Genomic DNA, 69846 nt, shown 5'->3' with positions numbered 1-69846 from the left:
AGGCACTTGGTGTCTGCTCTAGTCTTTACAGACCAAGCTTGAGGCCTCGTGGATAAAGGGCCCAGAGGAGCCTGGCTGCAGTTAGTCAGGAGAGAAGCTTTACCACCACCTTTTATTTTATGGTTCTGGATTTTGAAACCAGAACAGTTTCAAAATCCAGAACCATAGTTCTGCTAGTTGGAGAAACCTTTCCCCCCACATCTGATCTCAGAAACTAAGCAGGGTCAGGCCTGGTCAGCATTTGGATGGGAGAAAATTTCCCTCAAACAAGGTTATAAATGAATTCTCTCATATTTTCTTCTGATAGCTTTATCAGAAGTTTTTTTTTTTTTTCCTTTCTCTTTTAACATTTGAATCTTTGATCCATTTGGGAATTACCCTTCAGTGTTGTATTTTTTCAGACGATAAGTTATCTCAGCATCATTAATCATAATGTCCACCTTGTCTACTGCCAATTTGGAAGCCCTTTCATCATGTATTGGATTCCAGATGCACCTGATGCTCTTTGTGGGTTGTCTGCTTTCAGTTACTTTGTCTGTCCATTCACACACCAGAACTACAGTTTTGGTGTCTGGGTCCACAGCCCACCTCTGAAAGTCGGGGAGGCCCTCACCATACCTTTCAGAATTTATTGTTGATTGATTCTTTTTTGGTTTGTCTGGTTAGGAAGTAGAAAGCCAAATGAGAACCTGTATTAACTCTAGCAACCACAAACACAACGACAGCAAGAAGAGAAAACCAGAAAGTTGAATTTGCAACGTCACCAGGTAAACAAATCCGAAGAGTAGCAAGCCCTAAAAAAATGGAATGATGTGCTGTGTTCCCAGATCAGAAGACTTACTATTGCTGTCAGTTCTCCCTAAATTGATCTGTAGATTTGGCACAACCTCAGTCAAATTTCCCAGAGATATATTTTCAGTGTAGAAATAATCAACTGGGATTCTAAAATTTAAGTAGAAAAGTGAAAGATCTAGAATAGCCAAAAGAATTTGGAAATAGAAGAGCCAAGGACTTACACTACTTGATTTTGAGACTTACTAGAAAGCTATGATAACCAAAGACAGTGTGATGCTACAGAAAGCTTAGACATACAGTCAATAAAATGGAATAAAGAGTCGAGAAGTAGACCTACCCATGTGTGACTGACTGATTTTAGACAAAGGTGACAAGCAAAAAAATGCAATGAAGAAATGGCCTCTTCTGTGACAAATAATGCTGAGACCTTTGAACAAACAGATGTAAAAATGATGCCCCCAAATGCAAAAAAGGAAAACATAAACATGACTTTCCCTTCGAAAAGTGAATAATGAAAGTGTTCGTCACTCAGTTGTGTCCGACTCTTTGTGATCCCCATGGACTGTAGCCTTCCAGGCTTCTCCATGAAATTCTCCAGGCAAGAATACTACAGTGGGTAGTCATTTCCTTCTCCAGGGGTCTTCCTGACCCAGGGATTGAACCCAGGTCTCCTGCATTCCAGGCAGATTCTTTACCATCTGAGCCACAAGGGAAGCCCTGACTTTCCCTTTGCCTCATCATACACAAAAATCCATTTCAATGGATTATAGATATAACTATAAGCTATAAAACTTATCTAAATACAAAGCTAGATGACTTTCAGAGAAAAACAGGAATAATGTTTTCAGTCTTAGGTTAGTCAAAGAATTTTTAAGTTCAGTTCAGTCGCTCAGTTGTGTCCAACTCTTTGCAAGGTCTCCCTGTCCATCACCACCTCCTAGAGTTTATTCAAACTCATGTCCATTGAGTCGGTGATGCTATCCTACCATCTCATCCTTTGTCATCCCCTTCTCCTCCCATCTTCAATATTTCCCAGTATCAGGGTCTTTTCCAATGAGTCGGTTCTTCGCATCAGGTGGCCAAAGTATTGGAGTTTCAGCTTCAGCATCAGTCCTTCCAATGAATATTCAGGACTGATTTCCTTTAGGATGGACTGGTTGGATCTCCTTGAAGTCCAAGGGACTCCCAAGAGTCTTCTCCAACACCACAGTTCAAAAGCATCAATTCTTCAGCGTTCAGCTTTCTTTATAGTCCAACTCGTACATCCCTGCATGACTACTGGAAAAACCATAGCTTTGACTAGATGGACCTTTGTTGGTTAAGTAATGTCTCTGCTTTTTAATATGCTGTCTAGGTTGGTCACAACTTTTCTTCCAAGGAGCAAGTGTCTCTTAATTTCATAGCTGTAGTCACCATCTGCAGTGATTTTGGAGCCCAAAAAGGAAAAAAGTCTGTCACTGTTTCCACTGTTTTCCCATCTATTTGCCATGAAGTGATGGGACCAGATGCCATGATCTTAGTTTTCTGACTGTTGAGTTTTAAGCCAACTTTTTCACTCTCCTCTTTCACTTTCATCAAGAGGCTCTTTAGTTCTTCTCCAGGCAAGAATACTACAGTGGGTAGTCATTTCCTTCTCCAGGGGTCTTCCTGACCCAGGGTGGTGTCATAAGGGTGGTGTCACCTGGGTATCTGAGGTTATTGATATTTTTCCCGGCAATCTTGATTCCAGCTTGTGCTTCATCCAGCCCGGCATTTCGCATGATTACTATGCATATAAGTTAAATAAGCAGGGTGACAATATACAGCCTTGATGTAATCATTTCCCAATTTGGAACCAGTCTGTTGTTCCATGTCTGGGTTCTAATTGCTTCTTGACCTGCATACAGATTTCTCAAGAGGCAGGTCAGGTGGTCTGGTATTCCCACATCTTTAGGAATTTTCCAGAGTTTGTTGTGGTCCACACAGTCAAAGGTTTTGGCATAGTCAATTAAGCAGAAGTAAATATTTTTCTGGAAGTCTCTTGCTTTTTTGATGCTCCAGCAGATGCTGGATGTTAACTTTTTAGATAAGATGTATAAAGCATGAATCACACGAGCAAAACTGCTACAGTTTTTAGGGGAAATAATGCTGATGCCTGTAGTTAACTTTGAAAGGAATCCAAAAGATAAAGTGAATTAACGCATTGTTAGACTGATGGATAGATATGTGGGAAAACTAGTCAAATGTTAAGGTGGACAAGGTGGTGAGCTTCCCAGGTGACACAGTGCTAAAGAACTGCCTGCCAATGCAGGAGACACAAGAGACACAGGTTCAACCCTGGCTTGGGAAGATCCCCTGGAAGAGGAAATGACAACCTACTCCAGTATTCTTGCCTGAAACATTCCATGGACACAGGAGCCTGGCAGGCTGCATGGAGTCACAAAGAGCAATGACTGAACAATTAACGCTTTCACTTGCTTATACCAAACAGAGTTGGACACAACTGAACACACACACACACACACACACACACACACACACACACACACACACACACCCTTGCACTCACTGTAAACTATTTCAACATTACTGCCTCAGATAATTTATATAAAATGCCAGGGATTTAAAATGTGCTCTACAGGGAATTCCTTGTTGGTACAGTCATTAGGACTCCATGCTTTCACTGCCATGGGCCCACGTTCAATTCTTCATCAAATAACTAAGATGCAGCCAGCCAGGTGGCACGGCCAAATTTTTTTTTAATTTTAAATGTGTTCTACGTTTTTTTTTTTTTAGCCCAGATTTAACCCATTATGAGAATCATGGCATAGGGCAGAAACTATTTGAATGAGAGTCTTAATTCACCTTCTCAGTTAAAAACTAAAGATCCAGAATTTGACTGCCTAACCCTGGCTGTAGAAATCTAAGGCTTCTGCAGCATATAGGTTAAATGGGCTGGGAGTGATATTTAGAATGTTTTAACATTGCTAGTCACAGTCTTACAAGCTACAGTAACTTCTATGGGGGTAGAAAAAGGATTAAGAACATCATTAAATGAATGAGAATTAAAACAGGTGGCCTTTTGCATTGCTTCACTTGTCCCTAACATGGCAAAGACTATCCAAGAAGAAAAACAGCTCATGGGAGACTTGGTATTTGAGGCCAACTTAGCTAACACCTTCTCCCAATTTCAGGCAAAAGTTGTATTCTTTGGAAATGGGACTCATCACACATTGAGTTTTCCCACAGAGGTGTTTCAATTTGCCAGCATATGTGAAAAATCGAGTGTGGTGGATCTCAAGAATGATAATGATTCAATTTAGTGAGTAGCTACCTTGATAATACCATGTGGATGAGTTCCCTCCAAGAAAATTGTGATAAGGAACCTTATTTGGTGCCAACTGGAAAGAAATCATCTGAAAGAGTCTCCGGAAAAAAGATCCTGGGGATTACTCAGGATCCTGGATTATTGTGACCCCACCCCCTCCCCATTTTAGCTCCAGACACTACAAAAGGTTGTAAAAGGCAAAGTTCAGCAGCATCCCATAATGTCATTTTCCTTCTCTTTTGGTACCACTAGCTTGGCGAAGAAAGTGATGCCCTGGTTAAATCTCTGTGCTGGTCGTCCACTGATGGTGTTGACTAACAGAAAGATAACAGAAAAGTCATACCTGTGAATTGCTTTTAGCAGGAAATACCTGATCCTCCTAGGGGTTTGATTTAAATCAATGTGGACTCTGTAGGTGACGGGTATATGAGTTGCGGAGCCTCCAGACTCAAGGTCGGAGATGCTGGGTGGGTTCCCGGGTCACCCATCCCCAGAAGATGATGATGGATGGCCCATTGGTGGTGGAAAGGACACCCCCACGAAGGGCTGCCAGGTAGGTAGGGGAAGCCATGGGACCCCAGTAGAGGGATGCATGTGGTCAGAACGCATGGGGATGGTGGCACTTGAATCTACCATCCTGTTTTCAAGAGGGAGGGGCCAAACCACAGAATCTGCAGACACTGACCTGAGACTGAGTCCAAGCCTGAAGTGCTGGGTGCACCACCCTACCTCCTGCCTAGAACTTTTGGAAGCTTCCAGCCACCTCCCATCTGTTCCCCCGTCCAGCTGTACCCCGCCTGCCATCTTCTGCCCAGGTTTTCTAAAACGCCCCCATGTTGTTGTGCCCAGGCCTTTGGAACCTTCCCCAGCCCTGTGAAGACATTCAGGAACCTTCCACGTCTCTCTCCCCTCCAACCCTTCAGGGTCCTGCCCAGACCTTCTAGAAACGTCTCCATGTGCCTTGTCCTTCCCAGGCCTCCCTAACCTTACCCGAGACCCCATGTCCCGGAAGACCTTTTGGAGCCTTCTTCAGCACCTCCTTCTCAGAAGGTCTGAGAAGACCTTCTGGAATCTTCCTGGATACTCGGGTCCTGCCAAGAACCGTGGAAACTTCCCCACACCCCTGTCCCAGCCAGACTTTGGGATTTCCTCTTCCTCTGCCCCGCCCCCAAACCGCCCCCAACCTTGTCTTGTCTAAACCTACTGGAACCTTCCAGGACACGAACTCCAGCGGGATCCCACAGGAAGCTGCAGGTATGTGAGGAGAAGTCGCTTAGGTTCCGCGACCTGACTCAACCCGGAAGTACTGAGCGGCGTCTCCCATCAGGCTTTGCGCGGCTTCCAGAAGGTTTCACCGCCCTCGCAGGTGTGAGCGCCCCCAGGGGCAGTCTCGTCAGAGCGCCTGGCGGAGGTAGATGCCCGAAAGTGTTAGAGGACACGGAGTGGGGAGATGGTTCCAGAAGGTCTGGGCAGGAGCAGAGGTGGCGGGGCAGGCTCATGCCGTGACATACCCCAGCTTCACAAGTCTCCCATGACTGACAGTACTAGCGTTCCTTCTCTGTTACAGTGACACTGAGGGAGAATCATTACTCGAGAGAACCAGCAAATCCCCGAACTCTTAGTAAGTAGTCCTAAACCAATTACACAGAAGAGAGGCCCCAGGAGAAACTGGGTAACAGTAAGATCTAAAGGATTGTGAGGTTATCACGAGTTAAAAGTGCAGGGAGAGGAGCGGAAAGGGTGCTTAAAGAAAATATATCACATTACAGGCATCTTGTAGAAGAGAGAACAGGGTGAAAATTTTCTCAGCCGCCATTCAGGAAGTTAGATAAGAATAGATTACCTACCCAAAAAAGTGAAGGAAATACAAAGAGGAGAGGACAAACGAACAGGAGGTAAACCCACAAAGCCGAAGTTGGTTATCTGGACGCATTCAAAGTATTGGTGAACAGAAGAGACAACAAAGAAAAATACTCATTCTCAATATCAGAAATGGAAAGGGAGGCATCAATCAGCTGTCACCGATCTTATAAAGAAAATGAATGGCTGCGATGAGTAGGCTTCCTGTAATAAATGTCACATTCCTGATGAAATGGGCTAAAACCTGAAGAACACTGGGAACCAAAGCTGACTCACAATGAGAGTGCAGGCTGAAATAATCAGACTGTCGAAGTTAAATCCCTGAAACAATAGAAAGATAACCAAGCTTATGAATGCTAAGTCCCAAAAGAGTAAAGATAAATCTACAAATTCAATGCAATTTCAGTAGAAGTGTCAGCAGGTGCTGTGTCTGTGTGTGTGTGTGTGTGTGTCTGTTTGTGCATGTGCATGAAATTGATTCCAAATATTCAAATGTTTCAGAAACGGAAAGGGCTAGGAGTAGCCAAATATACTGGGAGAAGAAAAGTGCAGGAGTACTTGAGCTCCCAACTGCCAGGATATTTGTATCTTCTCACTTATCGAGAGAGTATGGTGTGGGCTCAGGGTTGAAAAACAGACCAATAGAGGAGAAAGCAAAGTCAAAAAGCACAAATATCCAATTACAGGCTTTCTGATGAGGCTGCCCCTGCCTTGGCATGGGGAAACGTTCTTGTGTGCCTTGACGAGTGGTGGATAGATGAGATATTATACATGGGTACCACAAAAAAGAAGTAGTTCAGGACATTTGTGGATATCAGTGAATCCTCAGAAAGGAAAAAGGGAAATGTACAAAGCTATCCTAATGTCCATTGGAAAATTAAGAATATACAAAATTGAAAAAAAATTGCTGGTCACATAAGAAAAAGTGATACATGACATTATGTAAAAATTCACAACATCTGCTGTTCTACTGACAAGACAGTGCAAACCCAGGAGAAAGCATGTAACACTTTTCTCCTTAACACTGGTATTCAGAGTATAGAACTTCTTCCTACCAACTGGTAACTAAAATAGCAGATCATCCAACAGAAATTTGAGAGAAAGGCATAAAGGCAGTTTGCCAGATAGGAAATTTGTGAGGGTACTAAATATAAGAGAAGTGGGTGAACACAATTTCTCTTGGAGCAAATGCAACTAGAAACTGCAATATAATGACCCCAACAGGGATGATTAAACATTCAAAGACAACCATACCATGTGTTGGTGAGATTTTGAAGTGTGTGGGCTCCCGAGGAGTACAAATAGGTACAGTCAGTGGAAATGTCTTCCACAGCCTCTGCCAAAGCAATACTTAGGCACATCAGAGCCCCCAAATTACCACTCCTGGGCACTCAGCTCCTGAAATGCTCGCATGACCACACCTCAAGACAAGGACAAGAACATTCACTGCAGCACTGCTTGGGGTAGATTACAACTAGAACCAGCCTTAATGTCTGCCAATAATGTCCAAAAATAAACTGTCTTCATCAGAGCGTACAACTGTGAGAGTGAAGAACATACAACCATACGCAAAGACAGGGACTCATATCACAAACATCAGTAGAGAAGAAAAGGCAGCAACAAAAACTCACAAAGCAGGATTTCATTGTTAGTGGTTCAAAAGCAGACAAACTCATGTACAGGCTCAGGAACCCAGCCCCTTTCTTCTTACAGTTGCCCATGTCTGCTTCTACTGCCTGAATAGAGGGATGTGGGGAGGAATTTGGGGCGCTCCACCCAGTTCAGTTTCCTGAGATGGATTCTGGTAGAGGCTTATGTGCATTTGGTGAAAATCCATAAAGCTGTCCACATAGTGTTATGCACTTTGCATAGAATGTTGAATTTTACAGGCCCCTCTGATGAACAGGGCGGAGGGGAAAGTTCTGGAGGTGACCGAAATGCGGGGCATCCATCTCCTCCTTGAAAATGGGAATGGTGACACCAGCATGCACCTTCTGGGAAAGCTGCCAGGGGAGGGTGAGACAACTCATGACCCCAAACTCAAGATCCCACAAGCACAGGGAGGGCTCCAGCTGTGTGCCTGCTGGGTCTCTGGGAGAGTGGGGAGCCCAAGACCATGGCCCTGTCATAGACTTTCCCCCCCCGGAGCTCATGTTCCTGGAGCAAAGAAGGATGCGGGCCCCTAGCACAGACCCCATGGAGTGTGGCAGGGACCTCTCACCTTTCTGACTGAGGAGGGGCTTACAAGTCACCCTCCCACTCCCTGCCAGTGACCCTGTCTTCTGGGTTCTCGGCTCCTCAGCCGGATCAGCCAGGCCAAACAGACAGGGCCTCGGCCACATTACTGCCCTGCCTGCCAGTGTGCCATTGGAGTCTCTGAAGCGCCCCCCGCAGGACTGCAAGCCCCCATTGGAAGAGATCCTTGTTGGCTCCTCAGAGTGCAGGTGGCAACCAAGCAGGGTAGGCCCGGTGGTCCCCAGGGTGCGGAGTGTAGCCAAAGCTTGCTGACTAGATCCAGCCTTTGTCTGCCACTGGTCCAGGGCCTCAGATTCCGTGTGCTCACTGCGCAGTCCATCCTCAGTCTCTGGCCGGTAACTGAAGCCCTGCTTCAGGCTGCTGCAGGTCAAGGCCACCTGAGATCACCACTACAAGGCACACCTGACTCCGCTCCCCATTAGAAATAAAACACATGACAGGTACAGCCCAATGTTGCAGAGGTAATAGAATTGAGAGGTGGAAATGGCTCTGTTCTTATCAGCTCGTGTGAACTTCAAGGTGAAAAAATGCATGAGAGATAAAGGAGGATGGAGATTTTGCATTCAGAAGGGATTTTTGAAACTCAGAGTACCTTCCCTAACTGTATTAAGCAAGAAAAGAATCGTTTCTGTTGTTTGCAAATAAAGAACACAATTCCAGATATCAATGCCCTCCCTACTTCCCACTCTCATCATTCCCAGTAGAAAATAGAAGATATTTGGGAAACGTGATGAGAGAAGTATTACAGAACAAAACCAGACCTGGCAGGATAAGAAGGTAGACAACTACACAGAAACGCTACAGACCAGGGATCTCATCTTCCAACTCCCCAAACCCGGAAAGTGACAGCAAATTCAACCCAAAATGAAGGGCCTAAAACAGAGACAGCAGAGAATGGAATGGGGACGGATTGCTGTGTGTCAGGTGGAGGTTCCTGTACCCAGGGGTGGGGCTGCTAGGTGGAAGGGGAAGCCCAGGGACCCCATGGGTGGGGGTGCTTTGGGGTTCCACTGGCAGAGTTGTGTCAGCGGGATTCTGCAACCTTGTTCTAGGGGAGCAGGGTCAAATGCCAGAATCTGTCAACACTGATCTGAGGCCAAGTCTGGGGCTCTAGCCCCTCACCACCCTTGACCTGCCCAACTTTCTAGAACATTCGACACTCCCCGTGTTCTGCCCAGAACTTCAGGGACCTACCCCATCCCCAAGCCCCTGACTCACTCTCTCCAGCCCCTTCCATCCTCTTGTCCAGAGCATCTATAATATTTTGTCTCCTTTTTCTGTCCAGATCTTCTGGAAGTTTCCCCATGGCAACCATATCTTGCCCCATATTCTGGAACCTTCCCAGTTGTGTTTGCTCAGATGACTGACCTTCCCTGTGGCCTTGGCTTCTGCTTAGACCTTCTGGGACATTTGCCACCACACCCTTCCACCCCTACTCCCCCGGGTCCTGCCTGGCCTTTTGGAACCTTCTCCAGGGTCTGTGTTCCTTGAAGACCTTTTGGAGCCTTCCCTGAGACACATCCTGCCAAGAACTCTGGATCCTTCCTGTAGTCCCATATCCTTCCTAGACTTTGAAACTTCCTACCCCGACCTCCTGCTCTGTGTTTTGCCCAGACCTCTTGGAAATTTGCCTGCCCCTGTGTCCTGCCCAGACCTCCTGGACATGCAGGCCTTCACCGAGCCCTAGAACCTAGGCATTAACCTCCACGTCCTCACCAGACCTGCTTTCCAATTTTCCTTCACAGTAATCATCACGGGATCTTTCCACTCTTCAGCTTCTCATCCTATTTGAAACAATTTTCTTTGGTGCATATGTGTCTAGTTCGGTCCAGATACAAGGAGTATTAGGATGCTGCAAATTCTGATATGTGTTTCATTCATTCAATATCATCTTGCTAGCTAGTCCTGTTTTTGGTCATCCTGCTTTTTGTGTGTCCTGCAGTAATTCTATCCATCATCGTTAGAAATTCAATTGTGTGACTGTAAGCAAAGGGGACATATTCTCTCTGTTCATACTTATTGAGCTAAGTACGTGAATGAACGATAAACCTTCGTTTATGTCACTCATATGATTTCACTTTCTAAAAATTGGAATTGATGTATATGATACCACTTAAGTTACAGGTGTACGATATAGTGACTGAACATTTTTAAATGCATAGTCCGTTCATGGTTACCGTAAAATATTGGCTCCATCTCCCGTCCTGTACAATATATGTCCCTGTAGCTTGCTGTATGCAGAAGAGTCCCCCACCTCTATACTGCCCCTCTCCTTCCCTCTCCCCACTGGTAACCACTAGTTTGTTCTCTATATCTGTGAGCTGGTTTCTTTCCTGTTGTAGTCGCCAGTCTGTTTTCTTCTCCAGAGTCTGCATATGAGAGATAACATAACAGTATTTGTCTTCGGTATGACTTCCCCCTCTAGCACAGTGGCCTCCAAGTGCGTTCATCTTATTGCACGTGGCAAATTTTCATTCTTCTTCATGGCTGAGTAGTATTTCCCACATAGTTCTGGTGGCTCAGATGGTAAAGAATCCGCCTGCAATGCAAGAGACCTAGATTTGACCCCTAGGCTGGGAAGAGGTCCTGGGAAAGGGCATGGTAACCCCAGTATTCTTGCCTGCAGAATACCATGGACAGAGGAGCCTGGTGGGCCTCCATCCATGGGGTGGAAAAGAGTCAGATGAGACTGAGCGACTAACACTTTCACTTTCTATATATTCATATATAGATTATACATATATTCATACATATTATACATGTATATATATACATATATATTTCCGTGTGTTCATATATACCCGTGTGTGTGTGTATATATATATGGATATAGACCACATCTTCCTCATCCACTCCTCTGCTGATGGACACTCATGCTGCTTGTATATCTTGGCAGCTGTAAATAATGGTTCTATCATCTTCCCAAACTAGCATGTTTACTTTTCTCAGATATGTACCCAGGAGTGGGCATCCTGGCACATTCTTCATCTTTTTCTGTTGCACACAGACTGTTACTAACAGCATGGACCTGGCAGATGCTGAGGTCTGTGAGGTCCAGTGCATCAACAAGGGGGCCCCTGCCTCCTCGAGGAGGTGCCCCGTGTACCCTGACCGGGCTCACACTGCAGTTGGCAGTCCACCCCACTCAGGGGACAGCAAAGAGTTCAGATATCCAGGCCAGAGGATCCCGGGGATCGACCTGAGTGGGCAGGGTGAGGCAGGGGCTGGGCCACTGCTGGGGTTCCGGTTGACTCCCCCAGCCCAGGGAAAGAGGGGAAGGCATCTGAGAACTGTATTGGGGTGCAGGCTCTGAGCCTGGAGTGGGGATAGGAAGGACCAAGGATGAGGTGTGGAGAATTCGGAACCCAGCATGCAGGGGAGGAGAAGGGTTCTGCCTGAAAACAGCCTGATACGGATATCAGGGCTCCCGGGCTCTGATCTCGCCCTGGGACGCCCACTGAGTGGTGATCTTCTCTGCAAGACCCTGGCCTGGCCCCTCCCGGGGAGACCATCAGGGTAGTGCCTCCCCTCTCAGGGCCCTGGGCCTTCTGGGTCTGGGCTGGGTCCTCACCCACAGCTGTGCCTCGGGGGAAAACAGGCCAGCTGGCCGGCCCTCAGCACAAGAAGAGGTCTGCGGGGGGTGGGCTGCAAGGCCCATGTGGGAGGCAGAGCCCCACCTTTGGTGACGTGGGGACCAGGGGCCCTGAGAGCGCTCTCGGGTCTTCCTCTGTGAGGAGTCATTGCGTGAAGATTCCCCTGGGACCTGCACCCTGCTCTCAAGCTTGGGAGGTCTAGGAGGTACCAAGAGCTCGGCACAAGTTCAGGAGCCTTTGGTGCTAGTGCAGGCGGAGGGCACACAGGCAGGAACAGGTTGAGGAGGCTGGCCAGGGTGGCCTGGGCCGAGGCAGAGGCACCCCAAGGGCAGGCTGGGGTTCCAGGCTGCGTCTCAGCCCGAGGACAGCTCTTACGCCACGTGGGGCTGAGGCTCACCGTGCATCTCTGTTTGATGAGGGACCTTGGCAGTTCTGACTCATGACCACAGCTGAGTATCCCCCAGGGAAGTGTCAAGAGAGGGAATGAGTGAAGGAGGACAAGTAACACTCAGATCTTCAGCCACCCTGCTAGAAGCCCAGTGCGCTCCGCGTCCTTCCTCCAGAGCCTGCACGGCGGTGTCTTCAGGGCACCATCCCCAAATCAGGGCCGGGGCTCCTGGGCACCTCTGCGGAGGCCCAAGCATGAGGGCCCTGGGCCCTGCTGACACATGGGGGACATGGGGGGGTGCACAGAAGACCTGCTGTCAATCTTCTGCTTGAAAGCAGGGCCAGGGACAGCAACACTGACCTCCTGGGAGAGCTGCCAGGGTGGGGGTGAGACAACACGGGGTCTGAAACTGTGGACCCCCAAGCCCAGGGAGGGCAGAGCTGTGTGCCTGCTGGGTCCCTGGGAGGGTGTGGGGCCCATGACCGCGCCCCTGTCAGACTTTCCCCACCCTGGGAGCTGCTCGTGTTCCAGGAAGAAAGAAGCATGTGGGCCCTGAGCACACACCCCATGGGGGAAGGGTCCTCTCACCTTTCTGACTGAGGAGGGGCTTGCAGGCCAGCCTCACCCTCCCTGCCGGTGACCCAGTCTTCTGGGTACCTGCTCCTCAGCTGGACAAGCCAGGCCAGACATACAGGGCCTTGGCCACAAACCGCCTTGGACGCCAGTGTGCCAGTGGGGTCTTAGCATCCCCTAAGTGCCCCCGTGGGGACTGCAAGCCCCCGTTGGAAGGGACCCTGACTGGCTCCTGCCTCCACCCTGGACCCAGCATCTGGCCCAGGCAAGAGAAGCCATAACCCGAGGCTGCAGGAGATGAGAGCCCAGCCCTTCCCACTGCTCCCCGTTCTGGTCCTTGTAGAAGAGAGACAAACATACCCAAGGTCTCCTTTCATCCCTTGCGAAGATAAGGCACCCATCCATCTTGCGCCTGGTTCAGGAGGGGGCCTCTTGCCCCCACCGCTGCCCCTTTGGGTCCCTGCTCCAACCCTGCCCTGCTCCCAAGAGCCATCCACCAGCAGGCCTGAGTCAGTGCCTGACCCAGGGCCATCCATCTCCCTCCACCCGCTGGAGGCCTTCAGCCTGAGCGCCGCCTTGGGCTTGCTGGTCTGGCCCAGAGCCAATCTGGCCTGTGACGTGATCAGATTGCCTGGGAGAGCAGGCCCGGTGAGATAAAAGGAAGGGGCTGAGGGGGCGGGGAGCAGCAGGATGGCGCTGTGGGCAAAGGTCAGGCTGCGGATGGCAGGACCCTGGCTGTCCCTGCACAGGGCACGCCCACTGGGCACCAGAGCCACTGCAGCCCCCAAGGCGGTGCTGCCCTTCGAAGCCATGCCCCGGTGTCCTGGCAACAAGTGGATGTGGGTGCTGCAGATCTGGAAGGAGCAGGGCTCTGAGAACATGCACTTGGACATGCATCAGACCTTCCAGGAGCTGGGGCCCATTTTCAGGTAAAGCTCTCCCCGCTCACCTCAGCGAGAACACCCTCACGTTCTGTCCCCCTTGGTGGCTGAGTCCGACTGGGCCAGGGCTAGGCCACATCCCACCGCCCACATCCTGGCGAGGGCACCCGGGCCATGGGGAAGGGGCAGGGAGGGGGCTCCTTGCGGCAGGTGTGCGCCTGGGCCACCGCAGACGGGGGCCCTCAGTGAGCAGGAGCCCTGGGTGGCTCGCTGCTGGGAGCACAGAACGCAGACCCCAGAGGAGGGGAGGCTTCAGTGAGACCGCGGGAGGGCCCGCCTGCTCTGAGCCAGCGCCTGGCTCTGTGGAGTGGGGACCAGGCAGGACACGGCCCCCCCAGCAGGCCGCGGAGCTCTGCCCCACAGGTACGACGTGGGAGGGAGACACATGGTGTTCGTGATGCTGCCCGAGGATGTGGAGAGGCTGCAGCAGGCGGAGAGCCTTCACCCCCAGCGGATGCTCCTGGAGCCCTGGCTGGCCTACCGACAGGCTCGCGGGCACAAGTGTGGCGTGTTCTTGCTGTGAGGGCCGGTGGGGGTGTGGAGGGAGGGGCTGGGGGGCCTGTGTGCAGAGAGCGTGTGGGACGGGGAAGGCCTCAAAGCTAGCCTGCCCTGGGCCCACCTGGGTGGGTGGGAGAGGGTACCCCCCAGCTCTGGATCGGGCCCATGTGCCAGGCAACCTGTGTGCCCTGAGCTGGGTAAGGGGTGGGCCATGGTGGGGACCCTCCCTACGGGTCCGGAGGAGGGAGGGTGATGTCTGCAGAGGCCTCCAAGGGGCCTGCTGGTGGGGTGCCTGTCTCCCTTGCTCCAGCCCCCCAGGCCCTGCCAGCAGCCCCCCATGGGCACTGGGCCCTGTGTGGGGACCACCAGGAGAGGCCTGACTGGATTCTGCCACAAGGGGCAGGAGCTGTGCGGGGAGGGGAGCAGCATGGCAGAGGCCTCGTCCACTCTGGGGCACGGTGAGAGCAAGCTGGACCAGCTCCCAGGGGCTCGGCCTCCTTCCTCTCAGAAGAAGCCTCCAGGCCCAGAGGGGGCCCGGAGGGGAGGTGCGTATGGCAGGTAGGGGGCTTGCGAATGTGCAGACATCCCGGCAGCAGTCTCAGCCAGAAGCCCCCGTCTCGGCCTGGGTGAAGTACCCGACGCTGCCCCAAGTAAGAGGTGCCGCCATGATCCCACCGGGGCCAGCCTGCCCCTGAGGACCAGCAGGCGGCTCCCCGTCTGGCCCGCTTCGCTCTGGAGAGAGGAAGGTGGGGTGCAGGACGGGGCCGCTGCTGACCGACACCCTGACGCTCCGCTCCCTGCTCCACAGCAACGGGCCCCAGTGGCATTTGGACCGACTGCGGCTGAACCCAGACGTGCTCTCGCTGCCAGCCCTGCAGAAGTACACGCCCTTGGTGGATGGCGTGGCCAGGGACTTCTCCCAGACCCTGAAGGCAAGGGTGCTGCAGAATGCTCGGGGGAGTCTGACCCTGGACATCGCGCCCAGCGTCTTCCGCTACACCATCGAAGGTGTGGGCTGGGGAGACGGGCGCACCTCAGGGTGTGGGGGGAGCTGGCCCTGAGGCCCGGGCTGCCTGGGGCTCAGGAACCCCTCCTCCCGCAGCCAGCACCTTAGTCCTTTACGGAGAGCGGCTTGGCCTTCTGACCCAGCAACCAAACCCTGACAGCCTGAACTTTATCCACGCGCTGGAGGCCATGTTCAAGTCCACCGTGCAGCTCATGTTTGTGCCCCGGCGCCTGTCACGGTGGACGAGCAGCAGCATGTGGAGGGAGCATTTTGAGGCCTGGGACTACATCTTCCAGTATGGTGAGGGTGGGAGGCCGGGCAGTGTGGTGACTAGGGTCCCCGGGGCCCCCTCCACTCACCACAGTCGCAGAAGGACTGAGGTCCTGGGAGGAGCTTGTGGCTGCGTCATGGTCCCAGACACCCCGGCAGTGATGCTGGCCTGGGCGGGCCTGAGAACTGGGGCAGGACGTGGAGACTTGGGGGCATGGAGGGTAAAGAGCAGGAGGATGACAAAGAGCAGCGCTTCCCAGCGCCAGACCCAGGGCTTCTGTCGCTGTGCATCCTGCAGCCAACAGAGCCATCCAGAGAATCTATCAGGAGCTGGCCCTCGGCCACCCGTGGCACTACAGCGGCATCGTGGCAGAGCTGCTGATGCGAGCAGACATGACCCTGGATACCATCAAGGCCAACACAATCGACCTCACTGCTGGGAGTGTGGACACGGTCAGGCCAGCACCCAGCCCTTCCCATAGACCAGGGAGCTCTCCTGCCTCCAGGCGGCCTCCACCCACGGCGAATGTCTCCTTCACGCCCCTCCCCAACCTATGCCTCCAGCTTCCCAAAGGGAAGGCGTCTGTGGTGACCCACCTGGGAAACCAGGCTCCAGACAGAGTGTAGAGTGCCCGGAGACCTGGGCACCTGCAGCATCAGAGGTCCCTGGGGTCCTGGGGGGAGGGGAAGGGCCGAGGTCCCGCTGCAGGGTCACACTACAGACCTGTTCCAGGGACAGAGACGATCCTTTGGAGGTGACAGGCTAATGGGAAGGGCAGCAAGAGGCTCCAGCGTGTGTGGGAGAGAGCAGGTGGCAGGGAAGCCAGCCCAGGGGCCGGGCCAGGCCCAGGGTGTGCAGTGCAGCTGAAGCATCCTGCCTGTAGACCGAGCCTCCCTCTGCCAGCATCTCTGAGGGCCAGGCACCCAGGCCCTGAGCAGAGGCGCAGGCTAGTGGCGGAGACACTCCCTGAGCCGGGCCTGTGATGCAGCCATAAGGTGAGAGGGTTGGGCAGGCATGTGCCTGCTCTGGGAGGGCTTCCTGTAAAAGGAGGGCTTTCACTGAAATTGGAGGGACCACACAAAGAGGAGGCTGGGAGGGCAGCAGGCCAGGCCCTGCCAGAGCTGGCAGTGAGGAAAGGCCATGAGGCTGAGTGGTGGGAACAGGGCAAGTGGACAGAGGAGGGCAGACAGGGTCAGGGACCCTGTCAGGAAGGGCCTTGCACACTTGTATCCCAGGCTAGAGGAAGCCAGTGTGGGGAGTGTCTCATTCAGGCACCCGGTCCCTCATGGGCCACAGGGCAGAGCACAGCATGGACTACAGCTCAGGGAGCCGCGGGGAGGCCGGACCTGCCCGGCAGGGGATGCCAGGGGCAGGTTACCTTGGGGATGACATTTAGGAGATTCCGAGCTGCCCAGGTCTCTGGCTGGATAGCGGGCACTGCTCTTTGCACATGGAAATGATCCAGGAGGAGGAGACAGTTGGGAGTCTGGGCAACCGGTTCCTGCTAGTCCCGTGAACGGACCTGCCTCTGGATGCCCAGATGGACCTCAGCTCCTCAACTCTCCCCAGTGAGTATATGCCATGAGTGAGCCCCTCCTGGACCCAGGGGAGGAAGAGAACCTCAGGTTCTGAGGTGGCCACAGGAGGCCTGCGTCTCAGTAATGTTGGGGATGCCTCCCCTGAGGGATTCAGGGAAAGCTGACAAGCTGGTTTTAGAATCTCCAGGACTCCAGGTCTGGGCTTTGTGGTCTCCAAGCGTGCAGGTCCCCTGCCCCAGGGGACCACCATCTTTCTGGGAGGGTCTCGGGAGTGGAAGGGCACAGCCTACGCCGAGATCTGAGCCCTGGCCCTTTGCAGCCCCTGCAGACAGCCTTCTCCTTGCTGATGACTCTCTTTGAGCTGGCTCGGAACCCGGAGGTACAGCAGACCCTGCGCCAGGAGAGCCTGGTGGCTGAGGCCTGGATCTCAGAAAATCCCCAGAGGGCCACCACGGAGCTGCCTTTGTTGCGGGCGGCCCTCAAGGAGACCTTGAGGTAGGCGAGGTCGACCTGGACTGCCCCGTGGCCCTGGCCCGGTGTCTGCAAGCCCTCTTGCCGGGCTTGACAATCACAACTGGGGCTGACAGCTCCTTTGCGCAGGGGTGCATCCCCCTGTACCTCCTCTTCTTCTCCCTGGAGGGAGGCTGGTGCTTCTTCCTCCGGGATCCCACCTCAGTGTCCCGGGGCCCTCGTCAGTCACGTCCTCGCTGGCCTGGGGAGCTTTGGCTAACTCGGGAGATGCAAGGAAGGAGTGCCTCAGGATCTGGGCTTCCCAGTGCCAGGAGTGACGTGTGAGGGCCCGGGGCGGGGAGGGGGCTGCCCTCAGGCTGTGTGCACTGAGCTAGGAAGGCTGCAGAGGGTGTCCGGGGTATGGCCACAGCTGAGGACCCTGCAGGATGCCCCTGTGCGCAGGCTCTACCCCGTGGGTATCACTTTGGAGCGACAAGTGAGCTCGGACCTGGTGCTGCAGAACTACCACATCCCGGCCGGGGTGAGTGAGGCCCTGGAGCCCCGACAACCTTCACCCAGCGGCCAGCTGACATCGGCCCCTTCCTGCTGCCTGCAGACGCTGGTGAAGGTCCTACTCTATTCCCTGGGTCGAAACCCCGCCGTGTTCGCCAGGCCCGAGAGCTATCACCCCCAGCGCTGGCTGGACCGCCAGGGCTCTGGAAGCAGGTTCCCGCACCTGGCCTTTGGCTTTGGAGTGCGCCAGAGTGCATGCGTGCTCTGAAAATTCCATGTTCGTCTGTGTAGAAAGTGCCAAGTTGATTCTGAAATTCACATGGAATGCAAGGAACTTAGATAGCCAGTGTAATCCTAAAAAAGAATGACAAGGCAGGAGGATTCGCGTTTGCCGATTTCTAAGCTTACTGCATAACAAACTTTCAAGACAGGATGATACTGGCACAAGGACAGACCGACCAATGGGCTTGAACTGAGCGTCCAGAAATGAAATGATATGTCTGTGGTCACTTGAGTTTTTACAGAGGGGCTAAGGCCATTCAACATGCAGCATCTGTTTTCAAAGAATGTTGCTGGGACAACTTTCTAGCCACGTGGGAGAAAAGAAGTTGGACCTTTATCTCATTCAAACAAGAACCGACTCAAATGCCACAGACTTAATCATAAGAGCTAACAGTGTAAAAGCCTCAGAAGAATACATGAAGTGAATTCTTCATGATCCTTGATTTGGCGAGATTCTTAAACTGGCAGCGAGTGCTGTTAAAAATGTGAAATCTGATGCACTGCTTTATCTCAGTCATTTCAATTCAGGGTGATTTAAAGGAGTAGAAGGAGGAAGAGAGCAAAGATGGTCTGAGTTTCTGTCCCGTCAACACCGTTTTCTGATCCTGACCTTGGGAGCACGGAGCGTGACAGCAGTCGCCTGGACTTCTGTACCTGCCACTTCAAGGCAGGCCGAAGCTGGCCTTAGGGCCCTCACCCTCCCAAGTAGGCAGCATCTGGAGAAACGTTCCGTCACTCTTAGGAAGCCAGGCGCCACAGTGGGAGACGGCTCGAGTCCTGCAGAAGGTGTCTGACGGCACCACGCAGGGCGATGCACAGTCTCCGTGGCAGCTCTGCCTGTCCTCATTCCACCGCATCGCCAAGCACACTCTCGACTTCCGCCATCCCCGCCTGAACACCCGTGCAGGCTCAGGTGTCTCAGGGGCATGTGGTCTGAGCAAACCTGGGGCCGCTCTTTAGGTGGGCATGTAGACCAGGCCCTGTGATGCTTTTGCTGTTACTAAAATCCTCCGCCTCTGCTCCCTAAAGTGGCAAGAGGTTGTGTGAGGTGACACCTACCGAAGGGAAGAAAGATTAAACGTTAAAACCACAAAGAAATCTCTGAATCCACAGAACCTGAACAATTCTGGTGTTTATTTCTCTCTGGAAACAATTTGCAAATGCGGAACTCATCAACTGGGGGCTCTACGGGTCAGTGTCTTTGGCTCACAAGACAGTAAAGGACAGCTAACTTGTGAGAGACGGGGAGATGGTCAGCCCCTCCAAAGGAGGCTTCTCACATCAGTGTGTTCCTGACTAGGATGGAGACAATGCTTAGGAATAAAGTTGGCTGCACCAATTGTGCGTTTGCTTCGATATCCTCTTCAAGTGTATCATCTACTGAGATGTCCCTCTCCAGATTAGTGGGTCCTCCGTAATTGCACATGTTCCCACCACAACAATGAACCCAATAGAAACTGTTAAATCTATGAGTCGTCTTTCTTTTGGGGGCTGGCGCAGGCTCTTCGGCTCTATACAGAAATGTGCAGTTATATGTACAGTTCTTGTAAATGAGTACTTCCCGAGAATTCAAACCTAAAAAGAAATAGAAATGAAAATCACATATTTCATGCTTTCAACTTCCAAATATCAAAGCAGAGTTACCTTAACTAGCTCCATCCCTAAATATTGTTGTCATTCTGTCGTGCAGTCATACCTGATTCTTTTCGACCCCGTGAAGACAGCACGCCAGGCTTCCCTCGCTCAAACACATGTCCACTGACTGATGACGCCATTCAACCATCTCATCCTCTGTATCCCCTTTCTCCTCCTGCCTTCAGTCTTTCCAAGCTTCAGGGTCTTTTACAATAAACCGACTCTGCATCAGGTGGCCAAAGTACTGGAGCTTCAGGGACTCTCAAGATCTTCTGTAACACCACAGTTCAAAAGCATCAATTCTTTGGTGCCCAGCGTTCTTTATGGTCCAGCTCTCACACCATACATGGTGACTGGAGAAACCATGGCCTTGACTATAAGGACCTTTGTGGCTAAAGTGATGTCTCTGCTTTTTAATATGCTGTTTTAGATGTGTCATACTTTTCCAAGGAGCAAGCATCTTTTAATTTCATGGCTGCAGTCACCATTTTCAGTGATTTGGGATCCCAACAGAATAAAATCTGCACTGTTTCCAATTTCCCCCCATCTATTTGCAATGAAGTGATGGGCCTGCAGGCCATAATCTTCATTTTTTGAATGTTGAGTTCTAAGCCAGCCTTTTCACTCTTCTCTTTCATCTTCATCAAGACTCTTTAGTTCCTCTTCACTTCCTGCCGTTAGGGTGGTGCCACCTGCATATCTGAGGTTGCTGATATTTCTCCTGGCAATGTTGATTCCAGTTTGTGATTCATCCAGCCTGGAAGTTTGCATGATGTAATCTTTGAATATATTAAATAAGCAGGGTGACAATATACAGCCACGGTGTACTCCTTTCCCAATTTTGAACCAGTTCGTTGTTACATCTGGTTCTAACTGCTGCTTCTTGACCAGCATACAGTTTTCTCAGGAGGCAGGTAAAGTGGTCTGGTATTCCCATCTCTCTAAGATTTTTCCACAATTTGTTGTGATCCACAAAGTTAACTGCTTTGGTGTAGTCAATTATGCAGTAGATGGTTTTCTGGAACTCTCTTGCTTTTTCGATGATCCAACAGATGTTGGCAATTTGATCTCTGGTTCCTCTCTCTGCCTTTTCTAAATACACCTTGTATATCTGGAAGTTCTGGGTTCTATAATGTTGAAGCCTAGCTTGAAGGATTTTCAGCATCAACCTGCTAGCATGTGAAATGAATGAAATAGTGCAACAATTTGAACATTCTTTGGTGTTGCCCTTCTTTGGGACTGGAGTGAAAACTGACCTGTGGCCACTGTTGAGTTTTCTAAATTTGCTGGTATATTGAGTGTAGCACTTCAACAGCATCGTCTTGTAGGATTTGAAATAGCTAAGCTGGAATTCCATCACTTCCACTAGCTTTGCTCTTAGTAATGGTTACAAAGGCCCACTTGATCACACTCTTGGATGTCTGGCTCGAAGTAAGTGACCATGCCATTGTGGTTATCCGGGTCATTAAGACCTTTTTTGTATAGTTCCTCTGTGTATTCTTGATGCCTCTTCTTTGTCTCTTCTGCTTCTCTTAGCTCCTTGCCATTTCTGTCCTATATTGAGCCCATCTTTGCCTGCAATGTTCCCTTGGTATCTCTAGTTTTCCTGAGAAGATCTCTAGTATTTCCCATTCTATCGATTTCTTCTATTTCTTTGCATTGTTCACTTAAGAAGGGTTTCTTGTCTCTCTTTGCTATTCTCTGGAACTCTGCATTCAGGTGGATACATCTTTCCCTTTCTCCTTTGTCTTTCACTTCTCTTCTCTGTTATTTGCAAGGCCTCCTCAGACAACCATTTTCCCTTTTAGCATTTTGTTTTTCTTGGGGATTGTTCACCACCACCTGTACAATGTTATGAACGTCCATCCATAGTTTTCAGGGACTCGGTCTTTCAGATCTAATCCCTTGAATCTATCTGTCACTTCTACTGTACAATTATTTTATTTAGCTCACACCAGAATGGCCTAGTGGTTTCCCCTATTTTCTACAATTTAAGTTTGAATTTGCCAATAAGGAGTTCACGATCTGAGCCACAGTCAGCTCTGGGTCTTGTTTTTACTGTTGTATAGAGCTTCTCCAACTTTGCCTGCAAAGAATATAATCAATCAGATTTTGGTATTGATCATCTGGTGATGTCCACGTGTGGACTCACCTCTTGTGTTGTTGAAAGAGGGTGTTTGCCATGACCAGTGCATTCTCTTGGCAAAACTCTGTTAGCGTTTGCCCTGCTTCGTTTTGTATTCCAAGGGCAAAGTTGTCTATTACTCCATGTATCTCTTGACTTCTTACTTTTGCATTCCATTCCCCATGATGAAAAGGACATCTTTTTTTGTGTGTGTGTGTTAGTTCTAGAAGGTCTTGTGGGGCTTCCCAGATGGCACTAGTGGTCAAGAACCTGCCTGCCAATGTAGGTGATATAAGGGATCTAAGTTTGATCCCTGGGTCAGGAAGATCCCCTAGAGGAGGGCCCGGCAACCCATTCCAGTATTCTTGCCCCAATAATCCCATGAACAGAGGAGCCTGGTGGACTACAGTCCACAGAATTGCAAAGAGTCAGGCACAACTGAAGCAACTAGCACACACACATGCTAGAAGGTTTTATAGGTTTCCATAAAACCATTCCACTTCAGCTTGTTTGGCATTAGTGGCTGGGACATAGACTTGGATTACTGTGATGTTGAATGGCTTGTCTTGGAAACAAACCAAGATCATTCTGTCACTTTTCAGACTGCTCCCAAGTACTGCATTTCAGACTCTTTAGTTGACTATTAGGGTACTCCCATTTCCTCTAAGAGATTCTTGCCCACAGAAGTAGATATAATGGTCATCTGAATTAAATTCTCCCATTCCTATCCATTTTAGTTCACTGATTCCTAAAATGTCAATGCTTTTAGTTCACTGGTTCCTAAAATGTCAGTGTTCACTCTTGCCATCTCCTGTTGGACAACATCCAATTTACCTTGATTCATGGACCTAAACTTCCAGGTTCCTATGCAATAGTGTTCTTTACAGCATCAGACTTTCACCACCAAACATCTACAATTGAGGGTTGTTTCTGCTTTGGCTCAGCCTCTTCATTCTTTCTGGAGCTATTTCTCTGCTCTTCCCAGTAGGATATTGGATACTAAACTAGGAGGTTCATCCTTCAGTATCACTTGCCTTTCCATACTGTTCATGGGGTTCTCAAGGCAAGAATGGTGAAGCAGTTTGCCATTCCATTCTCCAGAGGACCATGTTTTCTTAGAGCTCTCCACCATGACCCATCAGCCTTGGGTGGCCCTGCACTGCATGGCTCATAGTTTCATTGAAATACACAAGGCTATGATCCATGTGATCTTTTTGATTAGTTTTCTGTGATTGTGGTTTTCATTCTGTCTGGCCTCTGATGGATGAGGATGAGAGGCTTGTGCAAGCTTCCTGATGGGAAGGACTGGCTGTGTGGAAAACCTGGTCTTGCTCTGGTCCAATTTTCTGCTGATGGGTGGGGCAGTGCTCCCTAGCTGTTGTTTCACCTAAGGCAGCCCAGTCCTGGACTCTGTAGTGTCTATGATAGGCTGCAGGCTCTATGGTCAGGCTAATGGTGCTCTCCTCCAAGAGGATTTATGTCAACATGCTACACCTCCCAGGACTGCTGCGGCCCGTGCCCCTGACCCCGCAGCAGGCCAGTGTCAACCCACACCTCTGCCAGAGACTCTCAAACATTCACAAGCAAGTCTGCCTTGGTCTCTTATGGGGTCACTGCTCCTTTCACGTGAGTCCTGGTGCACATAAAATTTTATTTGTTCAGTTCAGTTGCTCAGTCATGTTTGACTCTTTGCAACCCCATGGACTGCAGCATGCCACGCTTCTCTGTCCATCACCACCTCTCAGAGTTTACTCAAACTCATGTCCATTGAGTCGCTGATGCTATCCTACCATCTCATCCTTTGTCGTCCCCTTCTCCTCCCATCTTCAATATTTCCCAGCATCAGGGTCTTTTCCTATGAGTCGGTTCTTCACATCAGGCAGCCAAAGTATTGGAGTTTCAGTTTCAGCATCAGTGTGTCCAGTGAATATTCAGGACTGATTTCCTTCAGGATGGACTGGTTGGATCTGCTTGCAGTCAAAAGGACTTCCAAGAGTCTTCTCCAACACTACAGTTCAAAAGCATCAATTCTTTGGCACTTAGCTTTCTTTATAGTCCAAATCTCACATCCATACATGACTACTGGAAAAGCCATAGCTTTGACTAGACGGACCTTTGTTGGTAAAGTAATGTCTCTGCTTTTTAATACGCTGTCTGGATTGGTCACAGCTTTTCTTTGAAGGAGCAAATGTCTTTTAATTTCATGGCTGCAGTCACCATCTGCAGTGATTTTGGAGCCCCCCAAAATAAAGTCTCTCACTGTTTCCATTGTTTTCCCATCTATTTGCCATGAAGTGATGGAACCAGATGCCATGATCTTCGTTTTCTGAATGTTGAATTTTCAGCCAGCTTTTTCACTCTCCTCTTTCACTTTCATCAAGAGGCTCTTTAGTTCTTCTTCACTTTCTGCCATAAGGGTGGTGTCATCTGGGTATCTGAGGTTATTGATATTTTTCCCGGCAATCTTGATTCCAGCTTGTGCTTCATCCACCAAAGCGTTTCTCATGATGTACTCTGTAGAGAAGTTAAATGAGCAGAGTGACAATATACAGCCTTGACATACTCCTTTCCCAGTTGGAACCAGTCTGTTGTTCCATGTCCAGTTCTAACGGTAGCTTCTTGACCTGCATACAGATTTCTCAAGAGGCAGGTCAGATGGTCTGGTATTCCCATCTCTTTAAGAATTTTACACAGTTTGCTGTGATTCACACAGTCAAAGGCTTTGGCATAGTCAAGAAAGCAGAAGTAGATGTTTTTCTGGAACTCTAATTTTTTTGATGATCCAATGGATGATGACAATTTGATATCTGGTTCATCTTTATTTGTTACAAGGCCTTAAATTCTTTTGAAAAATGTGTATGTATTCCATAGTTTTGGCCACATCAGGTCTTAGATGCAGCATGTGGGAGCTTTCCTTGCAGCACCCAGGCTTCTCTCTCCTTGTGGCCCATGGGCTCCAGAGCATGAGGGCTCAGTAATTGTAGAAGACACCCTTATTGCCCTGCCACAGGTGGGATCTCAGTTCCCCAACCAGGGTTGAACCCACGTCCCCTGCATTGAAAGGTAGATTCTTAACACTGGACCACCAGGGAAGTCCACAGTGCCTAAACTTCTCGAGTAAGCAAGAATATTCAAGTCCACTAAAATTTTCATTACTTCATGAACAACCTCACCTGGAGATGATTTTCCATCTACATTGCCAACTTATCTAGGCATCTAGCCTCCCTAAGTAATTTTACAGTCCCTTGTAAGGAAGCTATACAAAGGAGTTTTTTATTTGTTCATTATCTGTTCATTATTTGTCATAAGGAATCTAGGGACCCAGAAATGAATGGAGACCAGGAAATATGTTTTTGCTGATGTCCCAAAGATCACACAGACCCTCAACAAGAAGGCCCCTATAATATGGCCTTCTGCTGATAGTCTGCAGTCGCCATGGCCCTTCTACATCAGCTCCTTGTATCGGAAGCACTTTCCTGAGGGATCTAAGGTGCATCCACGTTTTGGGCCTGCTTTGTTGGAAAACCCAGCCAGAGGACCCTGCTCCTGTGGGAAACAAGGAATCGCCTAAGCTGCACTGGGGAATCTACCTACTTGACCAGGGGTGGCCAAGGAGTGGAGGCCTTGAGTGGCATCAGTCCTTCCAGCCCCTGGAGACAGGGCAGGACACCCGGGGACTCAAGGGCCCACGTGGCAGGCTATGTGTCTCTGCAAGAGGCTATTACTGCCTGCCCTTTACTGGCACTGAGCCTCATCATAGAAACATGCCCTCAGGATGGGTACAGAGAGAGAAAAGAGTGGCCCTGCCCCCTGAAACTGCTTAGATGGGGTCTCTCATTAAGGAGTAAGAAGGTAATCTGGTACTTACGCATGGAGACAGAAAAACAGCGCCTAATTTCATAAGGACACGTTCTAAGACTTGGACAATGGAAGGTGTTTTTCACCACACACTCATGGCATTGTACGTTAAAGGTCCCTAGATAAAAGAGAGCAGAGTCAGACTCCTCCTTCGCTGCCACTCACTGCATCTGCCCAGCAGCCGGCCCCTTCCTTCAGCCTCAAGGACTCTCTGAGGCTGCACAGCTCAGTCCTCAGTGGGCTCTGAGCCTGGGCAACACGAGCTTCCTGGACACCAGGATGCCAGGTACACTCAAGAGTTTTCTTCTTCTCAGAGACAGGTTCTCAGGAAAGCTCCCAGCTGTCAGGTGTGTGAGCCTCTGATCTGTTGATGGACCCACCTTTTCACACAGAGCCTGCAGTCTTAAGGGGCCAAAGCCTCCCTGAGTTCCCTGCACCCAGCCAGGCCCGCCTGTTCCAATGAGAAAGGGCCACAGCCAGAGACTCCCCCGTGCCCACCCTGCGGCCCCTGTGTCCACTGGTCCGTAGGGGAGCCTCCTGCCCTGACCCTCCCCCTGCTCCTGGACACCCTGTGCTCACCAACTGCACAATTGCTAAGATGGAGAGCTCAGCTGGCTAAAATGGTGAAAATTCCATTCAGACCCTTAAAATGACCCCAATTAAGTCTCATCCTCTTCAAGAAACAAGCACTGGTACTCACAGGGCTCAACGAAGCCCAGTGGCCATCCCATGAAGAGGAGGAAGGCAAAGAGGAGCATCATCTCTGTGGGGGCTTGAACCTGTAGGAGAGGAAAGCCAGGGCACAAGTCAGCAAGTGTGAGGCTCTTGTAGCCACTTCTGGTCTCTCATCTGAACAGCACGAGTCCTGGCCACCCTTCCCACCTTCCAGCACCTCTGGCTCTCGGCTGAGCATGGCTCTGGGCAGTGACGGGCTTGCAGCCCTTTCCCACACACAGTGGCTTCGCCCCGCTCTAGTCTTCATCCTAGATGAAGACAAGCTCCTGCTCTCCATCAGGCAGAGCATGAGGCTCAGAGTGGTCTGGGGCTGTCTCCACGTGGCCCTCACACTCCACATGGGTCCCCTGACTCCCTGTGGTGTCCTGACCTCAAGGTTGACCTGTGTGAAGAGCTGGAACATGCTCCATTCAGGTACTTCTAACTTGTATGAGCTCTGAGACAAAGGTAGAGGGCAGTGACAAGAGCAGAGGAACTGTGGAGAAGAGGCCAGATGCCCAGTGCCTGTGCTAGGAAGCATGGACCACATGCCATCATGTCTCCCGGGGACTGGGCATCACATGGCCCCACATTACTAAAGGGGAGGCCCTGCGGCTCATCACCCGAGCCCACACACCAGCACTTGCTGGAGGGAAAGCTCCCCAGCACCAGGAGTGCCTGCGTCTGAAACATTTCCTTGTGGGGACTCATCAGCACCCTTGAAGCTGCCAATGTCTAGGGTCCTTCTGGAAATTCCCTCCCCGCCCCCCGGGGGACCCGTCACCCTTGTCAACCAAGGGATTTGCTCTTTCTGCTCAGGGGCTCCTGTCTGAGGGACATGCCTCGCCTGCTGCTGCCTGTCACCCTGAGGAGACCCAGGGGCAGCCCCTGACAGGTACCTGCCATGGGACCAGCTGAGGCCCAGGATGGGGGCTGACTGCATCAGCCAGCCATGCTCCTCGGGTGGGGACCATCAGTGTCCTGCCCCTGGGCCCCTGGCTCTCTTCACGCATGCTCTCTCAGGAATGGCTGGGCCTCAACCTGCTTATGGCCAAGGGTCCTCCCACTCGAGGTGAATTTGGGCCAAAGCAGCGGGTGTAGAGGACCAAGACTGAGGAGGGGGTCAGAGCCATTGCCCTGCACGGGCTGCTCATCTGCCCAGCCAGTCAGCCTCCCACATGGTACCACCCTCTCCATGTCCAGACCCCTTCCCACCCGGTGCTGTCTGCTCTTCTTACATCTATCCCTTCCCTCAGGCCACCCGTGCTCGCACTGCCAGTCTCCAGGGCAGCTCAGACCCAGAACCACCCCAAGTGCTCCCAGAAGAGTAGCCTCAGATAGAGAAACCAAGGAGACTGTCCTATCCACCATCTCACTGGGACAGCGAGGGAGAGAACAAGATGGTGGAGAAGTAGGTGGCCGTGGAGTACGTCTCTCTCCATGGATATATCAGGAATACACCTTTAGACACAGAAATGTGTCCAGAACTCGATCTGAGAGTGGACAGGAGCGCCTGACCAGTGGAAAACAGTATACAAAGCCGTGCAAAACTCAGTAAGACAAAGGAACTAGAGGGATAAACAGGACTGTTAGCAGGACTGGACCTGCCCTCAGCCAGTGGGGGAACTGAAGCAGGGGTCTCTTGCCCACACTGGGGCAACTGTCTGAGCCAGACCAGAACATTTAACGCTCAGAGTGAAATAGCTGATCCCTGGCCGCCTAAATGGAATGAGAACCAGACAGTCCTTTCCCCAGCCATACATACCCCAGACAGGGACGCAGGTCCCCTGGAAGGCACATCGGCTGGGAGCTGGAGCTTGGGGATTGTGGAGCGACCCCAGGGCGAGGGCTGCTGTTGACTGTGCAAGACACAGCGAGGGGATGTGAGCAGGGAGACTGTGGTGGGAAATGCCTGTGGAAGAAAGCCAGGCAGCCATGGAAGCAAGGCCATACTGCTGAGTCACGTGTAGGGGATGAAGCCATCACCATAGGTTCTCTCTCTCCACACACCAGCATCGACAGCTAGACAATAGAGAGGCTGGCCCATCAAACGCCTGATGCACTGAACCACAGAGCAGGACCCCACCCAGGGTGCCTCTCCAAGTGCCTAATGTGCCGATCTACAGAGTAGGACCCCAGGCAGGGGGGCCCCTCTATGTGCCTGATGCGCCAAACAACAGAGAAGGACCCCAGGCAAGGGAGCCCTCTAAATGCCTGAATGGGCGGAGCTACGGATAAAGATTGGCCAAAGAAGCCTTCTGAGTGCCAGCTACAAGAGGCTTGAAAAAAACACTCTGATAGGGCTATAACTCCTGTGGCCGAGGCAGTCATGTCCCTGCACAGTTGGCGCTCCACGGTCACTGCAAGCCAAGCAGCTGTGCCACTTTCACGCTCAACTCTCAGTGGGGCAGAGCTGCCACTGACAAAAAAAGTCTTGCGTCTACACACAGGGGCACTTCAGTAGCATCCAGCTCTTTGCGATTCTGTAGACTGTGCCCTGCCAGGCTTCTCTGTCAGGAAAGGTGGTTCTCTAGGCAAGAATACTGGAGCGTATGGGCTAATACTGGTTGCCATACCCTTCAAGAGCACTATATTTCCTGCTGCTCTCGCCGCCAACTCCCCTGAGTGCCTGTACTGCCAAAACCCCTGTGACCCAAGCAGCTGCACCACCTCCACACCTGGCCCTCACAGGGGCAAACCCAAGCCCTCCAGGGCAGCCTCAGAAGCAAAGCCCAATGGACAACCCACATGCAGAGGTGGAAATAAAACCACAATTGAAACCCAGGGGCAGTGTGGCTAAGGAAGAAGACCCAAAACCTTCCTGCCAGCCTTACACGCTGCAGATTAAATCCACAGGATCAACTAGGCAGACTCTGTGTCTATGGCATATATAAAAGGACACTGAGAGCTCCCACAAAAGAAAATGCACTAGTTCTGATAGCTGTGGACACTGAAGACAAGAACACACAGGAATGGGACCAGACTAGAATATGAGATGCCCCCACAGCAGGTCCAGAGACCAGCACAGTGTTGGAGGGCATCCTAGGAAGGTGAGGTGGACTGTGACTCCCAGCGAGGGAAAGGACTCTGACAGCGGTGACTCAAGAAAAACATTTCTTCTTCTTTTTAAAAATAATTTATCTATTTTACAATATTGTATTGGTTTTACCATACATTGACCTGAATCTGCCATTGCTGTACATGTGTTCCCTATCCTGAACCCCCTCCCACCTCCCTCCCTATCCCATCCCTCTGGGTCATCCCAGTGCACCAGACCCGAGCACCCTGTATCATGCATCGAACCTGGACTGGAGATTGATTCCACATAGGATAATTTACATGTTTCAATGCCATTCTCTCATATCATCCCACCCTCACTCTCTCCCACACAGCCAAAAGACTGTTCAGTACATCTGTGTCTCTTTTGCTGTCTCGCATACAAGGTTATCATTACCATCTTTCTAAATTCCATATATATGCGTTAGTATACTCTATTGGTGTTTTTCTTTCTGGCTTTCTTCACTCTGTATAATAGGCTCCACTTTCATCCACCTCATTAGAACTGATTCCATTGCATTCTTTTTAATGGCTGAGTAATATTCCATTGTGTATATGTACCACAGCTTTCTTATCCATTCGTCTGACAGTGGACGTCTAGGTTGCTTCCATGTCCTGGCTATTGTAAACAGTGCTGCAATGAACATTGGGGTACACGTGTCTCTTTCAACTCTGGTTTCCTTGGTGTGTATGCCCCGCAGTGGGAATGCTGGGTCATATGGCAGTTCTATTTCCAGTTTTTTAAGGAATCTCCACACTGTTCTCTATAGTGGCTATACTAGTTTGCATTCCCACCAACAGTGTAAGAGGGTTCCCTTTTCTCCTCACCCTCTCCAGCATGTATTGTTTGTAGACTTTTTGACAGCAGCCATTCTGACCGGTGTGAGATGGTACCTCACTGTGGTTTTGATTTGCATTTCTCTGATAATGAGTGATGTTGAGCATATTTTCATGTGTTTGTTAGCCATCTGCATGTCTTCTTTACAGAAATGTCTGTTTAGTTCTTTGGCCCATTTTTTGATTGGGTCGTTTATTTTCCTGCTTGTATATTTTTGAGATTAATTCTTTGTCCGTTGCTTCATTTGCTATTATTTTCTCCCATTCTGAAGGCTGCCTTTCACCTTGCTTACAGCTTCCTTCGTTAAGCTTTTAAGTTTAATTAGGTCCCATTTGTTTATTTTTGCTTTTATTTCCAATATTCTGGGAGGGGGGTCACAGAGGATCCTGCTGTGGTTTATGTCGGAGAGTGTTTTGCTTATGTTTTCCTCTGGAGTTTAATAGTTTCTGGCCCTATGTTTAGATCTTTAATCCATTTTGAGTTCATTTTTTGTATGGTATTAGAAAGTGTTCTAGTTTCATTCTCTTACAAGTGGTCGACCAGTTTTCCCAGCACCACTTGTTAAAGAGATTGTCTTTTCTCTATTGTATATTCTTGCCTCCTTTGTCAAAGACAAGGTGTCCATAGGTGTGTGGATTTATCTCAGGGCTTTCTATTTTGTTCCATTGATCTATATTTCTGTCTTTGTGCCAGTACCATACTGTCTTGATGACTGTGGCTTTGCAGTAGAGACTGAAGTCAGGCAAGTTGATTCCTCCAGTTCAATTCTTCTTTCTCAAGATGCTTTAGCTATTTGAGGTGTTTTGTATTTCCATATAAATTGTGAAACTATTTGCTCTAGTTCTCTGAAAAATACCGTTGGTAATTTGACAGGGATTGCATTGACTCCATAGATTGCTTTGGGTAGTATACTCATTTTCACTATACTGATTCTTCTGATCCATGAACACGGTATACTTCTCCATTTGTCTGTGTCCTCTTTGCTTCTTTCACCAGGGTTTTATAGTTTTCTATATATAGGTCTTTTGTTTCTTTAGGTAGATATATTCTTAAGTATTTTATTTTTTTCACTGCAATGGTGAATGGAATTGTTTCCTTAATTTCTCTTTCTGTTTTCTCATTGTTAGTGTATAGAAATGCAAGGGATTTCTCTGTGTTGATTTTATATCCTGCAACTTTACTATATTCATTGATTAGCTCTAGTAATTTTCTGGTGGAGTCTTTAGGGTTTTCCTTTTAGAACTAACACCCAAAAAAGATGTCCTTTTCATTATAGGGGACTAGAATGCAAAAGTAGGAAGTCAAGAAACACCTGGAGTAACAGGCAAATTTGGCCTTGGAATGAGGAATGAAGCAGGGCAAAGACCAATAGAGTTTTGCCAAGAAAATGCACTGGTCATAGCAAACACCCTCTTCCAACAACACAAGAGAAGACTCTATACACGGACCTCACCAGATGGTCAACACCAAAGTCAGATTGATTATATTCTTTGCAGCCAAAGATGGAGAAGCTCTATACAGTCAACAAAAACAAGACCAGGAGCTGACTGTCGCTCAGATCATGAACTCCTTATACCAAACTCAGACTCAAATTGAAGAAAGTAGGGAAAACCACTAGACCATTCAGGTATGACCTAAATCAAATCCCTTATGATTATACAGTAGAAGTGAGAAATAGATTTAAGGGCCTAGATCTGATAGAGTGCCTGATGAATTATGGAATGAGGTTTGTGACATTGTACAGGAGACAGGGATCAAGACCATCCCCATGGAAAAGAAACGCAAAAAAGCAAAATGGCTGTCTGGGGAGGCCTTACAAATAGCTGTGAAAAGAAGAGAAGCGAAAAGAAAGGAGAAAAGGAAAGATATACCCATCTGAATGCACAATTCCAAAGAATAGCAAGAAGAGACAAGAAAGCCTTCTTCAGTGATCAATACAAAGAAATAGAGGAAAACAACAGAATGGGAAAGACTAGAGATCTCTTCAAGAAAATTAGAGATACCAAGGGAACATTTCATGCAAAGATGGGCTCGATAAAGGACAGAAATGGTATGGACCTAACAGAAGCAGGAGCTATTTAGAAGAGGTGGCAAGAATACACAGAAGTGTACAAAAAAGATCTTCATGACCCAGATAATCACGATGGTGTGATCACTCATCTAGAGCCAGACATCCTGGAATGTGAAGTCAAGTGGGCCTTAGAAAGCATCACTACGGATAAAGCTAGTGGAGGTGATGGAATTCCAGTGGACCTATTTCAAATCCTGAAAGATGATGCAGTGACAGTGCTGCACTCAATATGCCAGCAAATTTGGAAAACTCAGCAGTGGCCACAGGACTGGAAAAGGTCAGTTTTCATTCCAATCCCAAAGAAAGGCAATGCCAAAGAATGCTCAAACCAACACACAATTGCACTCATCTTACCCGCTAGTAAAGTAATGCTCAAAATTCTCCAAGCCAGTCTTCAGCAATACATGAACCGTGAACTTCCTGATGTTCAAGCTGGTTTTAGAAAAGGCAGAGGAACCAGAGATCAAATTGTCAACATCCGCTGGATCATGGAAAAGAAAGAGAGTTCCAGAAAAACATCTACTTCTGCTTTACTGACTATGCTAAAGCCTTTGACTGTGTGGATCACAATAAACTGTGGAAAATTCTGAGAGAGATGGGAATACCAGACCACCTGACCTGCCTCTTGAGAAATCTGTATGCAGGTCAGAAAGCAACAGTTAGACCTGGACATGGAACAACAGACTGGTTCCAAATAGGAAAAGGAGTACATTAAGGCTGTATATTGTCACCCTGCTTATTTAACTTCTATGCAGAGTACATCATGAGAAATGCTGGGCTGGAGGAAGCACAAGCTGGAATCAAGATTGCCGGGAGAAATATCAATAACCTCAGATATGCAGATGATACTACCCTTATGGAAGAAAGTGAAGAGGAACTAAAAAGCCTCTTGATGAGAGTGAAAGAGGAGAGTGAAAAAGTTGGCTTAAAGCTCAACATTCAGAAAATGAAGATCATGGCATCTGGTCCCATCACTTCATGGGAAATAGATGGGGAAACAGTGAAAACAGTGTCAGACTTTATTTTTTTGGGCTCCAAAATCACTGCAGACGGTGACTGCAGCCATGAAATTAAAAGACGCTTACTCCTTGGAAGGAAAGTTATGACCAACCTAGTTCAAAAGCAGAGACATTACTTTGCTGACTAAGGTCCGTCTAGTCAAGGCTATGGTTTTTCCAGTAGTCATGTATGGATGTGAGAGTTGGACTGTGAAGAAGGCTGAGTGCCGAAGAATGGATGCTTTTGAACTGTGGTGTTGGAAAAGACTCTTGAGAGTCCCTTGGACTGTAAGGAGATCCAACCAGTCCATTCTGAAGGAGATCAGCCATGGGATTTCTTTGGAAGGAATGATGCTGAAGCTGAAACTCTAGTACTTTGGCCACCTCAGGCAAAGAGTTGACTCATTGGAAAAGAGTTTGATGCTGGGAGGGATTGGGGGCAGGAGGAGAAGGGGACAACAGAGGATGAAATGGCTGGATGGCATCACTGACTCAATGGACATGAGTCTGAATGAAGTCCAGGAGTTGGTGATGGATAGGGAGGCCTGGTGTGCTGCAATTCATGGGGTCACAAAGAGTGGGACACAACCGAGTGACTGAACTGAACTGAACTTATGTAGAGGATCATGTCATCTGCAAACAGTGAGAGTTTTACTTCTTCTTTTCCAATCTGGATTAGGATAAATGCCCACCAAACCAAACCAAACCAAAGAGGAAGACATAGGGAATCTTCCTGATAAAGAATTCCAAATAATGATACTGAAAATGATCCAAAATCTTGAAAACAAATTGGAGTTACAGATAAATAGCCTAGAGACAAGGATCAAGAAGATGCAGGAAAGGTTTAACAAGGACCTGGAAGAAATAAAAGAGTCAATATATAATGAATAATGCAATAAATGAGATCAAAAACACCTGGAGGGAACCAACAGTAGAATAACAGAGGCAGAAGATAGGATTAGTGAGGTAGAAGATAGAATGGTAGAAAGAAATGAAACAGAGAGAAAAAAAGAATTAAAAGAAATGAGGACAACCTCAGAGACCCCTGGGACAATGTTACATGCCCCAACATTCGAATTACAGGAGTCCCAGAAGAAGAAGACAAAAAGAAAGGCCATGAGAAAATACTTGAGGAGATAATAGTTGAAAACTTCCCTAAAATGGGGAAAGAAATAGCCACCCAAGTCCAAGAAACCCAGAGAGTCCCAAACAGGAGAAATCCAAGGCAAAACACACAAGACACATATTAATCAAATTAACAAAGATCAAACACAAAGAACAAATATTAAAAGAAAGCAAGGGAAAAACAACAAACAACACACAAGGGGATTCCCAAAAGGATAACAGCTGATCTTTCAACAGAAACTCTTCAGGCCAGAAGGGAATGGCAGGACATACTTAAAGTGGCGAAAGAGAAAAACCTACAACCCAGATTACCGTACCCAGCAAGGATCTCATTCAAATACGAAGGAGAAATCAAAAGCTTTACAGACAAGCAAAAGTTGAGAGAATTCAGCACCACCAAACCAGCTCTTCAACAAATGCTAAAGGATCTTCTCTAGACAGGAAACACAGAAAGGGTGTATAAACTCAAACCCAAAACAACAAAGTAAATGGCAATGGGATCATACTTATCAATAATTACCTTAAATGTAAATGGGTTGAATGCCCCAACCAAAAGACAAAGACTTGCTGAATGGATACAAAAACAAGACCCCAATATATGTTGTCGACAAGAGACCCACGTCAAAACAAGGGACACGTACACACTGAAAGTGAAGGGCTGGGAAAAGATATTTCACACAAACAGAGACCAAAAGAAAGCAGGAATAGCAATACTCATACCAGATAAAATAGACTTTGGAATAAAGGCTGTGAAAAGAGACAAAGAAAGACACTACATAATGATCAAAGGATCAATCCAAGAAGAAGATAAAACAATTATAAATATATATGCACCCAACATAGGAGCACCGTAATATGTAAGGCAAATACTAACAAGTATGAAAGGGGAAATTAATAGTAACACAATAATAGTGGGAGACTTTAATACCCCACTCACACCTATGGATAGATCAACTAAACAGAGAATTAACAAGGAAACAAACTTTAAATGATACAGTGGACCAGTTAGACCTAATTGACATCTATAGGACATTTCACCCCAAAACAATGAATTTCACCTTTTTCTCAAGTGCACACAGAACCTTCTCCAGGATAAATCACATTCTGGGCCACAAATCTAGCCTTGGTAAATTCAATAAAATTGAAATCATTCCAAGCATCTTTTCTGACCACAGTGTAGTAAGATTAGATGTCAATTACAGAAGAAAAACTATTAAAAATTCCTCCAAATATGGAGGCTGAACAACACGCTGCTGAATAACCAACAAATCACAGAAGAAATCAAAAAGAAATAAAAATATGCATAGAAATGAATGAAAATGAAAACACAACAACCCAAAACCTAGGGGACACTGTAAAAGCAGTGCTAAGGGGAAGGTTCATGGCAATACAGGCATACCTCAAGAAACAAGAAAAAAGTCAAATAAATAAGCTAACTCTACACCTAAAGCAACTTGAAAAGGAAGAAATTATGAACCCCAGGGTTAGTAGAAGGAAAGAAATCTTTAAAATTAGGGCAGAAATAAATGCAAAAGAAACAAAAGAGACCACAGCAAAAATCAACAAAGCCAAAAGCTGGTTCTTTGAGAAGATAAATAAAATTGACAAACCATTAGCCAGACTCATCAAGAAACAAAGGGAAAAAAATCAAATCAACATTAGAAATGAAAATGGAGAGATCACAACAGACAGCACAGAAATACAAAGGATTATAAGAGACTATTAACAGCAGTTACATGCCAATAAAATGGACAACGTGGAAGACATAGACAAATTCTTAGAAAAGTACAACTTTCCAAAATTGAACCAGTAAGAAACAGAACATCTTAACAGATCCATCACAAGCACGGAAATTGAAACTGTAATCAGAAATCTTCCAACAAACAAAAGCCCAGGTCCAGGCGGCTTCACAGCTGAATTCTACCAGAAATTTAGAGAAGAACTAACACCTATCCTACTCAAACTCTTCCAGAAAACTGCAGAGGCAGGTAAACTTCCAAACTCATTCTATTAGGCCACCATCACCCTAATGCCAAAAGCCGACAAAGATGCCACAAAAAAAGAAAACTACAGGCCAATATCACCAACGAACACAGCTGCAAAAATCCTTAACAAAATTTTAGCAAACAGAATTAAACAACATATTAAAAAGATCATATATCATGACCAAGTGGCCTTTATCCCAGGAATGCAAGGATTCTTCAATATCCACAAATCAATGTAATATACCACATTAACAAATTGAAAGATAAAACCATATGATTATCTCAACAGATGCAGAGAAAGCCTTGGACAAAATTCAGCATCCATTTATGATAAAAAAAAACCCTCCAGAAAGCAGGAATAGAAGGAACATACCTCAACATAATAAAAGCTACATATGACAAACCCTCAGCAAACATTATCCTCAATGGTGAAAAATTGAAGGCATTTCCCCTAAAGTCAGGAACAAAACAAAGGTGCCCACTCTCACCACTACTATTCAACATAGTTTGGAAGTTTGGGCCACAGCAATCAGAGCAGAAAAAGAAGTAATGGAAAAACATTTATTATTCTTACGTTTTGACTTCTTCTGTAGATTCTTTTGGATTTTTCTTCTCTTGTTTTGCTCCTGCCCCCACCCCAATCCATTGTAGTTGTCGATTTTGTTGGCACTATGAAATCTGATTAACCTGTTGAGATAAGCTTTGTTTTCCTCACTCACTTTTTTTTTTAATAGTTGTTATAAACCTCTGCCTCTACATTGGGCTTTTGCAGTTCTAGGATGTTTTCCTTTTTTTTTCTTTTCTCAATTTTTAATTTTTTAAGGTTATTATTATTTTTTCTTCATTTATTCTTTTGCTTTTCCTACTATTCTTTTCCCCTCAAAGTCCCCTTTAACGTATATAAATCTTCCTCTATTTAACTTTGCACATCTATTCTTTCTTTCCTCTCAACATATTTGATAGCTTTCTTTTCATTGCTTTATTTTCCAATTGGCACCTTGCTTTAGTTTTGCTGTCCAGTTTGTGCTTTAGTTAAGTCTTCTCATAGATATAATTTTTGGTTTCCTTTGTTCAATGGGTCAATCTATTGTACTTTATATTTGTTGGACAGTTTTGATTTTGTTTATGGGTGTATATGGGGAAACAGTGGAAACAGTGTCACACTTTATTGGGGGGGGGGCTCCAAAATCACTGCAGATGGTGATTGCAGCCACGAAATTAAAAGACACTTACTCCCTGGAAGAAAAGTTATGACCAACCTAGACAGCATATTCAAAAGCAGAGACATTACTTTGCCAACAAAGGTCCATCTAGTCAAGGCTATAGTTTTTCCAGTGGTCATGTATGGATGTGAAAGTTGGACTGTGAAGAAAGGTGAGCGCCGAAGAATTGATGCTTTTGAACTGTGGTGTTGGAGATGACTCTTGAGAGTCCCTTGGACTGCAACGAGTTCCAACTAGTCCATTCTAAAGGAGATCAGGCCTGGGTGTTCTTTGGAAGGACTGATGCTAAAGCTCAAACTCCAATACTTTGGCCACCTTGTGCGAAGAGCTGACTCATTGGAAAAGACTCTGATGCTGGGAGGGATTGGAGGCAGGAGGAAAAGGGGATGACAGAGGATGAGGTGGCTGGATGGCATCACCAACTTGATGGATGGTGAACTCCAGGAGTTGGTGATGGACAGGGAGGCCTGGTGTGTTGCAGTTCATGGGGTCTCAAAGAGTCAGACACGACTGAGTGACTGAACTGAACTGAACTGATGGGTGTATATGAATACGTGAATATTCAGTCACACTTTTTATTGTTATAAACCTCACCTCTACGATGGGCTTTTGCAGTTCTATGGAGATTTCCTTTATTTTTTTTTTCTTTTTTGTTCTTCTTCGATTTTTTCCTTTCCTCTTTTTTCAATTTTCATTTTTTGAAACATATCACATATTTTCTACATGTATTCCTTTCTTTCCCTTTCTTACTATTCTGTTCCCCTTGCAGTTAACCTTTAATGTATGTAAATCTTCATTTACCTCTACTTAATGTTGCATATCTATTCTTTTTCTTTCTTTCCTTTCCTCTCAACTATCTGTGAGTTGTGTTTTCACTGCTTTATTCTCCACTTGGCACCTTGCTTTAGTTTTGTTTTCCAGTTCATGCTTTAGTTAGTTTTGTTCTTAACTGGTAAATATAATTTTTTATTTCCTTTGTTTGCCAGGTCAATCTACTTTACTTTTTTTTGTTGGACTATTCTGATTTGCTCATGGATGTATATGTGTACATTCCATTATTTTAATCCTTATTTGCCTGATTTTGTTAACTGCCAAACCCCATTTGTCTGGGGATCATCTTTGGTTTCTTGTTTTGGGATATTCGTTTTAATCTCACTGAATGCCATAACAAACCACTTGTGGAATCTTGTTCCTGACCAGAGATCAAGCCTTGAGCCTTTGGAGTGGAAGCACTAACCCCAAGACCCTAGAACTAACCAGAGAACTAACCGTAGGGAGTATCAAATGGTGAGAGGTCACAAACAGGAAACCACTTGAATAAAAGACCCAGCATCACCCGACCACCAGTAGCACTCTGTACAAGACGTCTCATCTAAACAACAAACAAAACAAAAATACAAACCCAATCATCAGCAGACAGGATTACCACCTCACTCAGCCTTGCTCATCAGAGGAAAAACAAACAAACAAAAACTCAGCATAAATCGCACCCATAGAAAAGCTTACACAAAACACTGGACCAACCTTAGGAAGGCAGAAACCAAAAGGAAGAAAGAATTCAACCTTGAAGCCTGGGAAAAGGAGACCTCAAACACAATAAATTTTAAAAAATAATGAAAAGGCAGAGAAATACTACACATATGAAAGAACAAGCTAGAAACACGTAAGTCCAAATAAATGAAGAAGAAATAGACAAACTACCTGAAAAAGAATACCAAATAATGATAGTACATACGATCAAAAACCTTGAAGACACAATGAAGAAAATGCAAGATTCAATCAACAAAGACCTAGAAGAATTAAAGAATAAACATACAGAGACAAACAACACAATTACTGAAATTAAAAATACTCTAGAAGGAATCAATAGCAGAATATCTGAAGCAGAAGAATGAATCAGTGAGCTGGAAGATAAAATGGTGGAAATAACTTCTGAAGAGCAGGATAAAGTAAAAAGAATGAAAACCACTGAGGACAGTCTCAGAGACCTCTGGGACAATATCGAACTCACCAACATTTGAATAAGGGTCCCAGAAGAAGAAGAGAAAAAGAAAGGGCAAGAGAAAATTTTTGAAGAGATTATACTTGAAAATTTTCCCACCGAGGAAAACGAAATAGTCAAGTCCAAGAGGCACAGAGTCCCATACAGGATAAACCCAAGGAGAAACACACCAAGACACATACTAATCAAACTAACAAAGACTAAACACAAAGAAAGAGTATTAAATGCAGCAAGGGAGAAGGAACAAGTAACATGCAAAGGAAACCCCATATGCTTAACAGCTGATCGTTCAGCAGAAACTCGGCAGGCCAGAAGGGAACGGCAGGATATATTTCAAGTACTGAAAGGAAAAAAATCTACCACCAGGATTACTGAACCGGCAAGGATTTAATTTGTTAACAGAATTCAGTACCACCAAACCAGCTTTACAACAAGCGTTAAAGGGACTTCTATAGCCAAGAAATGTAAGAGAGGAAAAAAGATCTACAAAGTCCCAAACAATTAAGAAAATGGCAACAGGAACATATATATCAATAATTACTTCAAATGTAAATGGATTAAATGCTCCAACCAAAAGATACAGACTGGCTGAATGGGTACAAAAACAAAACCCATATATATGCCATCTACAAGAAACCCACTTCAGACCTAAAGACAAGGATGGAAAACTATATTCCATGCAAATGGGAAGCAAAAGGAAGCTGGAGTAGCAATCCTCATATCAGACAAAACAGACCCTTAAATTAAAGAGGATTGTAAGAGATAAGGAAGGACACTACATAATGATCAAGGGCTCAATCCAAGAGGAAGACATAACAATTGTAAATATCAATGCATGCAACATAGGAGCACGATACATAAGACAAACACTAACAGACATAAAAGGAGAAACTGACAGTAACACAAGAATAGTAGGAGACTTTAACACCCCACTCTCACCAATGGACAGATCATCAAAACAGAAAATTAATAAGGAAACACAAGTCTTAAATGATACACTAGATGAGATGGATCTCCTTGATATCTTCAGGACATTCCATCCAAATGCAGAAGAATATACCTTCTTCTCAAGGACACATGGAACATTCTCCAGGATAGACCACACCTTGGGTCACAAATGAAACTTCAGTAAATTTAAGAAAACTGAAATTGTATCAAGCATCTTCTCTGACCACGATGCTTGAGACTAGATATCAATTGCAAGAAGAAAAAAAAAACTATAAGAAACACAAACACTCGTAGACGAACAACACGTTTCTAAATAACCAACAGGTTACTGAAGAAACCAAAAGGGAAATCAAAAACTTTCTGGAAACAAATGACAATGAAAACACAACTCAAAACCTATGGGACGCACCCAAAGCAGTTCTAAGAGGAAAGTTTATAGCAACACAGTCCTCCCTCAAGAAAGAAGACGACCCTCGAGTAGACAACCTAACTGTACACCTACAACTACTGGGAAAAGAAGACCAGAGCAACCCCGAGAATTAGTAGAAGGAAAGAAATCATAAAGATCTGGGCAGAAATAAATGAAAACAAAATGAAAGGAACAAAAGTAAAGATTAACAAAACTGAAAGCTGGTTCTTTGAGAAGATAAACAGAATCGAGAAACCTTTAGCCAGACTCAACAAGAAAGAAAAAGAGGAGAATCAAATTAACAAAGTTAGAAATGAAAGAGCAGAGGTTACAACAGACAATGCAGAAATACAAAGGCTTATAAGAGACTATTGTGAACAACTAGATGGCAATAAAATGGACAACCTGGAAGGAATGGGCAGATTCTTAGAAAACTTTAATCTTCCAAGACTGAACCAAGAAGAAACAGAAATTATGAACAACCCAGAAACAAGCATTGAAACTGAAGCTCTGATCAAATATCTCCCAAAAAACAAAAGCCCAGGGCCAGATGCCTTCACAGAAGAATTTATCAAACATTTAGAGAAGAGCTAATGCCTATCCTTTTAAAACAATTTCAAAAAATTGCAGAGGAAGGAACACTTCCAAACTCATTCTAGGAGACCACCGTCACCCTGATACCTAAACCAGATAAAGATAAGACAAAAGAAGAAAACTACCAGCCAATATCACTGACGAACATAGATGCAAAAATCCTCAACAAAATTTTAGCAAACAGAATTCAGCAACACATCAAAAGCTCATACACCGTGATCAAGTTGGGTTTATTCCAGGGATGCAAAGACCCTTCAATATATGCAAATCAATCAATGTGATACACCATATTAACAAACTGAAGGGCAAAGATCATATGATCATCTTAAGGGACTCAGAAAAAGTCTTTGACAAAATTCAGCACCCATTTATGACTAAAACTCTTCAAACAATGGCACAGAAGGAACCTACCTCAACATAGTAAAGGCCATATATGATAAGCCTACAGCAAACATTAGTCTCAATGGTGAAAAAATGAAAGCATTTCCCCTAAGATGAGGAACAAGACAAGGGTGTCCACTTTCACCACTATTATTCAACATAGTTTTGGAAGTCCTAGCTACAGCAATCAGAGAAGGAAAAAAAAATGAGAGGAATCCAGATAGGAAAGAAAAAGTAAAGCTCTCACTGTCTGCAGATGACATAATAGACTGCAGCCTACCAGGCTCCTCAGGCCATGGGATTTTCCAGGCAAGAATACTGGAGTGCATTGCCATTTCCTTCTCCAGGGGATTTTTCCTACCCAGGGATCGAACCTGGATCTCCCGCATTGTAGGCAGATGCTTTACCGTCTGAGCTACCAGGAAAGCCCTAATACTATACACAGAAAACCCTAAAGATAGTATCAGAAAATTATTACAGCTAATCAGTGAATTTAGCAAAGTTGCAGGATACAAAATCAATACACAGAAATCACTTGCATTTTTATATATTAGCAATAAAAAATCAGAAAGAGAAATTAAGGGATCAATCCCATTCACCACTGCAACAAAAAGAATTAAGTATCTGGGAATAAACTTACCTAAGGAGACAAAAAACTCTATCGAAAATTACAAGACACTGATGAAAGAAATCATACATGACATAAACAGATGGAGAGATATTCCATGTTCCTGGGGAGGAAGAATCAATATTGTGAAAATGACTGTACTACTAAATACAAACTGCACATTCACTGTGATCCCCACCAAATTACCAATGGTACTTTTTCACAGAACTGGAACAACAAATGTCACAATTCATATGGAAACACAAAAGACCCCGAGTTGCCAAAGCAGTCTTGAGAAAGAAGAATGGACCTGGAGGAATCAACCTTCTTGACTTCAGCTTATACTACAAAGCCAGTCATCGAGACAGTATGGTACTGGCACAAAAATTGAAATACAGACCAATGGAACAAGATAGAAAGCACAGAAATAAACCCATGCACCTATGGGTACCTTATTTTTTGACAAAGTAGGCAAGAATATAGAATGGGGACAAAACAGCCTCTTCAATAAATGGTGCTGGGAAAACTGGACAGCTACATGTAAAGAATGAAATTAGCACACCTCCTAACACCATATATAAAGATAAACTCAGAATGGATTAAAGACCTAAATGTAAGACCAGAAACTATAAAACTCTTAGAGGAAAACACAGGCACAACACTGGATGACATAAATCAAAGCAAGATCCTCTATGACCCACCTCCTAGAGTAACAGAAATAAAAACAAAAGTAACCAAGTGGGACCTCATTAAACTTAAAACCTTTTGCACAGCAAAGGAAACTGTAAGCAAGGTGAAAAGACAACCCTCAGAATGGAAAGAAAATAACAGCAAATGAAACAACTGAAAAAGGATTAATTTCCAAAAAATACAAGCAGCCCATACAACTCAATACCAGAAAAACAAACAACCCAATCAAAAAGTGAGAAAAAGAACTAAACAGACATTTCTCCAAAGAAGACATACAGATGGCTAACAAACACATGAAAAGATGCTCAACATCGCTCACTGTTAGAGACATGCAAAGCAAAACTACACTGAGAAATCACCTCACACCACTCAGAATGGCCATCATCAAAGAGTCTACAAACAATAAATGCTGGAGAGGGTGTGGAGGAAAGGGAACACTCTTGCACTGTTGGTGAGAATGTAAATTGATACAGCCACTATGAAAGACAGTATGGAGATTCCTTAAAAAACTAGGAATGAAGCCACTATATGACCCAGCAATGCCACTCCTTCCTCAGGAGTGAACCCTGAGGAAACCAAAATTGAAACAGACACATGTATCCCACTGTTCACTGCAGCACTATTGACAATAGCTAGAACATGGAAGCAACCTAGATGTCCATCGACAGATGACTGGATAGAGAAGTTGTGGTACATATACACAATGGAATATTATCCAGCCATTAAAAGAACACATTTGAATCAGTTCTGATGAGGTGGATGAACTTAGAATCTATTATACAGATTGAAGTGAGTCAGAAAGAGAAAGATAAGGATCATACCCTAACACATATACACGGAATCTAGAAAAATGGTACTGAAGAACTTTTTACAGGGCAGCAACCGAGAAACAGACATAGAGAATAGACTTATGGACATCGGGAGAGAAGAGGGTGAGATGTATGGAAAGAGTAACATGGAAACTTACATTACCATATGTAAAATCGACAGCCAACGGGAATTTGCTCTATGGCTCGGGAAACTCAAACAGGAGCTCTGTATCAACCTAGAGGAGTAGGATGGGGAGGGAGATGGGAGAGAGTTTCAAAAGGGAAGGGATATATGTAAACCAACGGCTGATTCATGTTGAGGTTTGACAGAAAACAGCAAAATTCTGTAAAGCTATTATCCTTTAATTAAAAAAAAAAAAGCTAAAAAAAAAAAAAAGACAATGACACACCAGGGCTTTCCTGGTGGCTTACGGAATAAACGGTCCACCTGCCTATGCAGGAGACACCAGTTCAATCCCAGGTCCAGGAAGATCCCACATGCCGCAGAACAGCTAAGCCTGTGTGTGCCACAGTTACTGAGCCTGTGATCGAGCGACCAGGAGCGGCAACTACTGAACTCCTCCAGACCAAGGGCCCAAGTTCTGTAAGAACAGATGCCAGTGTAATGACAAGCCCGTGTACCACGACTAGAGAGCAGCCTCCCTTGATGCAACTAGAGAAACGTCTGCACAGGAACTAAGACTCCGTACAGTCAAAAAATAATAATAATATAACAATGAGAAAAATGAGAATGAACATCCTAGGAATAAACATATCTAAAGAGACAAAAGAGCTCTGCTTTGAAAACTCTAAGACCCTGATGGAAGAAATCAAAGATGACGCAAACAGAGGGAAAGATATGACCATGTTCTTGCTTTGGAGAAATCAATACTGTCAAATTGTCTCTCATACCCAGAACCATCTACATATTCAACACAATTCCTAGAAAATTACTAATGGTATTTCTCAGAGAACTAGAACAAAAAATATTTGAAATCTGCATGGAAATATAAAAGTTCTGGAACAGCCAAATTAATCTTCGGAAAGAATAGTGGAGCTGGAGGAATCACACTCCCAGACTTACCACACTCCCAGACTGTAGCCATACTTCAAAGCTACAGTCCTTAGAAAGAGTAAGGTACTGGCAGAAAAAGAGAAATACAGATCAGTGGGAAAGGATACAAATCCCGAAATAAAGCCATGCACTTATGATAAATTAATGTACAGCGAAAGAGGCAAGAATATAAAATGGAGAAAAGACAGTCTCTTGACTAAACGGTGGTGGGCAAACGGGACCGTTACATGTAAAAGAATGGAGTTAGAACATTTCCTCATACCATATACGAACACAAATTCAAAATGTATTCATGACCTAAATTTAAGACCGGACATTATAAAACTTCCAGAAGAAAACACAGGCAGGACACTTTTGACATCAATCACAGCGATACCTTGTGGATCTGTCCACTGGAGTAATGGAAATAAAGGCAAAATTAAACAAACCAGGCCAAATTAAACTTAAAAGCTTTTGCGCGGCAACTGAAGCCATAAACAAAATGAAAAGGCAATCTAGAGAATGGGAGAAAACATTTGCAACTAATGAGACAGACAATGGGTGAATCTCCAAAATGTACAAACAGAATCAACATCACAATATAGGTATTAAAAAATGAAAAATGGCTTGAAGACCCACAATGGTATTTATCAAAAAATAATAAAGGTGGCCAAAAGACACGTGAAAGATGTTCAATATCACTAATTATTAGAAACTCTAGTGAAGAAATATCACGTCACACTCGTCAGAAGGGCCATCATACAAAAATCTACAAATAATACATGCTGGGGAGGGTGTGGAGAAAATGGCAGCCTCCTACACTGTTGATAGGAATGTAAGTTGGTGCAGCCACTCGGGAGAACAGAATGGAATTTCCTTAAAACAGTGAATATCACAGCTGCATATCATCCTGCGATCCCCCTGCTGGGCATAGATCTGGGTTTTGGAAGTCAAAGAGACACATGTACCCTGATGCTGCTGCTGCACTATTTACAATAGCTAAGACATGGAAGCAGCCTGAATGGCCATTGACAAAGGAAGAGGTGAAAAAGATGATGCAACATTACTCAGCCCTCAAAAGAGCTAAATAATGCCATCCTCAGCAGTAGAGATGGATGGAACTAGAGATGATCATGAGGCTTCCTCGGTGGCTCAGAGGACAAGAACCCACCTGCCAACGCAGCAGATGTGTGTTTGATTCCTGAGTCAGGACGATCCCCCGGAGAAGGAAATCACAACCCACTTCAGTATTCTTGCCTGGGAAATTCCATGAACAGAGGAGCCTGGTGGGCCACAGTCCACGGGACTGCAAAGAGTCGCACGTTCCAGAGCGACTGAGCACACACCCAGCTTGCTTACAGGCTTCTGGCAGTCTTCCCAGGTCACTAAGGAAGGTCACTTCCTGACAAGCACAGGAACCTCAGGATGGTCTGGGACCCTCGAGAAAGGACAAATTCACCCAAACCTTAGGTATTGCAGACAATGTCTGATGGCAAATATCTGAACTGGTTCCTCAGCCTCGAGCGAGCTTTAGAAGTCCAATCAGTCACTCCTCATGAAAAGTTCCATCAAACAGTGTTTTAAACTTCACATGGTCAATCTCTATTCTTGTTGCACTCATTGGAATGATCAAGCCAAGATGATTGCAACTAGACTAACTGGCAAACGCAGTCTCACTACGGTTGTCTCCAATAGAAATGGGGGTAACCAAGGAGAGAAAAAATTATGTTTTGGTAATACTGCTGAATGAATATCAGGTTCTACTTCTGCTGTCTACCTTTTAGGTTATGTTTCTGGACTATGCAGTCTGAGTGAACTCCAGGAGTTGGTGATGGACAGGGAGGCCTGGCTTGCTGCGATTCATGGGGTCACAAAGAGTCAGACATGACTGAGCGACTGAATTGAACTGAACTGAAACCTTGAAATTTTTCTAGTCCTGTTCCCTCAAAATTTGGCTACATCCTTCCAAACTAAAATTTCCCGTTTTCCTCCCACCCTCTTGACTTATGGTCATTAAGAACTAAAGCTGCCCTTTTTTGAAAGCCATGCAATACAGGTGGACAACTCTGTCTAAACGTTTCAGCAATTACCACAGCAGCTCATGTATAGACAGTCATGGTGCCTGTTGCCATGTGGGCCACTCAGGACCATCACTCAAGACCTTCAAACTGCAAACCAGGAAAATCTGTCAATTTGCCACCACCTGCACTCCAGGTAAACACTTCAAATCTGATATGAGAGCTCTGCTATACTGGCCACCCTCAACACTCAGAAACTGGTTTACCACTGGCTCCCTTCATTCACCATTAATTCCTTTTGTTTCCGTGGCAATGCCTCATTAAATACCAAGCTTCTCCCACAGTCTAGGGCTAACTTAGAACATCAGCTACATCACTGCATCCTAGAATGAGACACAATTACTTACCTGACCTCTGTTCAAGACTAAGAGTGTAATTCAATGAAAAATGGGGAGACCTACCACCTGAGCTTTAACGTGTGAACATTCCAGGTTAAGGTGAAGAAGACACTAAGAGGGCTCAAGGCAGGCCTCGACAAAATACACCAACTCTGCACAGTGATTACTTTGGTTTAATATGACTTAAGAAACACCCAGTACAAGAGGACCCGCTCTGAGCCCACTTTGTTCCCCTGAAAGGAAGAGGCAAAACTCCCAGGGGAAGGTATTCCACCTATGTGAGGAGGATTGGAGAGCATTCTTACGGTCGAAGACAAGGAGATACTGAGACTGAACGGGGGCATAAACAAACTTTGTTACTTCCTCATTAATGTGGTGTTACAAGGAAAAATCCGTCTTTCTTATAAATTCTTCTCAATTAATTAATTCGTTATCTAAAAGGTTACATAAACAGCTTCCTGTGATTGCTTCTTAGGTCCTATAGCTGTGGGGCCTCCATACATTCAAAATTAAATTGGTTTTCCTTCTGTTAATAGGGCTGACATCAACTTGATTAGACCAGGCAAAGGAACCTAGAAGGCATTACAACCTCCAGAACGAGAAAGAAATGAACATCCTGACAGAAACACAAAATATCTGAAAATGAAAACTCACTGAATGGGACAAACAGATAAGCAGATGCGACAAAACAGAGCAACAGGAAATGTGAAGAAAGGTTTACCCAAAATATCCAAACTGATACCCAGAGAAACGAAAACAAAGGAATGAACAGAAGTGCCAAAGGGGGACTCATAGGTCAGAGTCCCACACCTAGTATCCACGTAACCAGAGTCCTAGAATGAGAGGACAAAGAGAGCGAGCCAATCTCTGAAGAAATAATGCCAGACACGACAACTTCCCAAGATGACTTGGACCATCAGCCCACAACCCAAAAAGTTCAGTGTGGCAGGTCAACAGGAAATCTCACACAAGGAAGATCACTCTTAGACGGACCACAGCCGAACAATGGAAAACGATTCTTAGTCAGGGACGATCTGAATGTGAGCCAGAGGAAACACAGGCAGTACCTCCCGGAAGCAGCCACGTCTGGTCTTTCCACAATCCTCAGGGACAATCGCTTCCAAATGCTGTAGAGTGAAGACACCATGCACCAGGACCTCTACTCTAATGAAGGGAAATGATACTTCAAAAATGAAGGTGAAATGAATATGCTTCAACACAAGAAGAGTTCCCCTGTCTACTCACCAGCAGGTCCCACTACAAGACATGTTAACTGCACATCCCAGTTAGAAATAAAGCACATGAAACCAGAGCCCAAAGCAGAGGGTGTAATAGAACCGAGACGTGGAAACGGCCCCATTCGCAGCAGTCAGTGTGAACTTGAAGGCAAAAAGGATAACAGAAAAAGAGACCATAAAAGATGAATGAGGATGGTGATTTCATGTCCATAAGGGACCGTGAACCTCAATCAGAGTACCATTCTTAACCACAGGGATATTAAGCAAGATAGGAGTCACCTCCCATGTCTGCAAATTAAGAACACAGTTCCAAAATAATAATGCGCTCCCTACTTCCCACCGCCTTCATTCCCCGTAGAAAACACAACCTATTTTGGGCACCACGATAATAAAACTATTACAAAACAAAACCAGACCTAAACAGCCTCAAGACCTGGCAGGAAAAGTAGGGAGACAAGCATACATCAGAAATGCTGCACACCCGGGGTCCCATATGCCACCTCAAAACCCAAGAAAGTGACAGCCAATCCAACCCGAAACGAAGGACCTGAAAGCAAAATGAGCCGAGAATGGAAAGGGGAGAGAGTGCTATGTGTCGGGTGGAGGTTCCTGTACCCAGCGCCGAGGCTGCTAGATGGACTGGGGCACCCCATGGGCGCGCGGTGCCTTGGGGTTCTGTGGTGTGCGTGGCGCCAGCAGGGTCCCGCAACCTTGTTCTAGGGCCCAGGGCCAAAGCCCAGAATCTGCCCACACTGAGCTCAGGCCGACTCCGGGCCTCTAGCACAGCCCCCACCTCCCGTTCGTTGCCCAACCTTCCAGAAGCATCAACACTCTCCGTGTCCAGCCCAGAGCTCCAGAGACCTATCTCCCCCACAAACCCCTGACTCCACTCTCCACCCGTCGTCTTGTTCTGTGCTACAACCGCCGTGTGCTGCTACAAACGTCTCCACGCTCCATGTCCTTCCCAGGCCTCCCCAACGTTCCCCGGGGGGATCCCATGTGCCGGCAGACCTTCTGGAACCTTCAGTCCCCGTGCTCTGTGAAGACCTTCCAGAATCTTCCCTGATACTCGAGTCCTGCCAAGAACCGTGGAACTTCCCCGCCCCCGTGTCCCAGCCACACCGTGGAATTTCCTTTCCACTGCCTCCCGACCCCACCCTCGTCTTGTCCAAACCTTCTGGCACCTTCCCGGACCCGACCTCCAGGGGGTTCCACAGGCTATAGCTAGTGCAACCGCCGCGGGTGTGTGAGGACAGGTCGCTCAGGCTCGGTGCCCACACTCCACCGGGAAGCACTGAGGGGCGTCTCCCATCAGGCTTTGCGCGGCTTCCGGAAGGTTTCGCCCCGCTCGGAGCGCCCCCAGGGGCAGTCTCGTCAGAGCGCCTGGCGGAGGTCGATGCCTGAAAGTGTTAGAGGACACGGAGCGGGGAGATGGTTCCAGAAGGTCTGGGCAGGAGCAGAGGTGGCGGGGCAGACTCATGCCGTGACATACCCCAGCTTCACAAGTCTCCCATGACTGACAGTACTAGCGTTCCTTCTCTGTTACAATGAAACTGAGGGAGAATCATTACTCAGGAGAGAACCAGCAAATCCCCGAACTCTTAGTAACTAGTCCTAAACCAATTACACAGAAGAGAGGCCCCAGCGGAAACTGGGTAACAGTAAGGTCTAAAGGATTGTGAGGTTATCACAAGTTAAAAGTGCAGGGAAAGGAGTGGAAAAGGTGCTTAGTGAAAATATATCATATCACAGACGTCTAGTAAAAGAACAGGGTGAAAATTTTCCCAGCCTCTATTCAGGAAGTTAGGTAAGAATAGATTACCTACCCAAAGAAATGACGAAGGAAATACAAAGAAGAGAGGAGAAATGAACAGGAGGTAAACCCACAAAGCCGAAGTTGGTTATCTGGAGGGATTCAAAGTATTGGCAGAATAGAAGATATCACAAAGAAGAAAAGTAAAATCTCATTCTCAATATCGGAAACGCAAAGGGAAGCATAAATCCTCCGTCACTGCCCTTACAAAGAAAATGAGTGGCTGCTATGAGTAGCCTTCCTGTGATAAACGTCACATTCCTGATGAAATGGACTAAAACCTGAAAAACACTGGGAAGCAAAGCTGACTCACAATGAGGGTGTAGGCTGAAATAATCAGATCCTTTTTGAAAAACTAGCTACCAGATCTTCTGTTGAAGTTAAATGCTTGAAAAATAGAAGGATAAGCCAGCGGATGAATGCTAATTCCCAATAGAGTACGGATTAATCTACAGATTCATTGATATTTCATTCTGAGTTTCAGGAGTGTGTGTGTGTTTGTGTGTGAATCGGTGTGTGTGTGTGTTTATCAATGATGTACAGGCGGGAGGGGGAGGCTCGGGGGGGGGGGGGGGACCGAAGCGCAGGGCAGGCGTCTCCTCCTTGAAAAAGGGAATGGTGACACCAGCATGCACCTCCCGGGAAAGCTGCCAGGGGAGGGTGAGACAACTCGTGACCCAAAACACAGGATCCCACAAGCACAGGGAGGGCTCCAGCTGTGTGCCTGCTGGGACCCTGAGAGAGTGGGGAGCCCACGACCTCGGCCCTGTCATAGACTTTCCCACCCCTAGAGCTCATGTTCCTGGAGGAAAGAAGGATGTGGGCCTTGAGCACACACTCCGTGCGGAGTGGGGGTGGAGGGGGGCGGGGAGTGCTTGGGATCTCTCACTACTCTGACTGAGAATGGGCTTGCAGGCCACCCCCCCACTCCCTGCCAGTGACCCTGTCTTCTGGGTTCTCTGCCACTCAGCTGGATCAGCCAGGCCAGACAGACAGGGCTTCGGCCGCATTACTGCCCTGCCTGCCAGTGTGCCAATGGAGTCTCTGAAGTGCCCCCCGCGGGACTGCAAGCCCCCATTGGAAGAGATCCTTGTTGGCTCCTCAGAGTGCAGGTGGCAACCAAGCAGGGTAGGCGCGGTGGTCCCCAGGGTGCGGAGTGTAGCCAAAGCTTGCTGACTAGATCCAGCCTTTGTCTGCCACTGGTCCAGGGCCTCAGATTCCGTGTGCTCACTGCACAGTCCATCCTCAGTCTCTGGCCGGTAACTGAAGCCCTGCTTCAAGCTGCTGCAGGTCAAGGCCACCTGAGATCACCACTACAAGGCACACCTGACTCCGCTCCCCATTAGAAATAAAACACATGACAGGTACAGCCCAATGTTGCAGAGGTAATAGAATTGAGAGGTGGAAATGGCTCTGTTCTTATCAGCTCGTGTGAACTTCAAGGTGAAAAAATGCGTGAGAGCTAAAAGGATGGAGATTTTGCATTCAGAAGGGATTTTTGAAACTCAGAGTACCTTTCCTAACTGTATTAAGCAAGAAAAGAATCATTTCTGTTCTTTGCAAATTAAGAACACAGTTCCAGATATCAATAATCTCCCTACTTCCCAGTCTCATCATTCCCAGTAGAAAATAGAAGATATTTGGGAAACGTGATGAGAGAAGTATTACAGAACAAAACCAGACCTGGCAGGATAAGAAGGTAGACAACCACGCAGAAACGCTACAGACCAGGGATCTCATCTTCCAACTCCCAAAACCCAGAAAGTGACAGCAAATTCAATCCAAAACGAAGGGCCTAAAACAGAGACAGCAGAGAATGGAATGGGGACGGATTGCTGTGTGTCAGGTGGAGGTTCCTGTACCCAGGGGTGGGGCTGCTAGGTGGATTGGGGAAGCCCAGGGACCCCATGGGTGGGGGTGCTTTGGGGTTCGGCTGGCAGAGTTGTGTCAGCGGGATTCTGCAACCTTGTTCTAGGGGAGCAGGGTCAAATGCCAGAATCCGTCAACACTGATCTGAGGCCAAGTCTGGGGCTCTAGGCCCCCCACCACCCTTGACCTGCCCAACTTTCTAGAACATTCGACACTCCCCGTGTTCTGCCCAGAACTTCAGGGACCTACCCCCTCCCCAAGCCCCTGACTCACTCCCTCCAGCCCCTTCCATCCTCTTGTCCAGAGCATCTATAATATTTTGTCTCCTTTTTCTGTCCAGATCTTCTGGAAGTTTCCCCATGGCAACCATATCTTGCCCCATATTCTGGAACCTTCCCAGTTGTGTTTGCTCAGATGACTGACCTTCCCTGTGGCCTTGGCTTCTGCTTAGACCTTCTGGGACATTTGCCACCACACCCTTCCACCCCTACTCCCCCGGGTCCTGCCTGGCCTTTTGGAACCTTCTCCAGGGTCTGTGTTCCTTGAAGACCTTTTGGAGCCTTCCTTGAGACGCGTCCTGCCAAGAACTCTGGATCCTTCCTGTAGTCCCATATCCTTCCCAGACTTTGGAACTTCCTACCCCGGCCTCCCGCCATGTGTCTTGCCCAGACCTCTTGGAAATTTGCCTGCCCCTGTGTCCTGCCCAGACCTCCTGGACATGCAGGCCTTCACTGAGCCTTAGAGCCTAGGCATTAACCTCCACGTCCTCACCAGACCTGCTTTCCAATTTTCCTTCACAGTAATCATCACGGGATCTTTCCACTCTTCAGCTTCTCATCCTATTTGAAACAATTTTCTTTGTTGCATATAAGTGTCTAGTTTGGTCCAGATACAAGGAGTATTAGGATGCTGCAAATTCTGATATGTGTTTCATTCATTCAATATCATCTTGCTAGCTAGTCCTTCTGTTTTTGGTCATCCTGCTTTTTGTGTGTCCTGCAGTAATTCTATCCATCATCGTTAGAAATTCAATTGTGTGACTGTAAGCAAAGGGGACATATTCTCTCTGTTCATACTTATTGAGCTAAGTACGTGAATGAACGATAAACCTTCGTTTATGTCACTCATACGATTCAATTGGGTGAATGTCCCACTTTCTAAAAATTGGAATTGATGTATATGATACCACTTAAGTTACAGGTGTACGATATAGTGACTGAACATTTTTAAATGCATAGTCCGTTCATGGTTACCGTAAAATATTGGCTCCATCTCCCGTCCTGTACAATATATGTCCCTGTAGCTTGCTGTATGCAGAAGAGTCCCCCACCTCTATACTGCCCCTCTCCTTCCCTCTCCCCACTGGTAACCACTAGTTTGTTCTCTATATCTGCGAGCTGGTTTCTTTCCTGTTGTAGTCGCCAGTCTGTTTTCTTCTCCAGAGTCTGCATATGAGAGATAACATAACAGTATTTGTCTTCGGTATGACTTCCCTCTCTAGCACAGTGGCCTCCAAGTGCGTTCATCTTATTGCACGTGGCAAATTTTCATTCTTCTTCATGGCTGAGTAGTATTTCCCACATAGTTCTGGTGGCTCAGATGGTAAAGAATCCGCCTGCAATGCAAGAGACCTAGATTTGACCCCTAGGTTGGGAAGAGGTCCTGGGGAAGGGCATGGTAACTCCAGTATTCTTGCCTGCAGAATACCATGGACAGAGGAGCCTGGTGGGCCTCCATCCATGGGGTGGAAAAGAGTCAGATGAGACTGAGCGACTAACACTTTCACTTTCTATATATTCATATATAGATTATACATATATTCATACATATTATACATGTATACATATACATATAGATTTCCATGTGTTCATATATACCCGTGTGTGTGTATATATATATGGATATGGATATAGACCACATCTTCCTCATCCACTCCTCTACTGATGGACACTCATGCTGCTTGTATATCTTGGGCTTCCCTGGTGGCTCAGAGGTTAAAGCATCTGCCTGCAATGCAAGAGAGCTGGGTTCGATACCTGGGTTGGGAAGATCCCCTGGAGAAGGAAATGGCAACCCACTCCAGTATTCTTGCCTGGAGAATCCCATGGACAGAGGAGCCTGGTGGGCTACAGTCCACGGGGTCACAGAGATATCTTGGCAGCTGTAAATAATGGTTCTAACATCTTCCCAAATTAGCGTGTTTACTTTTCTCAGATATGTACCCAGGAGTGGGCATCCTGGCACATTCCTCATCTTTTTCTGTTGTACACAGACTGTTAACTAACAGCATGGACCTGGCAGATGCTGAGGTCTGTGAGGTCCAGTGCATCAACAAGGGGGCCCCTGCCTCCGCGAGGAGGTGCCCCGTGTATCCTGACCTGGCTCACACTGCAGTTGGCAGTCCACCCCCCTCAGGAGACAGCAAAGAGTTCAGATATCCAGGCCAGAGGATCCCGGGGATCGGCCTGAGTGGGCAGGTTGAGGCAGGGGCTCGGCCACTGCTGGGGTTCCAGTTGACTCCCCCAGCCCAGGGAAAGAGGGGAAGGAGTCTGAGAACTGTATTTGGGTGCAGGCTCTGAGCCTGGAGTGGGGATAGGAAGGACCAAGGATGAAGTGTGGAGAATTCGGAACCCAGCATGCAGGGGAGGAGAAGGGTTCTGCCTGAAAACAGCCTGATATGGATATCAGGGCTCCTGGGCACTGATCTTGCCCTGGGACGCCCACTGAGTGGTGATCTTCTCTGCAAGACCCTGGCCTGGCCCCTCCCGGGGAGACCATCAGGGCAATGCCTCCTCTCTCAGGGCCCTGGGCCTTCTGGGTCTGGGCTGGGTCCTCACCCACAGCTGTGCCTCGGGGGAAAACAGGCCAGCTGGCCGGCCCTCAGCACAAGAAGAGGTCTGCGGGGGGTGGGCTGCAAGGCCCATGTGGGAGGCAGAGCCCCACCTTTGGTGACGTGGGGACCAGGGGCCCTGAGAGCACTCTCGGGTCTTCCTCTGTGAGGAGTCATTGCGTGAAGATTCCCCTGGGACCTGCACCCTGCTCTCAAGCTTGGGAGGTCTAGGAGGTACCAAGAGCTCGACACAAATTCAGGAGACTTTGGTGCTAGTGCAGGCGGAGGGCACACAGGCAGGAACAGGTTGAGGAGGCTGGCCAGGGTGGCCTGGGCCGAGGCAGAGGCACCCCAAGGGCAGGCTGGGGTTCCAGGATGCGTCTCAGCCCGAGGACAGCTCTTACGCCACGTGGGGCTGAGGCCCATCGTGCATCTCTGTTTGATGAGGGACCTTGGCAGTTCTGACTCATGACCACAGCTGAATATCCCCCAGGGAAGTGTCAAGAGAGGGAATGAGTGAAAGCAGAAGGACAAGTAACACTCAGATCTTCAGCCACCCTGCTAGAAGCCCCATGCACTCCGTGTCCTTCCTCCAGAGCCTGCACGGCGGTGTCTTCAGGGCACCATCCCCAAATCAGGGCCGGGGCTCCTGGGCACCTCTGCGGAGGCCCAAGCATGAGGGCCCTGGGCCCTGCTGACACATGGGGGACATGGCGGGGGGGTGCACAGAAGACCTGCTGTCAATCTTCTGCTTGAAAGCAGGGCCAGGGACAGCAACACTGACCTCCTGGGAGAGCTGCCAGGGTGGGGGTGAGACGACACGGGGTCTGAAACTGTGGACCCCCAAGCCCAGGGAGGGCAGAGCTGTGTGCCTGCTGGGTCCCTGGGAGGGTGTGGGGCCCACGACCATGCCCTTGTCAGACTTTCCCCACCCTGGGAGCTGCTCGTGTTCCAGGAAGAAACAAGGATGTGGTCCCTGAGCACACACCCCATGGGGACAGGTCCTCTCACCTTTCTGACTGAGGAGGGGCTTGCAGGCCAGCCTCGTCTTCCCTGCCAGTGACCCCGTCTTCTGGGTTCTCTGCTCTCAGCTGGACCAGCCAGGCCAGACATACAGGGCCTTGGCCACAAACCGCCTTGGACGCCAGTGTGCCAGTGGGGTCTTTGCATCCCCTAATTCCCCGCTGGGGGACTGCAAGCCCCCATGGGGAGGGACCCTGGCTGGCTCCTGCCTCCACCCTGGACTCAGCATTCAGCCCAGGCAAGAGTAGGCAAAACCTGAGGCTGCAGGAGATGAGAGCCCAACCCTTCCCACTGCTCCCCGATCTAGTCCTTGTAGAAGAGAGATGAACATACCCAAGGTCTCCTTTCATCCCTTGCGAAGATAAGGCTCCCATCCATCTTGCGCCTGTCCCACACTGGAGTGGGTGGGGGACTCTTGCCCCCACTGCTACCCCTTTGGGTCCCTGCTTCAATCCTGCCCTGTTCCTAAGAACCACCCACCAGGAGGCCTGCGTCACTGCCAGACCCGGCAACATCCATCTCCCTCCTCCCGCTGGAGGCCTTCAGCCTGAATGCTGCCCCAGACTTCCTGGTCTGGCCCAGAGCCAGTCTGGCCTGTGACGTGATCAGATTGCCTGGGAGAGCAGGCCCGGTGAGATAAAAGGAAGGGGCTGAGGGGGCGGGGAGCAGCAGGATGGCGCTGTGGGCAAAGGCCAGGGTGTGGATGGCAGGGCCCTGGCTGTCTCTGCACAGGGCACGCCCACTGGGCACCAGAGCCTCTGCAGCCCCCAAGGCGGTGCTGCCCTTCGAAGCCATGCCCCGGTGTCCTGGCAACAAGTGGATGCGGGTGCTGCAGATCTGGAAGGAGCAGGGCTCTGAGAACATGCACTTGGACATGCATCAGACCTTCCAGGAGCTGGGGCCCATTTTCAGGTAAAGCTCTCCCCGCTCACCTCAGCGAGAACACCCTCACGTTCTGTCCCCCTTGGTGGCTGAGTCCAACTGGGCCAGGGCTAGGCCACATCCCACCGCCCACATCCTGGCGGGGGCACCCGGGCCATGGGGAAGGGGCAGGGAGGGGGCTCCTTGCGGCAGGTGTGTTCCTGGGCCACCGCAGATGGGGGCCCTCAGTGAGCAGGAGCCCTGGGCGGCTTGCTTCTGGGAGCACAGAACGCAGACCCCAGAGGAGGGGAGGCTTCAGTGAGACCGCGGGAGGGCCCGCCTGCTCTGAGCCAGCGCCTGGCTCTGTGGAGTGGGGACCAGGCAGGACACGGCCCCCCCAGCAGGCCGCGGAGCTCTGCCCCACAGGTACGACGTGGGAGGGAGACACATGGTGTTCGTGATGCTGCCTGAGGATGTGGAGAGGCTGCAGCAGGCGGAGAGCCTTCACCCCCAGCGGATGCTCCTGGAGCCCTGGCTGGCCTACCGACAGGCTCGCGGGCACAAGTGTGGCGTGTTCTTGCTGTGAGGGCCGGTGGGGGTGTGGAGGGAGGGGCTGGGGGGCCTGTGTGCAGAGAGCGTGTGGGACGGGGAAGGCCTCAAAGCTAGCCTGCCCTGGGCCCACCTGGGTGGGTGGGAGAGGGTACCCCCCAGCTCTGGATCGGGCCCATGTGCCAGGCAACCTGTGTGCCCTGAGCTGGGTAAGGGGTGGGCCATGGTGGGGACCCTCCCTACGGGTCCGGAGGAGGGAGGGTGATGTCTGCAGAGGCCTCCAAGGGGCCTGCTGGTGGGGTGCCTGTCTCCCTTGCTCCAGCCCCCCAGGCCCTGCCAGCAGCCCCCCATGGGCACTGGGCCCTGTGTGGGGACCACCAGGAGAGGCCTGACTGGATTCTGCCACAAGGGGCAGGAGCTGTGCGGGGAGGGGAGCAGCATGGCAGAGGCCTCGTCCACTCTGGGGCACGGTGAGAGCAAGCTGGACCAGCTCCCAGGGGCTCGGCCTCCTTCCTCTCAGAAGAAGCCTCCAGGCCCAGAGGGGGCCCGGAGGGGAGGTGCGTATGGCAGGTAGGGGGCTTGCGAATGTGCAGACATCCCGGCAGCAGTCTCAGCCAGAAGCCCCCGTCTCGGCCTGGGTGAAGTACCCGACGCTGCCCCAAGTAAGAGGTGCCGCCATGATCCCACCGGGGCCAGCCTGCCCCTGAGGACCAGCAGGCGGCTCCCCGTCTGGCCCGCTTCGCTCTGGAGAGAGGAAGGTGGAGTGCAGGACGGGGCCGCTGCTGACCGACACCCTGACGCTCCCCTCCCTGCTCCACAGCAACGGGCCCCAGTGGCGTTTGGACCGACTGCGGCTGAACCCAGACGTGCTCTCGCTGCCAGCCCTGCAGAAGTACACGCCCTTGGTGGATGGCGTGGCCAGGGACTTCTCCCAGACCCTGAAGGCAAGGGTGCTGCAGAATGCTCGGGGGAGTCTGACCCTGGACATCGCGCCCAGCGTCTTCCGCTACACCATCGAAGGTGTGGGCTGGGGAGACGGGCGCACCTCAGGGTGTGGGGGGAGCTGGCCCTGAGGCCCGGGCTGCCTGGGGCTCAGGAACCCCTCCTCCCGCAGCCAGCACCTTAGTCCTTTACGGAGAGCGGCTTGGCCTTCTGACCCAGCAACCAAACCCTGACAGCCTGAACTTTATCCACGCGCTGGAGGCCATGTTCAAGTCCACCGTGCAGCTCATGTTTGTGCCCCGGCGCCTGTCACGGTGGACGAGCAGCAGCATGTGGAGGGAGCATTTTGAGGCCTGGGACTACATCTTCCAGTATGGTGAGGGCGGGAGGCCGGGCAGTGCGGTGACTAGGGTCCCCGGGGCCCCCTCCACTCACCACAGTCTCGGAAGGACTGAGGTCCCGGAGGGGCTTGTGGCTGCGTCATGGTCCCAGACACCCCGGCAGTGATGCTGGCCTGGGCGGGCCTGAGAACTGGGGCAGGACGTGGAGACTTGGGGGCATGGAGGGTAAAGGGCAGGAGGATGACAAAGAGCAGCGCTTCCCAGCGCCAGACCCAGGGCTTCTGTCGCTGTGCATCCTGCAGCCAACAGAGCCATCCAGAGAATCTATCAGGAGCTGGCCCTCGGCCACCCGTGGCACTACAGTGGCATCGTGGCAGAGCTGCTGATGCGAGCAGACATGACCCTGGATACCATCAAGGCCAACACAATCGACCTCACTGCTGGGAGTGTGGACACGGTCAGGCCAGCACCCAGCCCTTCCCATAGACCAGGGAGCTCTCCTGCCTCCAGGCGGCCTCCACCCACGGCGAATGTCTCCTTCACGCCCCTCCCCAACCTATGCCTCCAGCTTCCCAAAGGGAAGGCGTCTGTGGTGACCCACCTGGGAAACCAGGCTCCAGACAGAGTGTAGAGTGCCCGGAGACCTGGGCACCTGCAGCATAGAGGTCCCTGGGGTCCTGGGGGGAGGGGAAGGGCCGAGGTCCGGCTGCAGGGTCACACTACAGACCTGTTCCAGGGACAGAGACGATCCTTTGGAGGTGACAGGCTAATGGGAAGGGCAGCAAGAGGCTCCAGCGTGTGTGGGAGAGAGCAGGTGTCAGGGAAGCCCTCCCAGGGGCCGGGCCAGGCCCAGGGTGTGCAGTGCAGCTGAAGCATCCTGCCTGTAGACCGAGCCTCCTCTGCCAGCATGTCTGAGGGCCAGGCACCCAGGCCCTGAGCAGAGGTGCAGGCTAGTGGCGGAGACCCTCCCTGAGCCGGGCCTGTGATGCAGCCATAAGGTGAGAGGGTGGGGCAGGCATGTGCCTGCTCTGGGAAGGCTTCCTGGAAAAGGAGGGCTTTCACTGAAATTGGAGGGACCACACAAAGAGGAGGCTGGGAGGGCAGCAGGCCAGGCCCTGCCAGAGCCGGCAGTGAGGAAAGGCCATGAGGCTGAGTGGTGGGAACAGGGCAAGTGGACAGAGGAGGGCAGACAGGGTCAGGGACCCTGTCAGGAAGGGCCTTGCACACTTGTATCCCAGGCTAGAGGAAGCCAGTGTGGGGAGTGTCTCGTTCAGGCATACAGTCCGTCACGGACCACAGGGCAGAGCACAGCATGGACTACAGCTCAGGGGGCCGCGGGGAGGCCGGATCTGCCCGGAAGGGCATGCCAGGGGCAGGTTACCTTGGGGACGACATTTAGGAGATACCAAGCTGCCCAGTCTTTGGAGACTTAGCAGCAGTCTTCGGAGAAGGCCTTGGCACCCTACTCCAGTACTCTTGCTTGGAAAATCCTATGGACGGAGGAGCCTGGTAGGCTGCAGTCCATGGGGTCGCTAAGAGTTGGATACGACTGAGCGACTTCCCTTTCACTTTTCACTTTCATGCACTGGAGAAGGAAATGGCAACCCACTACAGTGTTCTTGCCTGGAGAATCCCAGGGACGGGGGAGCCAGGTGGGCTGCCATCTATGGGGTCACACAGAGTCGGACACGACTGAAGTGACTTAGCAGCAAGCTGCCCAGGTCTCCGGCTGGATAGTGGGCACTGCTCTTTGCACATGGAAATGATCCAGGAGGAGGAAACGGTTGGAAGTCTGGGCAGCCGGTTCCTGTTAGGACCCTGTGAATGGACCTGCCTCTGGATGCCCAGATGGACCTCAGCTCCTCAACTCTCCCCACCGAGTAGATGCCAAGAGTGAGCCCCTCTTGGACCCAGGAGAGGAAGACAGCCTCAGGTTCTGAGGTGGCCACAGGAGGCCTGTGTCTCAGTAACGCTGGGGATGCCTCCCCTGAGGGGTTCAGGGAAAGCCGACAAGCTGGTTTTAGAATCTCCAGGACTCCAGGTCTGGGCTTTGTGGTCTCCAGGCATGTAGGTCCCCTGCCCCAGGGGACCACCATCTTTCTGGGAGGGGCTCAGGATTGGAAGGGCACTGCCTACACCGAGGTCTGAGCCCTGACCCTCTCTGCTCCCTGCAGACAGCCTTCCCCTTGCTGATGACTCTCTTTGAGCTGGCTCGGAACCCGGAGGTGCAGCAGGCCCTGCGCCAGGAGAGCCTGGTGGCTGAGGCCCGGATCTCAGAAAATCCCCAGAGGGCCACCACGGAGCTGCCTTTGTTGCGGGCGGCCCTCAAGGAGACCTTGAGGTAGGCGAGGTCGACCTGGACTGCCCCGTGGCCCTGGCCCGGTGTCTGCAAGCCCTCTTGCCGGGCTTGACGATCACAACTGGGGCTGACAGCTCCTTTGCGCAGGGGTGCATCCCCCTGTACCTCCTCTTCTTCTCCCTGGAGGGAGGCTGGTGCTTCTTCCTCCGGGATCCCACCTCAGTGTCCCGGGGCCCTCATCAGTCACGTCCTCGCTGGCCTGGGGAGCTTTGGCTAACTCGGGAGATGCAAGGAAGGAGCGCCTCAGGATCTGGGCTTCCCAGTGCCAGGAGTGACGTGTGAGGGCCCGGGGCCGGGGGGGGGGGCTGCCCTCAGGCTGTGTACACTGGGCTAGGAAGGCTGCAGAGGGTGTCCGGGGTATGGCCACAGCTGAGGACCCTGCAGGATGCCCCTGTGCGCAGGCTCTATCCCGTGGGTATCACTTTGGAGCGACAAGTGAGCTCGGACCTGGTGCTGCAGAACTACCACATCCCGGCCGGGGTGAGTGAGGCCCTGGAGCCCCGACAACCTTCACCCAGCGGCCAGCTGACATCGGCCCCTTCCTGCTGCCTGCAGACGCTGGTGAAGGTCCTACTCTATTCCCTGGGTCGAAACCCCGCTGTGTTCGCCAGACCCGAGAGCTATCACCCCCAGCGCTGGCTGGACCGCCAGGGCTCTGGAAGCAGGTTCCCGCACCTGGCCTTTGGCTTTGGCATGCGCCAGTGCCTGGGGCGGCGTGTGGCCGAGGTGGAGATGCTGCTGCTTCTGCACCATGTGAGTGGGCCACAAGGGGCATGGGTGGGCAGCCTGGCTGAGGACCCCTGGCTTCGTTCTGGGGCGCCCAGCCTTAGGGCCTTGGAAGGCAGGGCAGGCTGGGCCAGGTGGAACCCTGCCTCTATCCTAGGTGCTGAAGAACTTCCTGGTGGAGACATTGGCACAAGAGGACATAAAGATGGTCTACCGCTTCATACTGATGCCCTCTACCCTCCCCCTCTTCACCTTCCGGGCCATCCAGTAGTCCTGTCAGCACACTGTCGGGCCACTCACACTACAAGCCCCTCTGCTGGAGCCCAGCCACCCCTCTTTTCTCCTATCCCCTGCCTTTTGAGTCACACCACTGTGCAGCCAGCACTTTGCACTCAGGGAACAGCACAGGCCCCTGCGGGTCAGGCTTGCCGGCCTGTACAGAAAGACCAGGGCAGAGCTGGGGATGAACCTTGGTGGCAGGTCCTGGGCACATGCCCTGTCCCACCAGCTCTTTCTCTAGCAAGGGGTGCTGTCCGAGGGCATTTGACCCCAGTCACCCCAGCACTAGCCCCAGGCCTCTCGTGTGGCCATCCAAGTGACGGGCCTCAGACCACACCCGCTGCCTCCCTGTCCACTCTTTATACTGCCTGTACTAAACTCTGCTCCCGTGCAAGAGCTGACAACTTGGGCGTGCTCTGTCCTGATGGCTGCCATCTCAAGTCAAGTGCCGTCCCCTTTGCCTCCAGTGCTCTGGCATGGACTTGCCTTCAAGCTGGGTTGTTATCTGTCTACCTAGCCTCTTGGGCTCACCCTGGCAGTGCTGGTCCTCTGCGATTGTGGCTGAAGTGCCCAGCTCAGGCCTGGACAGGCAGGTCAGGAGTCAGGTTTCCTAGAAGAGACACTGCCAAAAGCCAACCTGGACAGCAGGGTCAATGATACTCATCTGAGAGCAGGAGGGATGGTGAACCACCCTGGCACAAGGCAGGCCAACCATAGAGAAGCTTCTAGAAGAAGGGTGTGGGGCCACCTTGCACTCCCTTCAGTAGAGCCAGTCTGAAGTGCTCATTACCTTCTCACAGTGACCCACAGTGACCCACAGCAGAGGGACCACCCTGATCTCAAGGCCAGAAGAGGCTTTGAACCATTGAGAGCCAACTGGGATCCCCTCGTTGGCAGGAGCAGGCAGTCTGTCCTATCCCACCTAGGGCCAGGTGACACCTCAGGTAGAAAGTGGGCCCAGAGGCAGGATGAGGGGTGGTGGGGTCTCTCCACTCTCCCTGCCCCCAGTGAACTGCCCCCCAGGTCATCTGTTCGGTGCCAAGATCCCTGGAGGAGGACAAGAGCCACACACCCCATCACCACTTCAGTCCATCTGTGACCAAAGAGGCCTGCGGCCGCCAGTGTGATCTTCTCCCGCCCCATACAGGACTGTTGAAAGGGAACCAGAGATTCATGGAGGAGGGAGGAGGTTCCAGACTCTGTGGTCACACAGGCACAAGCTGGAGCCCTCGCCCAGCACACAAGCCCAGCCTTCATTCCCTCTGAGCTCTGAGTTGTTCTTCTGGGAATTCTGTAGAATTACCATTTCGCTGGGCCCACTGAGGCACAGTGAGATGGGTTTTGGGGAAGTGCCCAGTTTTCTGGCTCAACTGGCACTCAACCTATCCGATCCTTCTCCCACCACTCAGTGGCCCTACTCTGCAATAAGTGGAGCAAGTGTGAGGACAGGAATGGAATGAAAACCTAGTCCGCTTGTAGTGAATGTGTGAATTCTGCGGAGCTTGCCGCATGTGGATGCTTGATCTTCACGGCAGCCCTAAGAGGCACGTGCTACCCTCATTCCCATTTTGAGAAAACCGAGCCTTAGAGAATTCGCTCATCTGGCAGAGTTTCATGGCACTTCCATGGAATGGGTACTGCCTGAAGCCATGAAGACCGTCCCATCTCTAAGGCCCTCATTAAGGAACCTTGATTTGGTAGTGCTCATGGACATCGTGGAGATAAACTTCAGCTAAGCATTTCTGTCTGCTTTCCAGATCCTCTCCTGGATTTCTGTTTCTCCAGATTTCCTCTTTCAAGTCTATGGAGGGGCCCCTTTTTCTTTATTTGGCTTGGAATTTCCCGTGTCTTCAAGTGTGAGGCTCTGTCTGGCTCTTTCTGACAACCTTCCAGGTTATTGCGGTCTCGAGTCTACTGTGTGATCCTCATGATTCTTGCGCCTCTTCGGGTCTTTCACGGTAGCAGTAGTAGTGCCTTTAAGAAGCCAGATGCCAGGAACTGGAGCACCCTCTGTGCTCCCTGCCACTGGGGTCTGGTTCGGGGCCATGTCATCTCTTGCCCAGGGCTGTCGCTGTCCTGGAGCCACTCTGTGCTCACTGCTCAGTCTGGGTTTCCTCTGGGGCTGACTAGTGTCAAGCCTAAACCCCCTTGAGGGCCTTGTCTCGGTTCTCAGGTGGGAACGGGGAATTGGGGCTTTGTCCTAATTCCACCTTGCAAAGCTAGGCTCGCTGCTCGCCTGACGGTGCTGAGGGCAGTTTGCCATGTTAGTGTAGTGTTTTCAAGGTCTCACCTCCACGTGGGGCTCTGTGACAGCCTAGAGGGGAGGGGAGGGAAGGGAGAGGGTGGGAGGAGGCTCAAGAGGGAGGGAACCATGTATACTTGTGGCTGCTTCATGCTGAGGTATGGCAGAAGCCAACACAACACTGGAAAGCAATTATGCTCCGATTAAAAATAAATATATTATAAAATACATGCAGCTGACAGGTGTTTCAAGTTCAGCCTTCTTTTAAAAGCCTTGCCTCTCCATGGGGTTCCAGTTGAGATTTCTAATCTTACTCTTGTCCTGTGGGGAAGTGGGGCCAGCAGACCATCAGGCTCAGTGGCTTGGCCCCAAGCCTCCCCTGGCGGCACTGTACTAGCTTCCGTGCTCCCTCCTCCCTGCTCCTGGTTGTGTGTTGCTTCCAGGTCCTGAAGACATCCTGCCCTTTTACAAGCACAGAAATGCACTTTCTACATGTTCTGGATTGTGTAGAGTTGCTGGAGTGGGGGGATTTTCAGAGTATTAGCTCGAACCTTGCTCGATCCCGAGGATCCTCAGTGGCTCATTTAAGCAGACAGCTGGTGTCTGGAAGCTTTCTGTCTGTGGCTGCCCTGGGAGATGACTGAGCATCCCACAGCTGTCAAGTCTCCACAAAGTGTTCCTCAGCTTTCTTGCGGGAGGAGTTGCCTACCTTTCAGGAAGGGTCTTAGGTGCTTGTAGAACACTGGACACCAGTCGGATTGCAGGCCAGTTTCAAATGGCTAAGTATCCCCTTTCACTGATCACTTAACACGTGCTTATTGGGACTTTTTATGTGTCAGGCACTGTGCCATATGCTATTGAGTAGGACAGGTATTTGACCTCAGTGGGATTATATCCTATGAGTCTCTACTATAGAAAGGGGTATTTATGTCAATCTTTTTCATAATGTCAAAAACATACGTTACACAATTTTCTTTCAAGAGGAGGATTGTTCTCTTTTGTGCGTCTTGTCATGAGAACCCTAGCCATCTATGAAATGAAAAAGTAAGGTACTTACACAAGCAGTTGTATAGGATGATGCTCACCAGGTATCAACTAAGAAGGCAAGGCACAGAGTTCTACCAGTATCTGGATGTGCCCACACGTTGTTCCAGATACACCTGCAGCCCCACACAGACATGCAACCTATAGTGGAAACCTATATCCTACTGTATTTTAGGCAGCACATTAACAGTGAAGAGAAACAGCAAGAAGCCTCCAGAAATCAAAGACAAATGTCCAATAGATTTGCCATGACCACACTATTATGGCAGAAAACAATAGAACAGAATACTTGAGGTGTTTTGGGAAAATGGCCATCAATATTGGATTTCAATCTGTTCCGTGTCCATTCAAAAACAGCAGCTAAGTGAAACATTTTCCAAGAAACCATGAGTGACAAAAGCAGGCCTTCACTGAAAGAGCTCCCCAGGACTTGCTTCTAGAGAAGGAAGGTAGACCCAAGAGGGAGATGAGGGATTTGAGGTGGGAGTGTGAACAAGAAGCTGGTACAATCATATGGCTACATTGGCATCAGCACTGCCTGTGCGCAGGCCCCTTGGCACAGGTCCTGTGAGGGGCAGGGATGTGAGCCCTGTCCCCTGAGGACTTAGCACTGAAGTATTTGGGACATTCCAGAGACAGCTCCCTGCAGTAATGTGTATTCTTCCTCAGCTCTCATAACCAGCCCCTCTGAATGCTCAGCACGTGCCATGCCCCCTTTATCCCCAGGACCAGGTACTCCTGGACCACGTTGGATGCCTGCAAGTATGGCCCTGCCTCCTTGCACTCACATGCTTCACTGCTGGGAAGACCCTGGTGACTGAGTCTCCCTCTCAGTGTTGACCTTGGAAAAGCAGCGAAAAGCGTATGAGCTTGGAAAAGCAGTGGGACTCCTTCAGGTGCTCTGGATTTTCCTTACTCTGCAGGGACAAGGAAAAACAACACCATAGTCTTGGTAGTATGGCAATAACTCATCAACTGCTAGCAGTCGGGGCCGCTTCCCTGGGATCTGCTCTGTATTTTGTATTAGTCCCATCCAGTCGCAGCTGTGAGTGAGGCACTGTCGCCATTCCAACTTGTCCACTGGCATAGGGGAGCCCAGAAAACGAGGGTCTTTGTCCGAGGATTCAGGCTACTCCACAAGACAGAGGGGATTGGAACCCTCGTCCCCAGGACCACAGGGCCTGAGCTCCACCCAGGCTTGCCCACAGTGCCAAGCAGGGGAGAGGCTTCCTGTGTGTGGAGGGTCAGAGGTCAGGGAGCATGAGGAGGAACAGTCCTGGGGAAGCTGTCCCCAGGAAGACAGGCTGAAGGACTCTAGGCCCCAGCTAGGACCAAATCTGCAATTTGGTGAATCTAGAGGCTGAGTCCAGCATTCCATCTGTGCCTCAGCGGCTGAAAGAGAGGCATGCGGGCTCCCCATGTCCCAGCAGAAAGGATGCTGCCCACACGATTACACTTCTCGCTGAAGGCTGGCAGCACCCCACGCGCACACACAAGGAGAGCCCTGACACCGCCCACACCACGCTCAAGGGCGCTGTGCTGGGAGGGTGCGCAGGGACCGCTGGTAGCAAAGTCTCAAGCAACAGAGGTGGCCACTGGCCTCAGCGCCTCCGTCCCTGGAACCCTTTGGGTGCACCTGCAGCTTCTCACACTGGGTGGAGGCTCCAGGTGGCCCTAATCACGGGTCTGGAGCTCAGGGGTACAACATTCATGGCCCTCCTCCTTCCAACACCTGCCACATAGCCATCACCTCAAATCCTCGCCTTCAGGCCTCACCCCTCAGGCCTCCTGCCCCTGAGATCTGGAACAGCAGCCAGCACTGAAGCCCAGATCTGCCTGGAAAGTGAGTGCTCACAGCCTGCAGGACACGGGGCAGCACGCCTCACCCAACACAAGCCCCTGCGACCCTGACCAAAATGCCTCATGGCAGATACCATCAGGTTGAAGACACAGCTGTGAGCAGGACTGACCTGGTCTCTGCTGAGGTGGTGCGCCTGGCTGGGGCTTGCCTAGTCACCATGGAAGATTCCAGAAGGACCCAGGCTGATCTCTGTGGCAGGAGGGAAAGACATTCATGAATCAGCAGCCCTCCACTGAGGGAGGTGTGAACCCTAATCACAGGGAGGCAGGTGAGCACAAGGGGCCCTGGTGTTCCAGAACAGTCCAGGCCAGGCACTGGCCTTGGTCCAGGAGAAGGACAGGGTGTCCTCACAGTTCCCCACAAAGTGACCTCCCCATCTTGGGATGCAGAAGTGCCTGTCCTCACTGAGGCACTGGCAGGGCATGGCAGATGAGGCGACATGGACACCCTCTGGGGACCTCAGCCCTGTGGCCACCACTCTGTCCTCCTTGGAGTAGGTTTCAAGAGGGTGGCCAATGCACCCTTTTAGAGACCGGTAACCTGATGCCCACCTGCCTTTGATATGGAGCTCAGAATCCAGTGCAGCCAAGAGACTCAAAGTACTAAGTAAGAAATGTGCTTCTCGTCTACAAAGCTGCTTCTTTGTAGAAAGTGCCAAGTTGATTCTAGAATTCACATGGAAAGGCAGCAACCTAGATAGCCAGTGTATTCTTTTAAACAACGACATGGTAGAAGGACTCATGTTCGTCGATTTCTAAGCTTACTGCAAAGCTATATTGTTCAAGACTGGATGGTACTGGCACAAGGACAGACAGACCAATGGACTTGAACTGAGAGTCCAGAAACGAAATGATATGTCTGCGGTCACTTGATTTTTTACAAAGGTGCCAAGACTCTCCAATATGGAGCATTTATTTTTCAAGGAATGTTGTTTAGACAACTTCATAGCCACTTGGGATAAAACGAAATTGGGCCTTTACCTCACCCAGACCATATACAAAAACCAACTCAAAGATTTAATCAAAAGAGTTAAAACTGTAAAACTCTTAGAACAATACATAAAAATTATTCTTCATGACCCTGGATTTGGCAAAAGATCCTTAAACATTATAGCAAGGGCATGAGCGCCTAAAGAAAAACTCGATAATTTGGATTTCATCAAAATTAATAAAGTTCTTCAGAGGACACGTCCAAGAGAGTGAAAAGACAATCCACAGACTAGGAGGAAGTGTCTGCAAATCGTATGTCTGATTAGATGCTTGTTTTCCGAGTATATAAAGCATGCTCATGCTAGAAGGCATAAAGCTCTTAGAGGAAAACAGGCTGTATACACTTTGATATACATCACTGCAAGATCCTTTTTCACTCACCTCCTAGATCAATACAAATGGAAACAAAAGTAAAAAACTTTTGGGACTTCATTAAACTTAAAATGTTTTTCACAGCAAAGGTAAAAATAAGCAAGATCAGAAGACAGCCCTCAGGATGGGAGAAGGTAATTGTAAATAAAACAATTGACAAAGGATTAATCTCCAAAATATACAAGTAGCTCATGCACCTCAATACAAGGAAAACAAACAACCCAATCAAACAAATGGGTGGGAGACCTAAATAGACATTGCTCCAAAGACGACTTACAGATGGCCAATAAGCACATGAAAAGATGCTCAACATCACTCATTATTAGAGAAATGCAAATCAAAACCACAAAGAGGTAAAAACCTCACAAGGGTCAAAATAGCCATCATTAAAAAATCTACAAACAAAAATGCTAGAGAGGGTGTGGAGAAAATGGAACTCTCTTGCACTTTTGGTGGGAATGTAAATTGATACAGCCACTATGGAGAACAGTATAGAGATTTCTTTAAAAATTAGGAAAAGAACTACTGTATGAGCCAACAATCCCACTACTGGGCATATACCCTGAGAAAACCATAATTGGGAGAGACACATACACCCAAATGTTTGTTGAAGCACTTTTTATAATAGCTAGAACATGGAAGCAACTTAGATGTCCATCAACAAATGAATGAATACAGAAATTGTGGTACATATATAC

At 49.0% G+C, this 69846-nt stretch overlaps 3 protein-coding genes and 1 non-coding gene across 15 annotated transcripts; 2 read left to right on the top strand and 2 right to left on the bottom strand.

Annotated features, from left to right (window-relative positions):
* Positions 1–13456: 13456 nt before the first annotated feature.
* On the top strand, positions 13457–19610 carry LOC101102377 (cytochrome P450 11B1, mitochondrial). Of its 6 annotated transcripts, none has more exons than XM_042253992.2 (8): positions 13457–13701; positions 14077–14232; positions 15020–15219; positions 15314–15517; positions 15786–15940; positions 17346–17521; positions 17939–18017; positions 18093–19610. In XM_042253992.2, the coding sequence occupies exons 1-8, from the start codon at positions 13463–13465 to the stop codon at positions 18255–18257; spliced, it is 1374 nt and encodes a 457-aa protein (XP_042109926.1). In that variant the 5' UTR covers positions 13457–13462; the 3' UTR covers positions 18258–19610. The 6 variants fall into 6 exon arrangements, 5 of the variants coding, with proteins under 5 accessions (XP_042109926.1, XP_027828617.2, XP_042109924.1 ...); XM_027972816.2 differs by having other exon boundaries at positions 17355–17521; positions 18093–18655; XM_042253990.1 differs by having other exon boundaries at positions 17355–17521; positions 17939–18655.
* GML (glycosylphosphatidylinositol anchored molecule like) lies at positions 19378–57050 on the bottom strand. 5 transcript variants are annotated; one of them, XM_027973486.3, is made up of 4 exons: positions 56917–57050; positions 26590–26668; positions 25900–26007; positions 19378–19846 (listed from the first exon to the last, which is right to left on the bottom strand). In XM_027973486.3, exons 1-4 carry the CDS (start codon positions 56959–56961, stop codon positions 19548–19550), a joined length of 531 nt encoding a protein of 176 aa, XP_027829287.2. In that variant the 5' UTR covers positions 56962–57050; the 3' UTR covers positions 19378–19547. The 5 variants fall into 5 exon arrangements, with proteins under 5 accessions (XP_027829287.2, XP_042109928.1, XP_042109930.1 ...); XM_042253994.2 differs by lacking the exon at positions 56917–57050 and adding an exon at positions 56572–56885; XM_042253996.2 differs by lacking the exon at positions 56917–57050 and adding an exon at positions 50875–50968.
* TRNAC-ACA (transfer RNA cysteine (anticodon ACA)) lies at positions 42588–42659 on the bottom strand. Its single transcript has one exon. It is a non-coding gene; the product is annotated as a tRNA-Cys (tRNA).
* A 200-nt stretch (positions 57051–57250) lies between the features above and the next one.
* CYP11B1 (cytochrome P450, family 11, subfamily B, polypeptide 1) lies at positions 57251–65121 on the top strand. 3 transcript variants are annotated; one of them, NM_001075100.2, is given in 9 exon segments: positions 57257–57495; positions 57871–58026; positions 58814–59013; positions 59108–59311; positions 59579–59733; positions 61451–61617; positions 62037–62115; positions 62191–62388; positions 62519–63039. In NM_001075100.2, coding segments are annotated over 9 exon segments (1512 nt in total). In that variant the 3' UTR covers positions 62633–63039.
* Positions 65122–69846: the final 4725 nt, after the last annotated feature.

This window comes from Ovis aries, chromosome 9 (assembly GCF_016772045.2).
Source record: "Ovis aries strain OAR_USU_Benz2616 breed Rambouillet chromosome 9, ARS-UI_Ramb_v3.0, whole genome shotgun sequence".
In the NCBI taxonomy this organism is placed as follows: domain Eukaryota; kingdom Metazoa; phylum Chordata; class Mammalia; order Artiodactyla; family Bovidae; genus Ovis; species Ovis aries.
Note: the sequence above shows the minus strand (reverse complement) of the source record. Positions and strands in the feature narration are given on the sequence as shown.

Excerpts from the sequence above, each read along its gene's own strand:
- LOC101102377 (XM_042253989.1), top strand. The coding sequence starts at position 13,463 with ATGGCGCTGTGGGCAAAGGTCAGGCTGCGGATGGCAGGACCCTGGCTG. Across the intron at positions 15,518-15,785 it reads GGACTACATCTTCCAGTATG|CCAACAGAGCCATCCAGAGA; the intron begins GTGAGGGTGGGA and ends TGCATCCTGCAG. Across the intron at positions 17,522-17,938 it reads GCCCTCAAGGAGACCTTGAG|GCTCTACCCCGTGGGTATCA; the intron begins GTAGGCGAGGTC and ends CCCTGTGCGCAG.
- GML (XM_060419953.1), bottom strand. The coding sequence starts at position 28,554 with ATGGCCTTGCTTCCATGGCTGCCTGGCTTTCTTCCACAGGCATTTCCC. Across the intron at positions 26,669-28,368 it reads GACCTGCGTCCCTGTCTGGG|GTTCAAGCCCCCACAGAGAT; the intron begins GTATGTATGGCT and ends CCTCTCCTACAG. Across the intron at positions 26,008-26,589 it reads ACTGGGCTTCGTTGAGCCCT|GGACCTTTAACGTACAATGC; the intron begins GTGAGTACCAGT and ends TCTTTTATCTAG.
- CYP11B1 (XM_027972756.3), top strand. The coding sequence starts at position 57,257 with ATGGCGCTGTGGGCAAAGGCCAGGGTGTGGATGGCAGGGCCCTGGCTG. Across the intron at positions 61,618-62,036 it reads GCCCTCAAGGAGACCTTGAG|GCTCTATCCCGTGGGTATCA; the intron begins GTAGGCGAGGTC and ends CCCTGTGCGCAG. Across the intron at positions 62,389-62,518 it reads TGCTGCTGCTTCTGCACCAT|GTGCTGAAGAACTTCCTGGT; the intron begins GTGAGTGGGCCA and ends CCTCTATCCTAG.